At 45.5% G+C, this 72,089-nt stretch overlaps 2 protein-coding genes and 1 long non-coding RNA gene across 3 annotated transcripts; all 3 read right to left on the reverse strand.

The window, feature by feature from the left end:
- Positions 1–19,889: 19,889 nt before the first annotated feature.
- Positions 19,890–23,227, reverse strand: LOC120974867 (uncharacterized). The gene is made up of 2 exons (XR_005770276.3): positions 20,494–23,227; positions 19,890–20,298 (listed from the first exon to the last, which is right to left on the reverse strand). It is a non-coding gene; the product is annotated as an uncharacterized lncRNA (long non-coding RNA).
- A 2,227-nt stretch (positions 23,228–25,454) lies between these two features.
- LOC141027975 (uncharacterized) lies at positions 25,455–26,143 on the reverse strand. The gene is made up of 2 exons (XM_073505694.1): positions 25,986–26,143; positions 25,455–25,884 (listed from the first exon to the last, which is right to left on the reverse strand). Exons 1-2 carry the CDS (start codon positions 26,141–26,143, stop codon positions 25,455–25,457), a joined length of 588 nt encoding a protein of 195 aa, XP_073361795.1.
- A 2,881-nt stretch (positions 26,144–29,024) lies between these two features.
- On the reverse strand, positions 29,025–31,662 carry LOC109761698 (protein FAR1-RELATED SEQUENCE 1-like). The gene is made up of 3 exons (XM_073505695.1): positions 31,282–31,662; positions 31,036–31,178; positions 29,025–29,052 (listed from the first exon to the last, which is right to left on the reverse strand). The coding sequence occupies exons 1-3, from the start codon at positions 31,660–31,662 to the stop codon at positions 29,025–29,027; spliced, it is 552 nt and encodes a 183-aa protein (XP_073361796.1).
- Positions 31,663–72,089: the final 40,427 nt, after the last annotated feature.

A 72,089-nucleotide genomic window follows, 5' to 3' on the forward strand; every position in this document is an offset into this window, starting at 1 on the left:
TACCGGAACCCCCCGGGGGTTAATGGGCCATAGTGGGCCTTAGTGGAGAAGAGGAGAGGCGGCAATGGCAAGGGCCGCGCGCCCCTCGCCCTAGTCTGAATAGGACAAGGAGAGGGGGGCGCCCCCCCCCCCCTTTTCCTTCTTCTCCTCCACCTCTTTCCCCCTCTTCTCCTAATCCAACAAGGAATAGGGAGGGAGTCCTACTCCCGTGGGAGTAGGACTCCTCCTGGCGCCCCCCCTCCTGGCCGGCCGCACCTCCCCCCTTGCTCCTTTATATACGGGGGCAGGGGGCACCCTAGAGACATAGCAATTGATCATTGATCTTTTAGCCGTGTGTGATGCCCCCTCCACCATAGTCCACCTCGATAATACTGTAGCGGTGCTTAGGCGAAGCCCTGCGTCGGTAGAACATCATCATCATCACCACGCCGTCGTGCTGACAAAACTCTCCCTCAACACTCGGCTGGATCGGAGTTCGAGGGACGTCATCGGGCTGAACGTGTGCTGAACTCGGAGGTGCCGTGCGTTCGGTACTTGATCGGTCGGATCGTGAAGACGTACGACTACATCAACCGCGTTGTGCTAACGCTTCCACTTTCGGTCTACGAGGGTACGTGGACAACACTCTCCCCTCTCGTTGCTATGCATCGCCATGATCTTGCGTGTGCGTAGGAATTTTTTTGAAATTACTACGTTCCCCAACAGTGGCATCCGAGCCTGGTTTTATGCGTAGATGTCATATGCACGAGTAGAACACAAGTGAGTTGTGGGCGATATAAGTCATACTGCTTACCAGCATGTCATACTTTGGTTCGGCGGTATTGTTGGATGAAGCGGCCCGGACCGACATTACGCGTACGCTTACGCGAGACTGGTTCTACCGACGTGCTTTGCACACAGGTGGCTGGCGGGTGTCAGTTTCTCCAACTTTAGTTGAACCGAGTGTGGCTACGCCCGGTCCTTGCGAAGGTTAAAACAGCACCAACTTGACAAACTATCATTGTGGTTTTGATGCGTAGGTAAGAACGGTTCTTGCAAAGCCCATAGCAGCCACGTAAAACTTGCAACAACAAAGTAGAGGACGTCTAACTTGTTTTTGTAGGGCATGTTGTGATGTGATATGGTCAAGACATGATGCTAAATTTTATTGTATGAGATGATCATGTTTTGTAACCGAGTTATCGGTAACTGGCAGGAGCCATATGGTTGTCGCTTTATTGTATGCAATGCAATCGCCCTGTAATGCTTTACTTTATCACTAAGCGGTAGCGATAGTCGTAGAAGCATAAGATTGGCGAGACGACAACGATGCTACGATGGAGATCAAGGTGTCGCGCTGGTGACGATGGTGATCATGACGGTGCTTCGGAGATGGAGATCACAAGCAGAAGATGATGATGGCCATATCATATCACTTATATTGATTGCATGTGATGTTTATCTTTTATGCATCTTATCTTGCTTTGATTGACGGTAGCATTATAAGATGATCTCTCACTAAGTTTCAAGATAAAAGTGTTCTCCCTGAGTATGCACCGTTGCCAAAGTTCGTCGTGCCCAGACACCACGTGATGATCGGGTGTGATAAGCTCTACGTCCATCTACAACGGGTGCAAGACAGTTTTGCACACGCGGAATACTCAGGTTAAACTTGACGAGCCTAGCATATGCAGATATGGCCTCGGAACACTGAGACCGAAAGGTCGAGCGTGAATCATATAGTAGATATGATCGACATAGTGATGTTCACCATTGAAAGCTAATCCATTTCATGTGATGATCGGTTATGGTTTAGTTGATTTGGATCACGTGATCACTTAGAGGATTAGAGAGATGTCTATCTAAGTGGGAGTTCTTAAGTAATATGATTAATTGATCTTAAATTTATCATGAACTTAGTACCTGATAGTATCTTGCTTGTCTATGTTGATTGTAGATAGATGGCCCGTGTTGTTGTTCCGTTGAATTTTAATGCGTTCCTTGAGAAAGCAAAGTTGAAAGATGATGGTAGCAATTACACGGACTGGGTCAGTAACTTGAGGATTATCCTCATTGCTGCACAGAAGAATTACGTCCTGGAGGCACCGCTGGGTGCCAGGCCTGCTGCTGATGCAACTCGATAGTTCAATGTGCCATGCTTTACGGCTTAGAACCGGGACTTCAACGACGTTTTGAACGTCATGGAGCATATGAGATGTTCCAGGAGTTGAAGTTAATATTTCAAGCAAATGCCCGGATTGAGAGATATGAAGTCTCCAATAAGTTCTATAGCTGCAAGATGGAGGAGAATAGTTCTGTCAGTGAGCATATACTCAAAATGTCTGGGTATAACAATCACTTGATTCAACTGGGAGTTAATCTTCCGGATGATAGCGTCATTGACAGAATTCTTCAATCACTGCCACCAAGCTACAAGAACTTCGTGATGAACTATAACATGCAAGGGATGGATAAGACGATTCCCGAGCTCTTCGCAATGCTACAGGCTGCGGAGGTAGAAATCAAGAAGGAGCATCAAGTGTTGATGGTCAATAAGACCAGCAGTTTCAAGAAAAAGGGCAAAGGGAAGAAGAAGGGGAACTTCAAGAAGAACAGCAAGCAAGTTGCTGCTCAAGAGAAGAAACCCAAGTCTGGACCTAAGCCTGAGACTGAGTGCATCTACTGCAAGCAGACTAGTCACTGGAAGTGGAACTGCCCCAAGTATTTGGCGGATAAGAAGGATGGCAAGGTGAACAAAGGTATATGTGATATACATGTTATTGATGTGTACCTTACCAGAGCTCGCAGTAGCACCTGGGTATTTGATATTGGTTCTGCTGCTAATATTTGCAACTCAAAACAGGGACTACGGATTAAGCGAACACTGGCCAAGGACGAGGTGACGATGCGTGTGGGAAACGGTTCCAAAGTCGATGTGATCGCCGTCGGCACGCTACCTCTACATCTACCTTCGGGTTTAGTATTAGACCTAAATAATTGTTATTTGGTGCCAGCGTTGAGCATGAACATTATATCTAGATCTTTTTTGATGCGAGACGGTTATTCATTTAAATCAGAGAATAATGGTTGTTCTATTTATATGAGTAATATCTTTTATGGTCATGCACCCTTGAAGAGTGGTCTATTTTTGATGAATCTCGATAGTAGTGAGACACATATTCATAATGTTGAAGCCAAAAGATGCAGAGTTGATAATGATAGTGCAAGTTATTTGTGGCACTGCCGTTTAGGTCATATCGGTATAAAGCGCATGAAGAAACTCCATAATCATGGACTTTTGGAACCACTTGATTATGAATCACTTGGTACTTGCGAACCGTGCCTCATGGGCAAGATGACTAAAACGCCGTTCTCCGGTACTATGGAGAGAGCAACAGATTTGTTGGAAATCATACATACAGATGTATGTGGTCGGATGAATGTTGAGGCTCGTGGCGGATATCGTTATTTTCTCACCTTCACAGATGATTTGAGCAGATATGGGTATATCTACTTAATGAAACATAAGTCTGAAACATTTGAAAAGTTCAAAGAATTTCAGAGTGAAGTTGAAAATCATCGTAACAAGAAAATAAAGTTTCTACGATCTGATCGTGGAGGAGAATATTTGAGTTACGAGTTTGGTCTACATTTAAAACAATGCGGAATAGTTTCGCAACTCACGCCACCCGGAACACCACAGCGTAATGGTGTGTCCGAACGTCGTAATCGTACTTTACTAGATATGGTGCGATCTATGATGTCTCTTACTGATTTACCGCTATCGTTTTGGGGTTATGCTTTAGAGACGGCTGCATTCACGTTAAATAGGGCACCATCGAAATCCGTTGAGACGACGCCTTATGAACTGTGGTTTGGCAAGAAAATAAAGTTGTCGTTTCTTAAAGTTTGGGGCTGCGATGCTTATGTGAAAAAGCTTCAACCTGATAAGCTCGAACCCAAATCGGAGAAATGTGTCTTCATAGGATACGCAAAGGAGACTGTTGGGTACACCTTCTATCACAGATCCGAAGGCAAGACATTCATTGCTAAGAATGGATCCTTTCTAGAGAAGGAGTTTCTCTCGAAAGAAGTGAGTGGGAGGAAAGTAGAACTTGATGAGGTAACTGTACCTGCTCCCTTATTGGAAAGTAGCTTATCACAGAAATCTGTTCCTGTGACGCCTACACCAATTAGTGAGGAAGTTAATGATGATGATCATGGAACTTCAGATCAAGTTGTTGATGAACCTCGTAGGTCAACCAGAGTAAGATCCGCACCAGAGTGGTACGGTAATCCTGTTCTGGAGGTTATGTTACTAGACCATGACGAACCTACAAACTATGAAGAAGCGATGGTGAGCCCAGATTCCGCAAAATGGCTTGAGGCCATGAAATCTGAGATGGGATCCATGTATAAGAACAAAGTGTGGACTTTGGTTGACTTGCCTGATGATCGGCAAGCAATTGAGAATAAATGGATCTTCAAGAAGAAGACTGACGCTGATGGTAATGTTACTGTCTATAAAGCTCGACTTGTTGCAAAAGGTTTTCGACAAGTTCAAGGGATTGACTACGATGAGACCTTCTCACCCGTAGCAATGCTTAAGTCTGTCCGAATCATGTTAGCAATTGCCGCATTTTATGATTATGAAATTTGGCAAATGGATGTCAAAACTGCATTCCTGAATGGATTTCTGGAAGAAGAGTTGTATATGATGCAACCGGAAGGTTTTGTCGATCCAAAGGGAGCTAACAAAGTGTGCAAGCTCCAGCGATCCATTTATGGACTGGTGCAAGCCTCTCGGAGTTGGAATAAACGCTTTGATAGTGTGATCAAAGCATTTGGTTTTGTACAGACTTTTGGAGAAGCCTATATTTACAAGAAAGTGAGTGGGAGCTCTGTTGCATTTCTGATATTATATGTGGATGACATATTGTTGATTGGAAATGATATAGAATTTCTGGATAGCATAAAGGGATACTTGAATAAGAGTTTTCAATGAAAGACCTCGGTGAAGCTGCTTATATATTGGGAATCAAGATCTATAGAGATAGATCAAGACGCTTAATTGGACTTTCACAAAGCACATACCTTGACAAAGTTTTGAAGAAGTTCAAAATGGATCAGGCAAAGAAAGGGTTCTTGCCTGTGTTACAAGGTGTGAAGTTGAGTAAGACTCAATGCCCGACCACTAAAGAAGGTAGAGAGAAAATGAAAGATGTTCCCTATGCTTCAGCCATAGGCTCTATCATGTATGCAATGTTGTGTACCAGACCTGATGTGTGCCTTGCTATAAGTCTAGCAGGGAGGTACCAAAGTAATCCAGGAGTGGATCACTGGACAGCGGTCAAGAACATCCTGAAATACCTGAAAAGGACTAAGGATATGTTTCTCGTTTATGGAGGTGACAAAGAGCTCATCATAAATGGTTACGTTGATGCAAGCTTTGACACTGATCCGGACGATTCTAAATCGCAAACCGGATACGTGTTTACATTGAACGGTGGAGCTGTCAGTTGGTGCAGTTCTAAACAAAGCGTCGTGGCGGGATCTACGTGTGAAGCGGAATACATAGCTGCTTCGGAAGCAGCAAATGAAGGAGTCTGGATGAAGGAGTTCATATCCGACCTAGGTGTCATACCTAGTGCATCGGGTCCAATGAAAATCTTTTGTGACAATACTGGTGCAATTGCCTTGGCGAAGGAATCCAGATTTCACAAGAGAACCAAGCACATCAAGAGACGCTTCAATTCCATCCGGGATTTAGTCCAGGTGGGAGACATAGAAAATTGCAAGATACATACGGATCTGAATGTTGCAGACCCATTGACTAAGCCTCTTCCATGAGCAAAACACGATGAGCACCAAGGCTCCATGGGTGTTAGAATCATTATTGTGTAATCTAGATTATTGACTCTAGTGCAAGTGGGAGACTGAAGGAAATGTGCCCTAGAGGCAATAATAAATTTATTATTTATTTCCTTATATCATGATAAATGTTTATTATTCATGCTAGAATTGTATTAACCGGAAACATAATACATGTGTGAATACATAGACAAACAGAGTGTCACTAGTATGCCTCTACTTGACTAGCTCGTTGATCAAAGATGGTTAAGTCCTAGCCATTGACATGGGTTGTCATTTGATTAACAGGATAACATCATTAGGAGAATGTTGTGATTGACTTGACCCATTCCGTTAGCTTAGCACTTGATCATTTAGTTTGTTGCTATTGCTTTCTTCATGACTTATACATGTTCTTATGACTATGAGATTATGCAACTCCCGTTTACCATAGGAACACTTTGTGTGCTACCAAACGTCACAACGTAACTGGGTGATTATAAAGGTGCTCTACGGGTGTCTCCGAAGGTACTTGTTGGGTTGGCGTCTTTCGAGATTAGGATTTGTCACTCCGATTGTCGGAGAGGTATCTCTGGGCCCACTCGGTAATGCACATCACTATAAGCCTTGCAAGCATTGCAACTAATGAGTTAGTTGCGGGATGATGTATTACGGAACGAGTAAAGAAACTTACCAGTAACGACATTGAACTAGGTATTGAGATACCGACGATCGAATCTCGGGCAAGTAACATACCGATGACAAAGGGAACAATGTATGTTGTTATGCGGTCTGACCGATAAAGATCTTCGTAGAATATGTGGGAGCCAATATGAGCATCCAGGTTCCGCTATTGGTTATTGACCGGAGACATGTCTCGGTCATGTCTACATAGTTCTCGAACCTGTAGGGTCCGCACGCTTAACGTTTCGATGACAGTTATATTATGAGTTTATATGTTTTGATCTACCGAAGGTTGTTCGGAGTCCCGGATGTGATCACGGACACGACGAGGAGTCTCGAAATGGTCGATACATGAAGATTGATATATTGGAAGCCTATATTTGGAGAAGTGTTCCGGGTGAAATCGGGATTTTACCGGAGTACCGGAGGGGTTACCGGAACCCCCCGGGGGTTAATGGGCCATAGTGGGCCTTAGTGGAGAAGAGGAGAGGCGGCCAGGGCAAGGGCCGCGCGCCCCTCCCCCCTAGTCCGAATAGGACAAGGAGAGGGGGGCGGCGCCCCCCCTTTTCCTTCTTCTCCTCCACCTCTTTCCCCCTCTTCTCCTAATCCAACAAGGAACCCTCCTGGCCGGCCGCACCTCCCCCCTTGCTCCTTTATATACGGGGGCAGGGGCACCCTAGAGACACAACAATTGATCTTTGATCTTTTAGCCGTGTGCGGTGCCCCCCTCCACCATAGTCCACCTCGATAATACTGTAGCAGTGCTTAGGCGAAGCCCTGCGTCGGTAGAACATCATCATCGTCACCACGCCGTCGTGCTCACGAAACTCTCCCTCAACACTCGGCTGGATCGGAGTTCGAGGGACGTCATCGGGCTGAACGTGTGCTGAACTCGGAGGTGCCGTGCGTTCGGTACTTGATCGGTCGGATCGTGAAGACGTACGACTACATCAACCGCGTTGTGCTAGCGCTTCCACTTTCGGTCCACGAGGGTACGTGGACAACACTCTCCCATATCGTTGCTATGCATCACCATGATCTTGCATGTGCGTAGGAATTCTTTTGAAATTACTACGTTCCCCAACAGTCTTCCCTCCTTCGTTGCCGCCATACGCCGTCATCAAGGGCGTGGCGGCGAGATTCTTCTCTGAGACATTAGGCTCGCTCAAGGCTGGCTCATACCAGGAAGATGAATGCGCGGCCTTCACCTTGTCGGACGCCATCGGTTGCAAGCTCGGAGAGGGGTTCGTGTGGATCTGGAGTCTCTCGGGGCGAGAAAGAGAAAGGGGATCTGGAGCAAGGCGATGGAAGGTTATGAAGGCTCTGCAGCGTGTGCCAGCCTTTTGTCAGGTGAGGATGGTTGTTGTGGCAGCGTCGGGAAGCAGAGACGCCCACGTCCCGTCAATCGCCATGCGTCAATCAAGGCCGCGGGATATTGGGGCCCTCGGCGCTCCGCACTTGCCCTTTCGCTTCGCCTTGAAGCCAAGTCCGAGCGTGCCTTGGGCCCGGGGGCTACTGTCGGCATCATGGGAACGGGGGTCCCCAGACTTGCCTGCCTACGGCCCACGCCGCGGCTCCACCAACGGCCTGGTACGGCCCATCTTCAGCAACAACCTCTCAAGACCCTCGCGAGGGGCAAGCCTCATGAGGCGGACGATACCAAGACCTCCTCTGAGGCAGCCTCACTAGGCTGGCTCCCGAGGGGTGGAGATATCTATGCAAGGAGCACCTCGCGAGGTTCACGTGATATGAGCCATGACAACCAAGGCCAGGCGGGCGTCAGCGGGCGCAGTGTACCAATTTCCTCTTTGGTGCTAAAGAGGCAAGCGCAGACGAGGAGTCCAGAGGCATCGGGCAAAGGTTTCCATACCGGTGCAACGAGACCAAGACCAGCAGGACGGCAGAACGAAGGTCACCACGGAGCCCACGGCGGCGTCACCACCAGAGCCTTTGGCTGGCGAAGACCACCTTTTGTCAGGATAGCTTGTACTAGTTGTCCCCTTCAAACTTGGCCGTTGTGGGATCCCTTCCCGCCTAATATTTGGGAAGAGGACCAGGGCCTATATAAATAGGACTGCCACCACCATAGGAGGCATCTCATCTTGGATTGGATCCATTCCGCAAAGGCCACCCAAGCACTCACCGAGCTGAAAAACGCCTCTCCTCAGGAGGCTGTTCATACCTTGTACTTGTTCATCCTTAGCCTACGAGGCAATCCACCACACACACTGGAGTAGGGTATTACACCAGAACGGTGGCCCGAACCAGTATAAACCCTCATGTCTCTTGTTCTTTGGGTTCGTCGAGCTAGGCCTTGAGATCGTCGCGCGAGCGAGCTAGGGGGAGAGATTGTTCTTCATGCGCACCCCTATGTTCAAACCTCTAGGGTTTGCCAGAACCCGTAATCCGACACTCGGGAAGATGCTCGGACAACTATCGAGGAGCGGCGGGAAGCGCGCCATCAGTCAGATAGGCGTGCGGGGCCCTTTGTGGACCGCCCAGCACCGGGAGGTTCCGAGGACCTACCTTACAAAGGTTCAGTCGTGTGCAGTACAACATCCTAGATGTTCATCCCGCCACTGTCATTAGTGCATTCCATCAGAATGTGCGCAACCGCAAGATGTGTGAGGAGCTAGCGATGAACAAGGTTAAGGATGTAGCATAGCTTTATGTTCTGGCCGATAGATGTGCTCGGGCTGAAGAAGGGAGGAAGTACCCCGGCGAAGATGTCGGCACGGAAACCGACTCCACAGACGAAGATGTTGTCGCCCCGGCGAAGAAGGGTCGACGCCGCAATAGGAAGCGTAAGGGCAAGACCGTGCTTGCCGTCGAGGGATCCGGCGACCCCGGCGCCGCCAAGAAGGCCAAGGTTGACGAACCCGACAAGGAAGTTGCCGGGTGCTCCACCTGCTGGGCCTTGGCGGCTGTCGACAAGCCGGGAGGCTCCGACAAGCAGTACTGCAAGATCCATCGCACCAAGGGCCATAACCTCCAGAATTGCCGGCAGGCTGAGCTACTCGCAGAGAAGTAGAAAGCTGAGTATGAGAGGCGCGACAAGGAGAAGGGCCAGGACGGTGCTGAGGGGTCTGGCAAGAAGCACGGCGGTCAAGGGGGTCGCCGTGACTAAGATAACCAACAAGAGAGGCCCGCTCGGGGCCGCGACAAGAAGGAGGAAGATCATGATCATGATGAGGATGACGAGTCCGGCGAGCACGAGTTCCAGAAGGCTACGGAGGCCATGTGCATCGACGGTGGCGCCTCGTTGCATACCTCTCATCGCCAACTGAAGCGGTGGGCGCGTGAAGTCACTGCGGCGAAGCCATCATTCGATGCCCAGAGGCCATTGATGTGGTCCAGCACGCCTATCATTTTTTACACCGAGGATCACTCTGATCGCACAACTGCGGTCGGGTGTTTGCCGTTGTTGGTTTCACCAACAATACGCAACCTCAAGGTGACGAAGGTGCTAGTTGACGGTGGGGACGGTCTAAACTTGATCTCGCTCGCCGTGATCGAGAGGCTGCAAATCCCCGATGGAGATCTCGAGACGGGCACGTTTCAAGGGGTCAACCCGGGGAGGAGTCAGCCGAAGGGCAAGGTCACGTTGCCCGTCACATTTGGGGGCGAAGTTGAGCAGAAGAAGAAGGTGGTGCAGCACCCCATTTATTTTGTCAGTTCCCTCTTGCAGGGGGCTAGATCAAGATATTCTGGTATGTAGAAGCTATTTTTCGGCCTCCTTATGGCCTCAAGAAAGCCGCGTCACTATTTCCAAGCGCATGAGATCACCGTCGTCACCCGCCTCCCTTTGCAATGAATCTTGCACACAACCCGGATGCAACTGGGAGGATTGTGGAGTGGGCATTGGAGCTGTCGAGCTTTGGCCTCAAGTTTGAAAGTACTTCAACAATCAAGAGCCGAGCCTTGGCAGAGTTCATAGCAGAATGGACCTCAATGCACGATGAAGAGATTCAAGAGACCACCCTTCCCGGCAAGGAGACGAGCCGTGATTGGATTATGTACTTTGATGGAGCTTCTCGCTGCAAGGTTCCGGCGTGCTACTCGTCGCACCCACCGGAGAGCGCCTCAAGTACGTAGTCCAGATGCACTTTCCCCGGGAATAATCAACGAACAACACATCATAGTACGAGGGATTGCTTGCCGGTCTCAGGATCGTGGCAGACCTCGGAATCAGGAAGCTCATCATCAGAGGTGATTCGCAGCTCGTTGTCAAGCAAGTTAACAAAGATTACCCGAGCCTGTCGATGGAGGCCTATGTGGATGAGGTGAGGAAGTTGGAGGAGCGTTTTGAGGGTCTACAAGCAGAACATGTTCCCTGAGCAGAGAACAACATTGCCGACGACTTGTCGAAACGCGCTGCCCTCAAGTTGCATGTGGAACCAGGTACCTTTGTGCTTCAATTAACCCAGCCATCCGTTGAGCCATCAGCAGGACAGAACAAATGAAAGCGCAGGAGAGAAAAGGGTAAGTACAAATTGGACGACAAGATCAAGATAGGAATCCCGTTCAAGGTTGTTTGGCACTTGCCTTTAATTCCAAGGTTGTGGCATTTGTTTGCAAACCCTAGAGAGGCAAAGAGGTTGCGGTGGCATCATGATGAGCGAATTGCGGATAAGTATATGAGGCACCCAAAATATGGGGCTCTGTGGGAATTAATCGACAACAAGTTTGAAGACTTTGCCAAGGATCCTAGAAGTATAAGGCTCGGGGAGTGTACTGACGGGATGAATCCTTTTGGCTATATGAGCACCAATCACAGCACATGGTTGGTGCTTTTGTGCATATATAACCTAGCTCCTTGGTTGTGTATGAAGGAAAAATACATTATGATTTCTATGATTATCCATGGCCCGAAGCAACTTGGAAATGACATCGACATTTACTTTCAGCTACTAGTAGAAGAACTGCTGACAGTGTGGATAGATGCGCCTGCTGTAAAATGTTATGATGCTTACAGAAAGGAGATTTTTGATCTACATGCGATGTTGGTGCATACCATCCAAGATATGCCGGCATTAGGCAACACATCGAGGCAAAAAACAAAGGGAGATGTAGGTGTGTCACATGCATGGATAGGACAGCTAGCAGAAGACTTCCCAAGTCGCGCAAAACCGTGTATTTGCGTCATCGTAGGTTCTTATGGAAAAATCACCCATACCAAAAGATGAAAGCTGAATTTGATGGTACGACAGAGGTAGGTATGGGCCCAAGACCCTATGATGGGGAGGTGGTGCACAACATGGCCAAACAAATTAATGTTGTGCTTGGCAAGAACCACCCTTTGACGGTGAAATAAATACCCAAGGGTCAAGTGTTTAAGAAAAAATCGGTGTTCTGGAAATTACCTTACTGGGAGATTCTACGTGTACGTCACTGCATCGATGTCATGCACATAGAGAAGAACGTATGTGAAAGCATCCTTGGTACTCTGCAAAAGATTAAAGGTAAAAGAATGGATGGTGACGATTCATGGCTCGATATGCTTGCTGATCAATCAAAACGCAAGAGTGAAGCAGAAGATGATGGCAAATTCATCAAAGCTCCCCAGAGTTACAATTTCAGTACAGAAGAAGCAACACAGTTCTTCACCTATTTGTTTGTCAGTTAAGACACCCTCTTCCTACTCCGCAAACATCAGAATTCTCGTGGATGTGAGCTCAGGTAAAATGAAGTTGGGACAAATGGAGTCACATGATTGCCACGTAATGTTGACACAAATCCCCCTGATGGCCATCAGGAATCTGATGGACAAAGATATAAGAAACACACTCATTGAGCTCTATGGTTTCTTCAACCAACTATGGCAGAAAGTTGTAGATCCTGAAGAGTTGGATCATATGCAAGATGATATTGCAAGAATATTGTCCAACATAGAGATGTTTTTCCCGCCGTTATTGTTTGATGTCATGGTCCATCTCACTGTGCACCTTGTCGACGAGATAAAGTATTGTGGTCCTGTGTTTCTTCGCAACATGTATCCCTTCGAGCGGTTCATGGGAATACTAAAGCACTTTTGTCGGAACCGAAACCATCCAGAGGCAAGCATCCTACAAGGTTCTACCGCGGAGGAGGTGGTTGAGTATTGCACTGAATACATGAAACAAAGACCTATAGGTTTGCCCCTAACTCGCCACGAGGGAAGGCTGAAAGGTAAGCCGGTCCTTGTTGGCACGCAAATGGCTGCACCCGACGAATTGGCAGAGAAAGCCCATTTGACGGTACTGCCTAACAACCCAGTTCTCAGCGCTTATGCCGAAGAACACTTGGCGGAGATACGCCAAAGCTTCTTACCAATGGTGCCTTCATGAGATGTGGAGATGAAGGAACACACTGAGAACTACGCCAAATGGATAAAGAATCGTTTGGCACAAGGATCCATCGATGACATTGCTACGTGGTGGGCACAAAAACCATCACCTACGGTGTTGACGTACCAAGCATATGAAATAAATGGATACATATTCTACACTGAGGAATGTGATCAGAAGACCTCATATCAGAACAAAACTGTTCGAATAGAATGCATGACTGTAGATGAAGCTCATAAAAGGGTATACTATGGAACCGTCAAAGAGATTTGGGAGCTTGACTATGTGAAAGTTAAGGTGGCATTATTCAGGTGCGCATGGATCCCTCTTGGTCATGTAAGGGTTGATGATTACAGAAAGACCTGTGTTAACAGGACAACGATGGCATATCACGCGGACCCGTTCATTCTTGCCAATGACGCTACCCAGATTTTCTTTGCGGAGGACTCCTTGCATAAGAACTACCATGTAGTGATGCATGGGAAGAGGAGGGTACTGGGTGTCAAGGATGTTGCCGATGAGGACGAGTACGATGAATTTGTTGAGTTGCCAGCCAAGGGATCACGCACCCGTGTAACACAGCAGCGTAAAATCATCAGAAAACCCAAGTTCATTCGGGATCAACGTAATGATCCCAATTCCCCCATGTACATGGGAATTAAGCCGTAAGACTAGTCTTTATGCCTACCCTGCAACTTAATTCGTTCAATTTAGAACTGTCGCGTGTACTGAATTTGTGAGTTATGCCCGGTTTTCTGTTGATGTAGGAACTGTTAATATGTGACCTTGATATGATGTCAGCTCAGGCAATGAATATGAACTGTATTTTGTTATTATTATTGTTATATCATAGAGGTAGCACACTCAACTGATCTCACTACAGTATGTGTGAACAAAAATATGCAGTCTGGTTTGCGAATAACACATGGTTCGTAGATGAAAGCCGTGTGTCAACCAAACCCCGCCCGCGATCTGAGTCGTGCTTTCTGATTGTCCAGAACCCAAACCCCACGGATCGTACGTCTACACCGTTGGATGCAGTTCCGGTTGTAATTTTATTTTTATGCACAAAATGCACGTTAAACTCAAAAAATGTCTTAAATATAGTTAACGATACCTGAAATGCGCCAGAAAATCAAACCCGTGGTATAATGGTGATTACGTACCGTGGAAATTTTTATGAGGCCAAACGATGAAGTCACCGGCCACTGGAGTTTGAATTGACATGTCTTCTTTTGGAAACGGTGATCCTTCATGTGAGATGCTCCGGTTTGGAAGGAGCGATCATCAAAACTTCTGCCAAATTTTACCAATTTTTTTCCACGAGCACACATCGATTTTGATGATGTCCGGACTCCATCTAAATTTCGTGTGATTAAAATACCAACTAGGCCTACGCCAGTGGCCGCACCTCGCGGACGAAATGTTTGAAACTTCTCCCCACTTCTCGAACAAACGGATGAAAACTCGCTAAGCGACGCACAAATGATTTGTACACCTTTGCTAGGCTGATCGTAATGGGAGTATCATTGGTAGTATCATGCATGCCAACTATGCAATTTTGATGAGCTGTCATTGAATTAAATGAAGAATGAAAGGGTTAAGTATCATATCATGATACCGTATCATAATAAATGCTATGCTACTATGTGTCATGCATGACAATAAATAAAATACTACATGATACTAACTTATGATACTATGCGCGCATTACACAGGTAGTATCATATACTAGCTAGTATCATATGCATGATACTAGTATATGACACTCCCCATTAAGCTGCTTCCAATGCATTGGTGACATGAGGTGCTAAGCATATTAAATACTTTAGCAACTAAAGACCCCAATGCATAGGTGCTTAACTTGTTGGTGCTATGTGTCCTTTATTTAATGATTTTGCAACTAAAGGTCTTCATGCATTGGCATTGTTTCTTCCTGGGGTCACCACACTCGTCTCTTTCCTCTTAATTACCTTGCCACATCAGATTTTTTGCCTACATGACGTCCTTAGCACCTGTACAAGGTGGAGCATTAGGAGGGGCCTTACAACCAGCCTTATCATATACTAGTATCATGCATATGATACTATAGTATATGATACTACCTCTATAATGCGCGCATAGTATCATAAGTTAGTATCTTAGGTTGCCTTATTAATTGCCATGCATACACAAAGTATGTAGTACACCATTTAATATGATACGGTATCATGATATGATACCACACCCTCCCTTTCCTCATTTAACTGTGTGCCACTACATCATCCAAAAAGTCTAGTTGGCATGCATGATACCGCTTATGATACTCCCATTACGACCAGCCTTAGGGTGGCCATGGTGGGGGTATCATAGCCGGTATCATGCACTCGGGAATAGCAAATATGATGATGTGGCAAAGAAGTAACATATGTAGATACCGTAACATAATAAATATGCTATACTACTTTGTGTCATGCATGGCCATAAATACGGTCATCTACGATACTACTCTATGATATTATGCACTATGAAGGTACCTACGTAGTATTATACACTAGTATCATATGCATGATACTATAATTATATATGATACTCCCCACTATAAGGCTGGTCATAGTGGTGGTATCATAGCCGATATCATGCACTGGGAGAATAGCAAGTATGCTGATGTGGCAAAGAATTAAATAAGATAGAGAGGGTTAGAGTAACATATATGTAGATACCGTATCATGTTAAATGCGATGCTAATTTGTGTCATGCATGGCAATAAATATGATCATCTAGGATACTACTCTATTACATTATGCACTATTAAAGGTAGTATCATACACTATATATATATATATAGGGAAAATCCATCCTACCACCCAGTGGTAGTTACCTCACATATCTCATATACTACCATGTGGTACTATATATATATATTATTTTATTATTTTAAATATGTCCATAAACTATATCTAAGATATTTCAAAGCAAGTTAAATGAAAAAATTGCATATGAGTCCATAGTTTTTGTTATATTTGTGAAATACGTATATATTTGTACGTAAAAAAAGAGCATACTCAAAACATGATACATACTACCTAAAAATTAGTACATATACTACCTAATCAACTATATATACTAGATACTACACGTACATACTCTCGGTTTTGACAGATACTACATACAACATAGAAAACACAAGTGGTGGTAACTACCACTGCTTGTATATACATACATACATACATACATACATACATACATAAACATTATTCTGATCACAACATGAACTTCCTGAGTTACATGCGTGAACTTCCCTCTGTAGGAACCCGACCTTCGGGCTATCTTCGCAACCGTGTCTCCCCGCGTGAATTATTCTAATTGGTCATGTTCTATAAGATGTAAGTGTAATATAGAAACGGTTTTTAGCAACTAAATGCCCTTTTTAAATAGGAATCTTACTCGTTGACGGATTTTGCTCTCGGGTTGTGATGAAATTGCGTTTTTTGCAATTTTACTGCCTGAGTAGTTCGACCTGAACTTCCCCCTGTGCTAGGTGGAACTTCCGCCAACATTGCCCAAATGGGGCTTGCGATATACCGTTGGAAAGCTATGGACACCAGTATCATGACCCAAGTTAAATTTTTGGTAAAATGTAAGCGGTTTAAGAGCAGTTTTGAAAACCGTTTTTTCTTCACACAAAAAAACCTGAATCGTATTTTCGATCGCATTTCTAAACTGTTTACCGGAATGAGGCAAATAATATGGCGTTTGAAAGCTGCTACAAAACCGCTCCTGCCACATGTTGAAAGCTTTCTCTAATTCCCTATGGTTAAAGAGTAATTTGGAAAATCGTAAAATTTTGCAAACCGAACAGCCGAGTTCGTATTTTCGATGTCATTTCTAAACCGCTAATCCAATTGAGGCAAATAATATGGTGTTGGAAAGCTTACGAAAATGCGCTACTTTCTCATGTTGAAAGTTTTTTCTAATTTTGAACGGTTTAAAAGTAATTTAGAAAACGGTACAAGTTCCACCGAGTTCGCATTTTCAAGTTAAATTTTTAACCGTACATCCGAATGCAGCAAATGATATGGCGTTGGAAAGCTTGGGAAAATGTGAAACTTTTTGTTATATATTGTTTCTCCCAATTCCTTACTCTTTTAAGTCAATTTCGAAAATGTCTAAAAACGTATTTTCACCGTAATTTCTACAAACTTTATAGGAATGGGGCAAATAATATACCATTGAAAAGCTACAGAAAATGTGAAACTTTATCATGTTGATGGTTTTCTTTGATTCCTAGCCGTATTTAAGTAATTTCGAAAACGGTGGGATAATTCGTTCCACCTTTATCACGAAACAGATTTCTTCAAAAATGCACCGCGTGAATAACTTGAACTTCTCGGCGTGTGTACTTGAACTTCACTTTGTTTTTCACGGGCTTTTTTTGCTCGCAGCTCTCCATCCACTCCCCCGAAGACTCACCGAAATTGAGCAAGTGATGTACCGATGTAAAGCTGTTGTAAACACGCAAATTTCCCGTGTTGACCATTTTTTCATACTCGCGACAGTTTTAAAAGTTTTTCATCTCAAATTCATTCAGTGTAGTAGTTGAACTTCCTGCTCTCTTCACGTTGAACTTCTGTGACGTATTTTCGTTTGTAATTTCCCCATACATTCGTCAATGTCACACAAATGATATTCCTTTTGTACAAACCTCTCTCACAATAAATTTTTTAACTTTCTCCGACGGAGGACTTGAACTTATAACAATAAAACTTTTAGCCTTTGCTTTTTTATTATTTTTTAATAAAAATGCACATCGTGTAGTACGTGAACTTCTGGCAGTTATCAATCTGAACTTCTTTCGGTTACGTGAATATATCTGAGTTTTTTTATGAATTTTTAATCCGATTTTCTTAATCCTTTTTTATGAATTTTGAAGAGCTCTATTTTTTAAATTTGAACTTCTTGTTATTTTATTTTTGAAATTCTTGTTTTCATTCTTTAATAACGAGGGAAATCTGAGTTTTCTATAATCATCGAACTTCTCCATCTTTTTAATATGGACTTCCTGGTTTTATTTCTTAATCCTTTTTTATAAAATTTTGAAGCGCTCTATTTTTAAAAGTTGAACTTCTTGTTTTTATTTTTGAACTTCTTGTTTCCATTCTTTAATGACGAGGGAAATCTGAGTTTTCTATAATCATCAAACTTCTCCATCTTTTTAATATGGACTTCCTGGTTTATTTCTTAATCTTTTTTATGAAATTTTGAAGCACTCTATTTTTAAAAGTTGAACTTCTTATTATTTTATTTTTGAACTTCTTGTTTTCATTATTTAATAACGAGGAAAAAACTGAGTTTTTTATAATCATCGAACTTCCCGTTGTTTTCACTTTGAACTTCTACCATGTATTTTTGTTCATAATTTCTCACCCATTCATCGGAGTTGCACAAATGATATATCGTGCCGATTACCTGTCTCACAAAAAGTTTTTGAACTTCCCCGTGCTGAGCACCTAAATATCAAATGCTCTGCTTTTAAAAGTTGAACTTATTTGGTTTTATTATTTAGTAAAGAGAAAAAACTGAGTTTTAAATATGCATTGAACTACTCTGTTTTTTAAAATTGAACTTCATGGTTTTAATCTTTAGTATTAGGGAAAATCTAAGATTTTTATAAACATCAAACAACTTCATTTTTTTTACTTAGAACTTTTTGCTGTTATTCATTTTTATAGGGGAAAAGTCCTTGTTATGTAATAAACATCGAATCGCTTGGGTATTTATTTGAACTTCTACATTTTTTTAGAAATGTGAAAAATACAGTCAACATCAAGCACCGACACGAACCATAAAAAACATCATTTAATCACTGTAAAATGAGCAGGCATCAAAAAAGACTGATTGCGGCTAAACGAAAGGAACATTTTTGTCAGCCACAAGTGTTTTTGTGCGCCCCTGCATATACATGGACTTCAATTTTCTGACAACATGAACTTTGTTGTTGTCGTTGTGTATGAACGTCTCCTGTAACACAAACAACTTGTGTGCAATGCCGGTGATGGGGGGAGAAAGTGAGCTCAGGGGAGGGTCACCGGTAGGGGATATTGCATCGAATAGGCGGTCTGGGCAGGCACGGGAGGGAAGAAGGCCGCGGCGGCAGAGGAGGAAGGTCACGATGGCAGAGGAGGAAGGAAGAAAGCTGTTGTCGGAGAAGGTCAGATCCGGCCGTCGCTGCAGTCCATGCACGACAGCGAGTGTGCTGGTGGTCGCCGTCGGTATCCTTCGATCTCGGTTGTGTGCGGTCATCAAGACCCACAGGGTGAAGCAGTGGAAGAAGGTGGAAGTGGCCAGCGCCATCGCCGAAGCAGGTGGAGGGAGGCGGCAGGAGGCGCGTCGGGGCCGGAAGGGTGGCGGTGCGTCAGCCGGGGGAGGGAGGTGGGGGCGACGGCGCGTCAGCCAGGGGAGGGAGATGTGGGCGGCGGCGCGTTTGCCGGGGGAGGAGGTGTGACCGCGTGGCGGTTGCCGGCGACGCTGGCTGCAACGACGCTTGCTGGCTGGGAAGAAGGACTGTATTTGTTACTGCGGCGCTTCCAAAATGTACACCACGCTTTACAGTAGAGCACGGAAAAAGTGGTTTAAAAAAACACATCAAACTAATCTTTTTTTTAATTTGAACTTCTTTGTTTTATCTTTTTAGAAAATCTGATTGATATTCTATAAACATGAAATTGCTCCACGTTTTTAATTTGTACTTCTTGATTTGATATTTATGAACTTCTTACAATTTTCAGTGCAATAAGATTTTCTATATTTTTACTATGCGAACTTCTAGTGTATCCCAAGAAATTACATGTTTTTTGTTTTCTTCTAAAAGAATCGTCTAAGAACTTTTTGTTTAGCTTGTTGCATGTGAACTCCCGGAGGCTTCAACAACAAATTAATCAATATGGCTAAACGCGCACTAGTCGTAGTCATAAAGATGACTTTTTTTTTATTTGTGAATTTACATGTTTTTCTCGTACATGAATTTCTCACACACGAAATTTTTTTGTTACATATTTTTGAACTCTTACCTTTCTTATTTTTGAACCTCCTCCTTTTTATACACAAAACATGAATTTTTTTAACCCATTTCCATGAAGACACACACAAAGAACACACACACACACATAACCATCGCATCCACAAACGCCACCACAACATCTCCATTGTTCTTTTGACGCCCGGTGCTGATTTGAATCCCGTACTGTAGTTGTACTTCTTCATCCAGGAGATATAAGGAGCAAGCATGGAATGATTTAGTGGGATGAACCTAGGAGACGCCTACAACTATAGACCTTCTCGAACACTTTCTATTGACCTTCAGGAACAATTTCTATTGACCTTTAGCCATTTTTTTTCATTCCAACAAGTGAGCAAACTGGACAACAACATATAATGCTCCTTTTTTTAGAGCTGAACTGAAGAATCTGGCGAAGCCGGCCTGCAACAATGGCCAATTTTTTTAGAGGATAAACGCAAACAAATGTGTATAAAACCAGAGCAATCTAATGTCAATATTTTTTTTATATGTTCAATAAAACCAGAGCAATCCAATGTCATAAACATCCATAGTCCAAAGAACAAAATGACCACAGTATATATATACAAAGAAATATTTTTTCTACCACACACGCACCTTTGTTCTCATACATCTCCCAAAAAAATCAGAGCCATCACCATCGAAAGCTAGTCATGCAATAGGAAAAAGATGAGCACTTCTTGCAAAAGCGAATGACTAAAAGTTGGTAAACAACTAGGACTATTTAAGTGAAGCGCTTGTAGTATTAACCCGTAGCTCCTTCATGTTGACCAATTCCACCAGAAAACGCCATGTATGGATTTGAACACTAGAAACCACTATACTAATCTCTCCTTGCGTTGACTACAATTGACTCGGCTTGCGTCGGGTTGTTGTGCCAGCGTCGACAGCTCACCACCTTGGATCCTTGCCGTTGGCAGTCTGGTGGCCGATGCAGCCAAACACCGCCAGACAATGCCAAGAGTTCGGTTAGTTTTCTGAACTTTTCTCAACAGAACAAGCCAAGAGCAGGCCAGGCGACCTACGACCGCTCGCTGCTGTCACAGCGGGGTATGAACTACAGATCTTCTGGAAGTTATCTAATCCTGTACTGTAGATTCAAGCATTTTAAACTCAAAAGATGCCTACAATTCTCAGTTTGTGCCTAACCTAGGAGTCGAGGAGAGCACCACACAGGACTAGATAGAGGAGTGCAAGTGAAGCAACCTTTTTCTTCAGAAAATTAACAAACTGAACTTCAATAAGAACAGAGTTGTGTTGATAGAGATGCACCTGCTGCTACCTGTAGCAACAAGAGATAGAGGGGAAATCAGCAAGGGCGTGCGACTGAAGCGGTGAACTTCTGAGAGTTCCGTGGTTGAACGGCCGGAGGTGGCGGTTACGAATGGTTTGAGCGCCGCGGCGGTGGGTCCCCACAGGGAGGAGGCTCCGTGAGGGGGGCAGCGGGGTTGCTCATCTTCAGTCGGGGATCCCGGCGGCGGCCGGCGGGATCAGAGCTTGCGGCGGCGGCGAGGATCCACGGCCGGCGATGGCGCCGGGATCCACGGACGGCGATGGCGCCGGATGTCGGAACCGTCCTGGGGAACGATGGCTACTCGTTGAGACGACGAGGAGTGGCCAGGGCGGCGTCACGCGATGGGGCGGGAGGAGAAGAGGGTGGCCGCGGTAGTGGCGCCATGGGAGGGCCGGCGGCGGGCGCTGGACACGGGCAAGGAGTGGAAGGAGTAGAAGCCAGGCGTGCGGCGGCGGAGGTCGCCGACGATGGGATCCAGGGTGGTTGGGGATCGGGGAAGGTGGGAGGACGAGCAGGACGTGGTCGTGGGGTGTCGTGGGTGGGCTCTTTTTTTTCTATGTGTGTTCGGGAACATCCGTCGAAGCCTGTATAGGGCCGATCGTGATCCAAATAGTTATTCTATATTATCAAAATAACTATTATCAGAATAACTATTCTGATAATATTATCAGAATAACTATTCTGATAACACTTCCGCACTGCATGCTCAACAGAAGCGCACTACATCTTCTTTACATCGCGCACTGCGATGCTACACGGAAGAACTGCTTCATTTTCTGGCGGTCCGCCCGCGTATTCTGTGTGGAATCGGGTGTTGCGGGATGATTTAATTTGTTTATGGATGTCAGTTGACCTTTATTCTTTGTAATTTACAGAAAAAACGACTAAAATCTTGGTAAATCGAGGGATTGGCGGGCGAGTTTTTCTCTGTTCGTTCGTGTTCGTGTCGGAATCGACTCTTTGGCGCTCGGATGTTGTTTGTTAGTCGGAATTGTTTGATATCGTTCGTTTAATCGCACCTTTTACTCTAGAAATTGTGTAATTTTTAGGAGTTAGTTTTCAGTTCCCGCGAATTTGGTTGTGTGGGCGGGTGAGCTTCGTCCGCTCCTCTGTTCTTGTTGATTTTCTGGATTTTGCGCCTCGATGTGTTTTTGAATCTTGTAATTACTTCGCTGTTGGTTTTAATTCATTGTATTGCGGGTATAATTCTCATTCTTTGATTTGAAATTTTTAAATAAAAGCTGATGCTGTTCGTCCAGTTTGCCGTGTGTTCGGTGTAGTTTTTTGCGGGGTATTTTTCGATGGTTTAGTTGTTGGACATTTGTTAGGCGAGTTATGTAAGTGCGATTGAATTGGCACCTCTGTTAGTCTACGACATATCTGTATTTCTACTGCTTTAATTTTATTGTTGTTGTTCTGGCATACACTGTAGTGCACTGCATTTTCGTTAGCAGTGTATTTCGTTTTAGCTGTATTACAGTGGTCATGGCAGCTTATGAGATTTCTCTTTTCTTAAACTGCATTCTATGTTTTAGAAGACTGCATAATATGTACTTTCGTACTGCATTAGCACTATGGTTTATCTTCTATTGTGCTATTAGAATAGATGGTCCATTATATGCTCTTGTTAGCTGAATAGTTATTATGACAATTTTTTTGAACTGAATACTATGAGAATTCTTTTGAACATCATATGTTAACTGCAAAGTTTCGACCATTCGCATTGCATTGTTACTGTTCAAATGACTGATTTTTTTATATTTAGGACCAACTATGTGTTTGAGAGAACTGCATTACTGCCAGCAGGAACTTGTCTAAGAATGGGTGATAAAATGATGCAGATGAGATTGCATACATTAAATAGGCACCGTTCAAAGTGTTTGGTGGACATAATTTTAAAAGCGTACAGCATTAGCAAACATTAGAAATATGCCACCGATGGCTTGCTTCATATTTAGACTGCCTACAGTGCAAATATTGTGAACTTCAGGGAGTCTTCTTCTTTGTAGAAAAACAACATGGCCACTTCTCAGACCTCAAAGCCATTCTGGGAGACAAATTCTTTCCAACCAGTAGTTATGTTGATGCATTCCTCAGAGTCGATGTGGTAGTCAGCTTGCATGTCTCCATACCCATTCTTGTGTACTGTCTCCAAAGTAACCTTCCCTGAACTCGGAGCAGGAAATTTTACTGTGGATGGCAGTTTCTACATTTTGGAAAGGATGGAAAAAGAATGTTTATAAGTAAATAACAATTTATGAACATATATATACCCATTCTTTATACTTAGGATGATCTGTTTTATGTTGAGTTAAATATGTACATATATATGACTACTATTTTTTATAAAGTAGTTGCAATGTATGAACAAACTTATATACGGAATTGACCTCTAGTTTTACTAGGATATATATTATACTGTAACATGTTTGTACTGCAAGGTCATTTACAGTGTACTTCGCTGGCATGTTAAGAGAACTGTAATACTGATCTACTGACCCTCTTTTTTGTTCGTGTGTTGTGGTACTGAAGAAAAATAGGTGGAAGCATCTAGTCTTAATAGCTAACAAATCTGAACAACAATACAAATTATGTTTTGTATTTTGTTGACACTACTGAACAAATTGATTGAACTATATATTCAGATGTGGATTTGCAGGTAGATTATGTCCAAAATTGTGAGGGGAAAAACATACCTAACTTTCCTGTAGATCTGCGGTTGTGAGGCGATGAAGAAATGGCGGCTGAAACCCCCTGTTGGGTATCATCAGGCACCCGAGCATGTTGCGCCACTCGGTGTTGGTGAGCTCTAGACCTTCTGCATACACGCATGTGTCCGCTACCGGCGCCATCCTTGCCAAACACCCGCACTTACAGTCCATGGCGGGTTCAGTGGAATTCTATAGAAGAGCTGGGGATGGGATGAACCCTAGATCTACGATTTGAAGAAAAAGAGGAACGAGGGAGGCGTTGTGTTAGTCTGGAGCATGAATGGATACGTTTTTATGCAACCAATTGACCAACGGAAGTAATAAATGTTTGTGGTTGGTGTTAGGTGGCGGATTGGTTCTGATTCAGTGTGCGTGAATGCATTTGAGTAGTAAGAGGACTGCATACTTGAAAATAGCGAACTGCATTGTCATATCAAGACGAACCGCGGAACGCGTGGTTGGGCCTGCGTTCGTGAATGGTACGTGGGATTATTTTAAAAAAATCAGTGGCCTCTCTTTTTGTGTGTTGGACCTGTGTTCGGGGAGTGAAGACGCATTGGGCCCAAGTCGGCCTGTGAGCACGGCTGGTTCCCGGTGCGTTATGTGCGGCCTAATGTTTAGTCCCACCTCGCCCGCGGAAGGCGCGCCCGGCCTGTTTATAAGCGCTGGCGAGGCAGTCGTATCGAACTCCTCTGGTTACTTATTTGGGCGCTTATACACGGCGCTCGCTACTCTATGCTCTCAGACCTGTGGGCCCATGTGCGCCCGGCCCCACACATTGTGGCTCAGAACGACTCGCCTGCTGTGGGCGCAGACCTACTACGAGACTGGCTGGGGCCGGCTACACCTGGGTGGTCAATTTTTTCTATTGTTTTTTTTCAATGTAGGGGCGTGCACTGCTTTGTAAACCATCTGTGCACTGCACTGATCAGTTTTCTGTACTGCATGTGCATGCAGTCCGTACTACATGCACAGTTCTCATTTTTGTTTTCATGTTTTTGCTCTTATGTAATCTTTTTTCCAATGTAGGGGAGTGCACTGCTTAGTAAACATACTTGTACTGCATTGATTATGTTCCTGTACTGCACGTTCATATATTTCCGCACTACATATACAGATCGCATTTTTCTTTTTGTGTTTTCTCTTATCTATTCGTTTTTCCAAATTTAGGGGCGTGCACTGCTTTGTTGGGTATGTGTAAACTTCATTTGACAGAGTCTGTACTGCATTGGTACACAACTTGCACTGCATGCGTCCTTTTTGCAGACTGCTCAAATCTAATGATACATGAGCAAACAATAGAAAACAAATTATCACAGGCATTCTGTACGACAAGTTCATCATGAGCAAACTAATTTCAACAGAAAGCAATCTAACATAATCAAAGTTCACATGATTACAAACGATTCTGCATGGCAAGCAAACTAAGTTCAACAAAAGCAAATGATCACAAGCAAACTAACGATACATAAGCAAACAACATAAAGCAAATTTGATGATAATTCTAAAACGACGCTGGCATTGGTTGCTCTTTGGCCGCACCATCTTCTTCTTCACCAGTCAGCGTCTCCCCATCCCCAGCTGCTCCTGGCGCGCTTCTTGGGGGGCTCCTCCTTCTCCAGCTTTGCACGGCGAAGCCCGTCCTGGGTGAGGGTGATGCGGTTCCATATCTCGTACGCTGCGTAGGCGTCCTTTGCCGCGTACTCGATGTGCCTCATGGACAGAGGCAGGGTGGCCCAGCGCTTGTGCTCTTCGTCGGTGATCTTCTTCATGTTGTTGTAGTAGTCGTCGATGAGCATGCCGGTGACGTCTCCAAGGGAGTCCAACTCCTTGGTTGCCTCAGGCACCCTCCACTCCTTCTGGATGTCGACGAAGTTGGCGACCTCCAGATTGACGCGCTCTAGCCTTTTTTTGTCGCCGTCGATGGAGAAGCCTGCAAAGGTGTACCTGGGGTCGGCGAGGAAGTTTTCAAAGACGGTGCACCTTTCAGTGGCGCTCAGTTGGAAGAGCAGCACCGGGTGTTTCTTACCGATGGAGAGTTGGCAGAGGGGGGCTTCTGCGTCGCTTCAGGCTCGTTGTTGTACTCGAGATCAATGCCGATGATCTTGTGGCGCTGGAGGCTGAGGTGGCGCTCGTACTGCGCGAGGGTGATCGCCACCTGCTTCTTGTCGTTGGTGTGGATGACGTGCAACTTGGTGTTGCCGTGGGCCTCCACGTCCCTGTACTCGTTGGCGAACGCCATGGTCGGTAGTAGGGGCTTGGTGTTTTGCGTGGAGATGGATGTGATGGAGCGATTTGGTGGCAGCGCAAGGGATACTTGTGTTGTTGTGGATGAGAAGGCCTATGGCAAGGGTTTGAATTTAAGGGGAGGGCGCGGGGTGGGATGGCCGCATCGGCTGAACTGCACGATCTCGCTGACGATGCGGTTTGTGCAGATCGTGGGTTGGTGTTGCGTCTGTGATCATGGGCTTGTGGCGATGGAACCGCTCCGATTGGGTGGTTGTATGCGAACGTGGTGTTTTTTAACGTGGTTTTTTTATCAGTAGATTTTTTTAACCACCACTTCCTGTGCGAACGGGCATTTTGTGACGTTTATATGTATCCTGCGTGACAACAAAATTGCATTGGTTAGAGTTCCGCACTGCATCGTGTGCAACGGAGAACTGCATGTTGTCTACAGGTGCTTACTTCACAGTATTTTTTGTGTGTCCTTGCTGGAGCCCCTGAATAAAGTACAATGTATTCCGCAATTTTACGAGTTTTTTGCTGTGTTCTATACCGTGTATTTATTCATGTAGGTAATCCAGAACTGGATTTGCTAAACCGTACTACTTCGTGTAGCTAAATGCACTGCATCTTTCTAGTGCTGCATACTGCATCAATTTTTTTGCATGTACTTACTACAGTCCCTGTACGGGGGGGTAAGGGGGGGTTGGGGGCCCCATTTTTTGAAGTTATTGTTTTTTCTTAGTGGGCCTTGTTGGACCTGTGTTCGTGGAGTGAAGACGCATTGGGCCCAAGTCGGCCTGTGAGCACGGCTGGTTCCCGGTGCGTTGTGTGCGTCCTAATGTTTAGTCCCACCTCGCCCGCGGAAGGCGCGCCCGACCTGTTTATAAGCACTCGCGAGGCGGCCGTGTTGAACTCCTCTTGTTACTTATTTGGGCGCTTATACCCGATGCTCGATACTCTATGCTCTCTGACCTGTGGGCCCATGTGCGCCCGGCCCCATGCATTGTGGATCAGAACGGCTCGCCTACGGTGGGCGTAGACCTACTACGAGACTGGCTGGGGCCGGATGCACCTGTGGTGGTCCATTTTTTTCTTTGTATTTTCTATCTTAAGTATTTTTTTCAATGTAGGGGCGTGCACTGCTTAGCTAATCATCAGTGCACTGCATTGATCAGTGTTCTGGACTGCATGTGCACGCATTCCGTACTACACATGTTTTGCGCTACATTTTTGTGCACTGCATTGGTAGGGGTGTGCACTGCTTTGTTGCCTCTATGCACTGCATTCGTCATGGTCCTGTGCTTCAGGTGTACACATTTTTCACTGCGTGCATGCTTCTTTGTGCTAAAGTTGTGACTGGTTATGCCAATGCTGCGGACTGCATGGCTTACAGATAAGGACTACATCAGGTGCACTAATTCTGCTTTTGTGCACTGCGCGAAAGTGCTTTTCTTTGTGCTTCATTTTGAGCATGTACTGCACTTCATGCACACATATAGTGAACTTCCTGGTAAGACTTTGAAGAACTGCACACATAAAATGGTCTGTGGATTATAATTTTTCAGAGAATTATTATTTAATGATCTGCGGTTAGTTCGTGGGAATTTGTGCAGTCAAAGTCTTTGTAGAACTTCCTGGTAAGACTTTTTTGTTTTGGTAACATAAACCTTTATTGATTGTCCTTCATTCTTGGTAACGTAATTTTCATTAACTCCTCTTTAATTTTCAGTTTTGACCTTTTTGCATTCCTCTCCTATAAATGTAGGCCAACTTCTACCCTTCCTTTGCAGTTCATTTCTCCTCTAGCCGCAACTCCTCTCCTTTCTCTAGCCTCTCTTTATTTTTTACCTTTTCTAGGTTTTTGTTGCGATGGCTCTAGGCCCCTGCGCGAATCTCTCCTGCTGCGGGCATGGTTGTGGTGTGCCGACGCACTGCGATTGCTCAGTTTGCTCGCAGGCCCGTCGTGCTCGTCGTGGGGGGAAGGTATTGTGCCGAGCTGGGCGAGCTGAGCAGCTTGCATATGGCACAGTATTCCCAGAAGGATTGGATATGGGCCACATCAACGTTTCTGCGTTCTATTCCGCCCTGCTTCGCCGTGGCCTTGGCCGCACAAGTCCTTTTGTCCATCAGCTTACGCCAACAGATGTTGAGACTTACTACAAGATGGTAATTTTCGCTTGATCTGATTTTTTCTTTGTGTTTTTTTGTATAATTCCATACTAGTCTGAACTTCTAGTTTTTTAGGAATGTACTTATTTTGTTTTATTGAAGTGTACTGCACTTTGTACTTATATCTTGTTTTTATTTCTTTGCTTGTGTGCATGGAGCTTGTTTTTTATTTTGCATGGTTACAATATGTGAACTGCTTAGATACTAGATGAGAAGTAATAGTTTCCACAATTTTCCCCGCTTGTAGGTTTTGTACTACATGCAGGTAGTCTCAAGAACTTCATAATAGTTGCAAGCGTACTTCTTGTTTGCAAGTTCCGCACTGCACATTAGATTGCGTTTAATTTGTACTGTTTTTTTGCAGAAAATTCCCCAACGAGCTGTTAGGTATCTCCGGCTCAAGAAGAAAGGAATTCTCCAAGTTGTTCTTGGTAATGGACACCTTAAACCAGCCAAGTACCGTGTAGGCGTTGACGGGCGGCTGTGTCTGCAGAAAGGGTGGAAGGAATTTGTCACTGATAGCGGCCTGAAGTCTGAGCAAGTTGTTGTCCTCAACTTCTTTGAACTCAAGGATCGTACGGTTAGAATCACATTTGACGTGATTGGTTAAGGTTATGAGGTAGATTTTTAATAAGTACTTTTGCGTGTCGAACGCTTCATATTTTTGATGTGTTTTGTAATAAGCACTTTTGTGATCTGAACCGCTTCAATTATTATTCCGAACTTCATGCTGCCAGTGAGCTAACTGCATTTCTAACATCGTTTTTAGATTAATATGTGTCAAAGTTTTACTCTAGACTGCTATATATATGGTATACTATATACACAATTTGTCTTTAGATGGTTTAGTAGAATAACTCATAGTCAGTGGGAAATTTGTCTTTACACGAAATTTAAACTGATACATAAGTCATATAGATAAGCAAACTGCTATGCATATGATTAATTTATTGAAGTTCATCTATTTGGTCGTTAACCTGCTGCTTCTCCACGGTGACTGGAGCGTGTCTAATGTCGCACTTTCTTTTGTTTTCCGTGGCGGTGTTGCTGGTTCTTGTCTCTGCACCGTTGTGTTTGTAGTCCCTCGCGTGCTGGTTGATGGTGGCTTTTGTTTTTGAGTGCTATGAACTGCATCCTTCGTTGCACCCCGCGTGCTTGTTGATGGCCGCTTTCGTTTTCCAGTGATGTGAACTGCATCCTTCTTTGCTCCCCGCGTGCTGGTTGATGGCTGCTTTTGTTTTCCAGTGCTGTGAACTGCATCCTTCTTTGCTCCCCGCATGCTGGTTGATGGCTGCTTTTGTTTTTGAGTGCTGTGAACTGCATCCTTTCGTGCTCCTACCTTGTTTTTTGAAAGTGGTGTCGTTCTCGGTTGTTTCTGTACAGCAGCATTCCCTTGTGGTGGTCTTGTTGGCATTGTTTCTTCATGTTCTTCGTCCTCTTCACTCTCTTCTTCCTCCTCTTCTTGCTCTTCCTCATCTTCATCATCTGTTTCTTCATAAGCCACTGCTTCTTCAGTTTCTTCATGTTCTTCGTCCTCTTCACTCTCTTCTTCCTCCTCTTCTTCATTTGCTTCTTCATAAACCATTTCTTCTTCAGTTGTGTCGCCATCTTCTTCTTTGATTTCATCTTCCTCGTCTTCCTCATTTTCTGATCTTGTTCTTTTGGGGCAGGTTCTTGAATTGTGTCTCTTCCTCTTTTTCCAGATGCTACAACGTCTCGGTTTCGTCCATTTCTTAGTGTTGTGAGTGGAATTTCTGTTTGGTTGTGCATCGCCATGTCCTTGTTTTTCTTGTTCATGTCTTTTTGTACATGTCCTGGAATTGTTGCCTCTGATTTCATTACATGTCTTGCACCTTCTTATTCCCAGTGGGTGACCATCACTGTCCAGCTCAGGCTGTGGCTTACTGTTTTTGTCATCATTTTTCTCCTTGCATGCAACCTTTTTCTGGGTTGCGTCGCCCCTTTCTTCCTTCCTCTTGTGTTTGAAACAGGAGGTGGAAGAATTGTTTCTTTTTTGATAGCACCAGTTCCGCTATGTTCGGTATTTTCTACTTGCTCGGCATTATTGTCATGCTGGGATTTCTCTGCTTGCTTTAGTTTTGCTTCTTCTTCTTCTTCTTTGTTGAGCACATATACTTCCTCGATCCGTGCCCTCATACCAGACAACACTCTGTGGCACCCAGCGTCGGACCTTGTCGCTCTGTTTGCAAGGTCCATTGCTGTTTCTGTCAACAATTTTCTACGGCAAAAAAGCGATGTTCCATCTGGTGTTGTTTGTTCATAGTCTCTTCTGTCAAACGTCGCATTTGATCTTGCGTTACGGGTGTATCTTTTCATGATGTACACCTCAGGAATCTTGAGTACTCTCAAATGAGAAAGCATGCATAACACATGGACGCAAAAGAGCCCTGCAGACAACACATGATTTCTTTGTTTTGTAAGTGAACTGCATGAAATTAATAAACACATATTTTTTTGTTATTTGTTCATTTTAAAGAAGTGAACTTCATTTGGTTTTGTGAATTAGTCATGCATGTGGACTTTTTAAAGTCCAGTAAGTGAGCTTTCATGCATGACTATCAGAAACTAGAATTTTTTGTGATAGGAGTCTCACCTGTGTGTGTCCAGAGTTTGCATTCACATTCGTAGACACCTTTCCATTCATCGGCGACCACTTGGAAATTATGCCTTGCCCAGTCAAATGCATCCGATCTGTTGTAGTGGTGTACGGGATACTTTGTCGGGTTCTCAGGGCACCGTTCTGCTCTGAATGCAGTGCTACGGTAGAGTGTTTCTTTGAAATCTGCAAACACTGCCCTTGTATACACTTTTGATAGCTGAACTTCGAACCCAAACTGGGTTGTTGTCTTTACTTCTGACTGCATGATCAGAAATGCACAGTTACGAACTAGATAAATGAAAAAATTGTTTGTTTCTGTAGTTATATTTTTTAGCAGTTTTTGATGGACCTTTTTTGTTTACCTCATTTGCTACTGTCTCTGCGTGCTCGACGGCCTTCCTGGTCTGAATGCACTTGTCCACCTGCTGAGCAAACAGATGGAGATCATGCTTCTCTTTGACAAAGTTTTGCTTCAGTATGCGGTTCATGCTCTCGCTTCTCTGCGTGGAAGTCATCCGAGCACAGAAAACTTCCTTGTAGTAAGCCGAGATCCACTCGTGCCTGTCTTCCCACAGCGAATTCATCACTTCGTCGTCTTGCAAGTTGTATCTCTGAATGAGGTCCTTCCATGCTCGTTCAAATTCTGACGGCATTAGTGGGTGGTTGAGCACTGCATTGAGATCATCCTTGAGTTTCTCGTGCGCCTTATACAGCAAGGCGAGGTGGTCTTTGTACTTCTTCATGATATGCCCCCGACACAACTTATGCAGAGTATGTGGGAGGATAGTTTTTAATGCTGCCTTCATCGAAGAACACTAGTCTGAGAAGGCACAAATAGTGTTTTTTTATTAAGTTGTTTGTGTGTGTGTGTAAGATAGATGGAAGAAATATAAGTGCACCAAACAAACGTAAGTATGCAGGGTTTTTTTTGTACATGTGAGGATGCAGATTGGCGGCTTGTTGTTCATACACCTCAGAAATGTTTTGAAAACCCACTCGAACGATGGTATTGTCTCATCTCGCACGAGGGCAACAGCAAATATGGTGCTCTATAGATGATGGTTCACTCCCACGAAGACTCCCAGCGGCATGTGGAATTTGTTAGTTTTATACGTCGTGTCAAATGTAACACAGTCTCCAAAATCTTCATACGATCCTTTGCAACTTGCGTTGGCCCAAAAGACGTTTCTTACACGGTTATCTGCATCAATGTCATAATCATAGAAGAACTATGGGTTTATCTTCTGCATCTTCTCGAAGAAATCCAGAAGTTTCTTGACATCATCTTGGGACTCTTCTCTGGCAAACTTTTGTTTCCTGCATTTTCAAACGCAATGCAAACTCATCTCATCAAACAGGAAATAATTACCGACAGGATGCTCAAGCGATATGTTCTGTGATGTGCTTACTTGTTTACCCAGTCGCGGCTAGTATGTCCCATGTACTGCAGACCACCGGACATACGCGACACCGTTGACATCATCTGAGCATGTGTGTGGTTGTCTAGTTGCATGTCTTTCACTAACTGGTCTATCAAAGGATCTTCTTTTTTGTGCGATCGCTTGTGCAAAAGCATCCCGGGGCTTTCCAGCATCTTGTGATTGTGGTTGAGTCCAACCATTTCTATCACAAATTTGCTGTCCTTCCTCTTTTTGACTCTAATCTTTGCCTTGCAGTCAATCCTTTTTTATGTTTTCTGACGTTTCCTTTGATAATCTGACACAGTCTACTTGTGTGTCCCTTCTCTTGAGCAGACAATGTAGGTATTTGTCTTGTGTTGTGCCCTCTGGCGTATGCCAAACCCTGCACATCTTGCATAATTGTTGTAAAAGTCCCATGTCTTGTCGTATGTGGTGCACTTCATTCCAGCGGCAGGTATGAGGTTCAGCGGCATGTTTTAATCCTGCATTAAGCGCAATGCTCTATGAGATAATTTGTTCTGTTCTGTTTTTTAAATACGAGGAGTGCATACGAGTTTAAAAAAGCATTGCAGTGTTCCTAAGTTTTCAGAAGAATCCAATGTATTAGATGCTAGGTCAAACCTCACAAGAAATATCAGTGTGCACTGCAATGTTATCTGAATGGACTGCAACTATTATTATTATTTTTCAGAACATAAACTTACATGTGTGTAGAGTCGTTCACCCGATGGTGTTTGCAGCTCGCCGGGTTGTATTGGACATGGTGGGGTTATAGCAGATCTGTGTAGTTGAGGATCTCGCGGCGGCAATAGTGAGGAGGATTTGTACCTGCTGTTGACTTTTGACCGAGGCGCCTTTGGTGGTCGCTTTGTCAAAGTTGATGCAGCAGCTCTGCTTGGAGCTCTGTTTTTTGGTGCAGCAGGTGGACGCTGAGCTCTGTTTTAGGGTGCAGCAGGTGGACGTGGTGGTAATCCAGTGTTGTGACGATGTCTCAGTGGATTGGTTTGAAAATTTTGGAGCGGTGGCACATCATCATCATCTGCTGCAACATCGTGTTCAACCGCATCATCATTGTCTGTTCGGACATGCTGTCCAAACGTAGTGAACTCGTGCTTATACTCTGGGTTGAGAACTGTTATTGGGTCATCTTCATCATCGTCATCTTCATCCTCCTGTCGGTGAGTGCCCTCCCAGATGAAGGTGACATCATTGTCATCCTCGACTACCTCTTCTCCCTGGAAAAAATCCTCTTCCGGATAGTAGTGCACCCTGTTTGTTGTCGTGAAGAATCCTCGAGGAATCTCAAGGGTAACCCAGCCAGTATCTCTTTCAGAAGAAGCTTTACTCTTCTGAAAGTTGTTGTTCCCTGGGTTGTCAATTATGCGCGGCATTTTGTATCTGCTGAACGTCATTTCCTGCACACAAAATGACCGAGCTGCATTGTCAGGCAAAATGAACTGAATCATGCGAACTGCAATGTGTTACAAATGGTACTGCGAAACTAATGCATGCTGACTGCATCACCCTGCAATGTGAACTGAAGTAACCGCACTGCATCGTTGTCCATAATGAACCTACACAAGCGTACTGCATAACCGAGCAAGTTCACTGCATTTCCCCCCACAACGAACCGAAGCAACCGCACTGCATCATTTTTGTAGGCGTACTGGACTGCGTGTACTGCTTTGTCTGGAATAACTAAACTGATATGGTTGAGGAAGTGTACTGCTTACCTCGTGTTGCAGTGATTTCTTGTGTTTGTAGGAGGAAGTTCTCTTCTCGTCCGTCTGCACAACTTTCGCGTTCGCCTGTGCAGTCCACTTGCCCTTCAGAAGTTCATGAGCGGTCTGGACGTTGCTCAAGGTGAACGGAGACGGAGGATTTGCTCTGAAGGTCGTTGCAGACTTAATCCAAGAAGCTGCCGTGGATGAAGGAACCTTGCGCACGGTCCTCCTTGCTCGAATTGGTTTGATGTCGAGGCGGCACCAATCCACATCCGATGAAGTACAGCTAATTGCAGGCCCGGAGGAGTTCGACGGCGGCGTTACCGACCTGCTGCCGTGGAAGAAGGCCGATATGCTGGTGGGGGAAGCGTTGCTCGGTTGCTGCCGCGGAAGAAGGCCGAGCGGCGATGGGCGGCGGCGCTGCTTGGCCGCTGCCGCGGAAGAAGGCCTGGAGGGGAGGGGCGGCGTTGCTGCCGGCCGCTGCCGCAGAAGAAGGCCGGGAGGGGAGGGCGGTGGCGCTCCCAGGCAGCCGCCGCGGGAGAAAGCGGGGAGGGGAGAGGCGGCATCGCTGCCAGGCCGCCGCCGCGGAAGAAGGCCGGGAAGGGAGGGGCGACAACGCTTCCAGGCCGCTGCCACGGAAGAAGGCCGGGAGGGGAGGGCGGCGGCGCTCCCAGGCCGCTGCCGCGGTAGAAGGTCGGGAGGGGAGGGGCGGCGGCGCTCCCAGGCCGCTGCCGCGGTAGAAGGTCGGGAGGGGAGGGGCGGCGGCGCTCCCAGGCCGCTGCCGCAGTAGAAGGTCGGAAGGGGAGGGGCGGCGGCGATCTGGTGGGGGATGTGTAGAATAAGGCTGGTGTTATTAGAATAAGACTCTTAAGGGGTGTTATCATAATAGACCCACCCTATATATATATACACACATCTGGGCTATTCTGTTTCGCGTAACAAAATATTATTCTGTTACCCTACTTGAACTCATGGTTTCAGGCGGTTGTACTGATGATTTTCATCTTGTCGAACTGATCGTCTTTTCGTCGGAATGGGGCGTGTAATATATCGTTGGAAAGCTCTTGACATCTACATTACAAATATATAGAATTTTTTTGCAAAATCATCAGGTTTAAGAGCAGTTTTGAAAAAACCGTTTTTTTTCAAAACCGAAAACGCGAATCGTATTTTGGACTCAATTTTCAAACGGTTTGTCGGAATTGAGCAAATAAGATGGCGTTGGAAAGCTGGTAAAAATCCTCATATTCCATATATCTACTGTTTTTTCAAATTATATACAATTTAAAAGTAATTTGAAAAACGGTGAAATTCTGGGCAAAACGTATTTTCGCTTTTTTTGCAAACGGTTTGTCAGATTGACGCAAATGATACGGCGTTGGAAAGCTATGGAAAATGCGCAACTTTTTTGTATAGAAATGTTTATCTAATTCCTTACGGTTTAAAAACGAATTCGAATACGGTCAAATTTGATTTTGAACGTGATTTGTTTTAAAGTTTGTCGAAATGGGGCAAATAATATACCGTTGGATAGCTATTTAAAATGCGAAACTTAGTCGTACTGATATATGTGTATGCGAAACTTAGTTGAACGTTTTCTCTACTTCACAACCGTTTAAGAGTAATTTTGAATACAGCATGACGGATCATGTTGTTTTCTCGTCTGAAAAATAGAGTAGTCGTACTGATATATGTGTATGCTTGTACTGTGCTATTTTTTGTAGAGTAATTTTGAATGGCTCCGAAAAAGGGTACTTATACTGATGTTTTCATGGGTTTGTACTAAGCATGTTTTCACTAACTAGACTTTGCTCTATTTTTTGGGTAATATTTTTCTCGTAAGTTTTCAATGGTTTACTGTATCCTAGCCCAGAACTTGCATGGTTTTTATTGTTGAACTGAATGTTATTTTTTTGCCAATTTTTTTGCGTGTTTTTTTAAGTCAATTTTTTTTGCAACGAATGTTCTCGAAAATGCGAAACTTGATCATGTTGAATGTTTTCTCAAATTCACAATCGTTTAAGAGTAATTTTGAATACAGCAAGACAAACTTTTTTTCCTGTCTGAAAAACAAAGTACTCATATTGATGTATGTGTGTATTTGTACTGAGCTATTTTTTATAGAGTAATTTTGAATGGTTCTGGAAAAAGAGTACTTGAACTGATATCCGCATGGTCGTGATATCTTTTTCGTATAGAATTTTTTTTCTAATTCCTTACGGTTTAAACTCGAATTCAAATATGGTCAAATTTGATTTCGAACGCGATTTTTTTTAAAAGTTTGTCGAAATGGGGCAAATAGTATAACGTTGGAAAGATATCAAAAAATGCGAAACAGAGTACTCGTACTGATCTATTTGTGTGTTTGTACCGAGGTATTTTTCATAGAGTAAATTTGAATGGTTTTAAAATAAGTGTAATCAAACTGATGTTTGTATGAGTTTGTATTGAGCGTACTTTCACAGGCTAGACTTTACTTTGTTTTTTCTCTACGGTTTTCCTCATAACTTTGCAAAGGTTTACGGTATTATTGTCGCCTAACTTGCATGGTTTTTATCATTGAACTGAATGACATTTTTTTCAAAAACAAAATGTTTTGTGTGTTTTTTAACTCAACATTTTATTTTATTTTTTAAATGGTTCGATAATGTGGATTTATATAAGCCAACTCTTTTAGGTTTTAATTTTAAATTTGCTTCCTCTGTCCGAACTGATGATGTCGTTAGCTCCGGACTTGAATGGCTTATCTAGTTGAATTAATTGAATTTAAAATAATAAAATGCGATGTTTGTTTTCTTTTTTGTTTTCTTGAAACTCGAATATTTTTACAACGAAATTCTGGACTTGTCTCTTTTTGCAACTTGAACATTTTCTTGTTGATATTCTTTCTTATTTTTCATAATGTTCTCTTTATTTCGGACCTCTCTTTTTCATGGTTTCGAACTTTTCGCTTTCTTAACTTTGCACTTTCTGGATTCCTTGTACCCAAACCTCCTCAATTCTCCAGTAATGTCTCTCATTTCTTTCTTTTCTAAGTTTTTTAAAGGGGTTTTTGGAACAGTGAAACTATTTATCTGTGAACTTATGGACTTTTTTTGCCATGAACTTACCAACATTTATTCTACCAAATGCGCGCACTTTTCAGCCAACATTTTTAAAACGCTTCAGCCAATGTAGGCATAACATCAAATAGGCAAGGGCGAAATACAAAAAAAAGGAAGACATCAGTTTTAGCTCTTCACAGTATAAGTATATCATCCAACGTGTACTCGGTGTCAACTTGCATAACATGACACAGAGCAATAGCAACATCGTACCATTAGCAATAGATAGCAACTCAGAATATATCTTTTTCTACATACAATGCCATGATATTTACACGTAATGGTTGGCAAGTACATGTCAAGCGAAACAAAGTTTCAACAGAAATGACTTCTTTTTTAGTAGTGCATGTCAAAACAGTGGTATCTTATTTTCTTGATCCTCGGAATTTGGGTGAAGAGAGTGTAACAAGAGAAGTGAAACCATGCCACCACCTAGTACTTGCATCAGTACACTTCTTTTTGAGATCATAGCGTAAGGCAGTGAGGTTGCAAGTTCAAACACATGCCTGAATTGAACTCAAATAAGAAACTGAACTCCAACTACAATAAGAATTGAACTGAAAGAAATTTATAAACTGAACCGAACTGAAAGAAGAAATTGGACATCATATGTACAGCAAGAAATAAACTTGAGCAGTACCAACTACTAAACAAAAAGATTGGTTTACTGAACCTAGAGATTATATATTGGTGAATTTTTTTCTCCCTAAGAATAATTAATCAAATACATGTACTGTTCGCTAGGTGTTAGCAATAGGTGGCAAAGTAGTAGCGGCACAAAAGAAGGCCACCATGAACAGTGAGTACTACTGCGATACCTAAACTATGTGTTGGCCACGCTTGCTTTACATAGTACTACAAGATTTTTATAAAAAAGTACTAGAAGATTTGTGAATATGAGGTCGTAGAGAAGTTGTACTGAGGGTGTGGATTAGAGTGGCTGGAAGAGGATGCAGCAACACCCACACACACCACCAAATAAGTTCTTCTGTCTCCAGAACACATGTATACATAGATGCATCTCCATCTACAAGGAAGGATAGATGAGGTACTGTAATTTATAAGAAAAAATAGGTATGCTAGAATGTAAACCTGGAAAGGGAAAAACAAGTGCAATGTTTTTACGGAAAAATGCCCGCGGGGTCGGTTCCATAGCTCTTTCCACTTGCAGCCACTAACACAAACACTAACAAGGAAAAGGCACACATAATTACACAGGGGAAATCAGTTACATGCCCAACCAAGATTAATAATTACTTGTTCTACTTCCATGGTTTCACACGATGCTATGGACCTTGTGAAGCAACCTAACCTGAAACTACTTCTCATTCAGCTTAAATTTAACCCCACATAATTCAGTTTTGGCTCAGACATTAATAGGGGAAAAGCACCTTTGCATCTGTTTTTGTTCTAGGTAAGTGAATGTTTACAAACAGTACATGATACTGGAACATTTTCATCAAGAAATAGAAAAAATGCCTATAGTTGAATGGGAACATTTTCTTGTTCAGTAATAGAGGGAACTTAGTTTTTAGACCATTGGCCATTATTCCACACATGGAAATGAAAATAGAGTCAAAGCACTTCCTAAAAAGGTTCCATTGGCATGCCGAAGTTGCTTTTTTACTCGATCAATTCTGAAAAGATCAATGCCAAGAATAATATCATAACTTGATTTTTCTAATGGATACATACTGATGAACTACTACAAATCTTGTTGTTGACCTGTCCTTGTTGTTCAACATGTATTTTATTTTTACAAAATATAATTGAAGAGTACTGAAAATGTGGTGTTTTTTTTAAATATATATATGAACTTTACTGAAAAGAACGTCTGAACATTTGGGACGATAGTTTGTGAACTTCTCGATGATATTTTTTAAATGTTTGTGCGACCGAAAATAGAAAAGAGTGGCAAATCAGATTTGCACTTTCCTGTACAAAAAGTTTGAACTCCATGTCAAATGATTGGTTTCAGTAGCAAAAAAATTGGCTGAACCTCTTACGCACAAAACTGAATTTGATTCAACCTTCACACATCAAGAAGTTTGAACTTCACTAAAAATTTAAATAGTTCAACCAAATACATACAAACAGAAAACATGCTATAATTGGTCCTGTTTAGACATCAAGAAAATATTTAGAGATCACAGTTCAAAATTTTGTTTTGCGAACTCTCAAGCAAGCATCAATTGAACATACGCGGAGATACGAGGATGAGATGACGAAAGCTAACCTTTAGTAGATGGTGAAGAACGGCCGACGACATCGGTTGAATAATAGACCACAAGAATTAGATAAATGAACCACTGTTTCTAACCACATAAATGTAGAACTGTAGGAATTAGCAAAATTGAACTACCATTTGATGCTCATGCTTCTATTATTTTTTAGTGATAATGAGATAAACAAGTATTAAGAAAAACATGAGCTAGGGAAAAGGAAAAACAAGTTATACAGTAGAACGACACAACAAAATGCACGAACAAACTATGTGATGCAAGTACACCATGTGATGCAAGTACCAACTCTTTTTCTCTCTGAAACAAGCAAGATTCACACAAACATCCTGCATTTCTAGCATCAGAAGTTACTTGTCATGAACTGACAGATTTACACAAGTAGACCAACCAATGGTGAAATCTACTAATTGTTTTAAGGAATCAGTAATTTGGTACCCGCTAGGGATTCATGTGTTTCGTTGTACTAAATTTAACAACGAAAATGCAGATTCATAGAGAAAACAACCCAAAAGAAGTGATGTCACCGTGTCCCGTTGTAGCTCAGCGTGTGTAGTGTACTTGCACTTATGATCAACCATTTTTTGACTAGATATTTCATGGGAGTCTAGGGTGCTTGCATTAAAATGCAAAGTTGCAGTGCGCCAATCTTTTCTTTGTTTAATCCTTGAACTGAAGGAAGCTCTTGACTTGTAAGATGAATCGAAAATGCATCCAAAGGTGTACTGAAAAAACTGAAGCCCCGGGAAGCCTTTACTACGAGCAGGATAAGGGCTGGGGCTTTCTATGCTGGTGGAGCGCCATGTCCTCCGTCGTCAGCGAGCTCCGGCCATGAACCCACTGAGGGAGTCCTGGACTAAGGGGTCCTCGGGCGTCCGGCCTGTTATCCATGGGCCGGACTGATGGGCTATGAAGACATGAAGACCGAAGACTCTACCCGTGTCCGGACTGGGTTCTCCTTGGCGTGGAAGGCAAGCTAGGCGACCGACTATGAAGATTCCTTCCTATGTAACCGCCTCTATGTAACCCTAGATTCCCTCGGTGTCTATATAAACCGGAGGGTGTAGTCCGGAAAGAATACACTCATTACCATAGTCATACAGGCTAGACTTCTAGGGTTTAGCCATTACGATCTCGTGGTAGATCAACTCTTGTAACACTCATATTCATCAAGATCAATCAAGCAGGAAGTAGGGTATTACCTCCATAGAGAGGGCCCGAACCTGGGTAAACATCGTGTCCCTTGTCTCTTATTACCATCGACCTTAGACGCACAGTTCGGGACCCCCTACCCGAGATCCGCCGGTTTTGACACCGACATTGGTGCTTTCATTGAGAGTTCCACTGTGCCGTCGACGAAAGGTTCGATGGCCCCTTCGATCGTCCATAGTGACGCTGTCCAGGGAGAAACCTTCCTCCCAGGACAGATCTTTGTGTTCGGCGGCTTCGTACTGCGGGCCAACTCGCTTGGCCATCTGGAGCAGATTGATAGTTACGCCCCTGGCCATCAGGTCAGATTCGAAAGCTTGAACTACATCGCGGACGTCCGCGGAGACTTGATCTTCGACGGATTCGAGACGGCGACGATCGCTCCCCCTCGCTCCGATGAACATGACTTAAATCTGTCATCGGGTCACATCCAGGAGATGGTTCCTATTGCTGCAACAGCCTTAGAGACGGAGCAGATCGTGCCATCCGAGGCCACAGAGTCCGCGGCGTTGGAGCCGCACACAGACTCAACACCCTGCAATATTTGCATCAACGGAACTCCAGACTCGTCTCCGGCTATAAGTTCCAGACCATGTACGCCTGCGGACATCGAGCTGGATCGGTTATTGATTTTTGAATTCGGCGTCGCAGACATCTTCCAGCACTCACCTTTGGGTGATGTGTTAAACTCTTTAAACAATTTGTCCTTGGAGAAGGACTCATAGCCGAACTATGTTCGGTTTGAGCTAGAAGCTGATGATGGGGAATTTTGCTTCCCACCTGCCACCCACTTCATAGCCACTGTCGATGACTTAACTGACGTGCTTGATTGTGGCTCCGAAGACATCGACAGTATGGACGACGATGCCGACAAGGAGCAAGGCCAAGACCCGCCATTCACCGGACGTTGGACGGCCACCTCTTCGTACGATGTGTACATGGTTGACACACCTAAAAAAGCTAGCGACGATGACAAAGAAGATCCAGTTGCTAATAAACCTTCTGAGACACAGTCCAAGCGCCGGCGCCCTAAACGCCATTCCAAGCCTCGTCGCTCAAAAGATGGCAACACTGGCACCGGAGAAAATAGTACTCCGGGCGACGCCGAAAACAATGAAGACCCTGTTGGAGCTACATCCGAACAGGAGGAACAAGACAACGGGTAAGTTAACCCTGATAAACAGGCCATGCCCAATGACCCGGATAATTATAGTTATCGTCCAGTCTCCGAGGATGAGGAGAGCCTCGGCAGCGAGGATTTCATCATGCCTGAGGCACCCCTCGAGTAGGAGCACTTCAAGCGCCAGCTACTAGCTACTGCAAGAAGCCTGAAGAAAAAGCAGCAGCAACTCAAAGCCGATCAAGACCTACTCATTGACAGATGGACCGATGTCCTGGCAGCAGAAGAACACGGCCCCAAGCGCCCAGCCAAGAGTTACCCAAAGCGCAGACTGCTACCTCAGTTCGACGAGGAGGCACCAGATCCCATACCTCCCTCGCGTAATCCGGAACGACCACCACGTGGTCGGGATAGTGCGGCGGACTGACCACCTTGCGGTCGAGATAAAACGGCAACTCAGGCCGAACAACAGCCCGCCCCACCGCCTCACAAAAATAGGGACAGAACAGCTCGGGATCATACATACGACCTTCGGCAGGACCTGGATAGTAGAGCAGGACATACCAGATCAATCTACGGATCGCGAGGAGGCTTCCCGACTCGGGATGACGGCTACCTATTCGGACGTGACAAACCTAGTCACGCCCGGGCCGATAACCGCAGACGAACTTCATCGGAGGTGCGCTGTGATGCGGCCCGATATAGAGGCGCCGCACACCCTCTCTGCTTCACGGATGAAGTACTAGATCACGAATTCCCGAGGGGTTCAAGCCCGTCAATATTGAATCATACGACGGAACAACCGATCCCGCAGTGTGGATCGAAGATTTTATTCTCCACATCCATATGGCCTGAGGAGACGACCTCCACGCCATCAAATACCTCCCACTAAAATTAAAAGGGCCAGCTAGACACTGGCTAAATAGCCTGCCTGAAAATTCTATCGGCAGCTGGGAGGACTTGGAAGAAGCTTTTCTTGACAACTTCCAAGGCACTTATGTCCGGCCACCAGACGCCGATGACTTAAGTCATATAGTTCAACAACCTGGAGAATCAGCTAGAAAATTCTGGACTAGGTCCCTAACCAAAAAGAACCAGATCATTGACTGTCCGGATGCTGAAGCCCTAGTGGCCTTCAAACACAGCATCCGCGACGAATGGCTCGCCCGCCACCTCGGCCAAGAAAAGCCGAAATCCATGGCAGCCCTCACAGCACTCATGATCCGCTTTTGCGCGGGTGAGGATAGTTGGCTGGCCCGTAGTACAAACACAACCAACGAGGCAGGCCCCTCTGAGGCCAAAAAACAGCACCGGCAAGCTCCGGCACAATAAACACAAACGCCAAAGTAATGGCGATAACATCGATGACACGGCAGTTCACGCCGGATTCAGCGGCTCCAAGTCCGACCAGCGGAAGAAGCCCTAGAAAAGGAACAATGAGGGACCATCCAGCTTGGACCGCATACTCGGCCGTCCGTGCCAAATACATGGCACCCCAGACAAACAAGCCAATCATACCAACAGAGATTGTTGGGTTTTTAAACAGGCTGGCAAGTTAAATGCCGAGAACAAGGAAAAGGGATCACAAAGCGAGGACGAGGACGAAGAGCCCCGGCAGCCGAACACTAGGGGGAAGAAGAAATTTCCCCCTCAAGTCAAAACGGTGAACATGATATACGCTACACATATCCCCAGAAGGGAGCGCAAGCGAGCACTCAGAGACGTCTACACAGTAGAGCCAGTCGCCCCGAAATTCAATCCGTGGTCGTCATTCCCGATCACCTTCGATCGTCAAGATCATCCAACTAGTATCCGCCATGGCGGTTCGGCCGCACTGGTCCTCGACCCAATCATCGAGGGATTTCACCTAACACGAGTCCTAATGGACGGTGGTAGTAGCCTCAACCTGCTCTATCAGGATACAGTGTGCAAAATGGGCATTAATCCCTCACGAGTCAAGCCACAAAGACTACCTTTAAAGGAGTCATACCAGGCGTAGAGGCCCGTTGCACGGGGTCAATCACGCTGGAAGTGGTCTTCGGTTCCCCGGACAACTTCCGAAGCGAAGAGTTAATCTTCGATATCGTCCCCTTCCGCGGCGGCTACCACGCACTGCTTGGACGAACTGCGTTTGCTAGATTCAACGCAGTGCCGCACTATGCTTATCTCAAGCTCAAGATGCCCGGTCCACGTGGCGTCATAACAGTCAACGGAAACACTGAACGCTCCCTCCGAACAGAGGAGCACACAGCCGCCCTAGCAGCAGAGGTACAGAGCAGCCTTCTCAAGCAAAACCGGAATCCCGCTGCCGAGCCCCTGGACATCACTAAGAGAGTCCGGACCACACTGTAACAGGACGGTTCGGCTCGTCAAAAGCTCGACTAGCAATTCGGCCTCGGTCCCGGTCCTGATGAGGTAGCCGCATCCGCACCTCGCGTACATAATTACGCACTCAAAATCCCATGGGCATGACGGAGGCACAACTAGCTTGTGATCCACAGTTCGGCTACACCGATCCCGGACTCACTAGTATCTTTGCTATTTCTTTTTTTTTCTTTCTCCCTCTTTTCAGGTATCTTTTATACAGGCCTCCTCCGATGGTCTGATTACCGGTCCTGTCAAAGGACGAGTACACCAGATTGGCGCAGAGCAAGGGCATACAAGGGAAGCCCTAGAGGACAATCCAACGACTACTCTACCTGTTTTTCAGTACCCAAATGCAGCTCTCCTCTGGTTTTGGCATGTTAAATAGCCGGTTGCTTATCGCATTATTTGTATAAATGCGCTTTGATGCATTAACCCAACTATAATGGAAACAGTTTACGGCCCACGTCAAGGGGCCCCAGATACTACCTCTGCTCTTTTTCTGTTTCCCGTTGCTATTAATTACTTATATCCTCGCACCCGTACACTTTGGTACGTCTCATATTCGCCAGGGGCTCCCTATCGCCCCATAATACGGCAACAAAGTCCGAACACTTCTTATAGATAAGTTCGGCACCCCGAATTTAGCATTATATGCATTGGCTCCGAATCATGTCTTTGGTCAATAGTTGGGTTGCCCAGCTCCTGTGCTTGCTACCCTACGTTCCGCTATAGCGGCTAGGGTAGTAAAGGAGAACTACTGCGATTGTGCCCTGGTCTAAACCGGATGAGCACCTCAGTAGAGAAAGCCGAAAACTGACTGTCATGATGCGGCGAGAGCCGGTCAGCTGTTCGGAGGTCACAAATCGTTGGAGATTTTTCCCGCATTTCGCGAAGGATCGGTACTTCCCGATTAGACGTTGATAGCACCCTGATTTGTATACCAAGGGCTGCGCCTATGTTTTATGATAAAACTCCTATGGCTAAGTGAGGGCGTTTAAGCCGCATAGTCTGATTGCATGGTTCGTTGCACTAAACAACTCCTTCAAGGACCATATAATTGGATCAAGATTGTTTAGATTCCATCCCGAACACCTCCGTACTACCTACGTGAGGGCAGAAGCCGACGACTGGCCAACCCTCAGATTCAATATAACACGGCCGCACAGGAGGAAACAATCAAAACATAACAAACATTATATTACAAACCGGATTTGTTTTCATCATACAAAGACAAGAAACGAATGTCTTCATTCGAAAATAATGTCCTGCCCGCACTGCGTTGCTGCAAGTCGAGACCCCTCCAGGACATCCGCAAAATACCGCTCAGGTGTGCGGTGCTCCTTGCCATCCGGCGGCCCCGTGGCCACCTCAACGGCGTCCATCTTCACCCACCACATCTTGCAACGAGCTAATGCCATGCGGGCACCCTCGATACAGACTGATCGCTTGACAACGTCTAGCCGCGGACAAGCCTCCACCACCCGCTTCACGATGCCAAAATAACTGCTGGGTATCGCCTCGGCTGGCCACAGCCGGATTATTAAGTCCTTCATGGCCAGTTCGGCCACCCTGTGTAGCTCGACCAGCTGTTTCAGCTGATCGGTAAAGGGCACCGGATGTTCTGGCACAGCGTACTGTGTCCAGAACAGCTTCTCCGTGGAGCTCCCTTCTTTGGCTCGAAAGAACTCCGCCGCATTGGACACGCTGCGTGGTAGATCCGCAAAAGCCCCTGGGCAACTCCGAATCCGGGTTAGTAAAAGGTACTTCCTCTCCGCATACTTGCTTTGCATGTTAAATGCCTTATGAGCTGCGATCTTCTTGGCCTCCTGGATCTCCTGGAGAGCGCCCCGGGCCTCATTCTGTGCGGCCTCCCCGCTCTGGCGGGCTTTGGTAAGTTCGTTCTCTCGAACCAACGCTTCACGCTCCAAAGCCTCACACTTTTTCACTACGTCCTGGAGCTCCTGCTGGATCTCGTCGACCCGGGCCTTGAGCTTCTTACGGGTGGCTTGCTGCTGGCAGCCTTCCCCTCGGCTTCAGTCAGGGCATTTTTCAGGGCCTCGACCTCGGTCGCCACCCCTACACACATTATGACACTCCGGTCAATACTCACCACTTATTCTTTCCGAATACACAACAAATCATTACTCACCTTGCTTCTTGTGGAGCTGAATCTTCACCTCGCCGAGTTCATTCTCGGTCCGCTCCAACCTCTGCTTCAGTTCAGAGACTTCGGCAGCATGCGAGGTCACGGCCAACAGTGACGCCTGTTTAATCACATAATTAGTCTCCTACAAAGGGTTGATCCCCTGTCCGGCCTTTCTTTCCGAACACCGGACAGTGTCTCAGGGGCTACTGTCAGCATGGGGTGTTCTCTTTTTACGTGAATTACCTCGAAACCTGTCAACAAGTTGTGGCAGGCCTCGTTTAGTCCACTCTTGGCGGACTGAACCTTCTCGATCATCGTACCCATAAGGATACAGTGCTCGTCCACAATGGAGGCGCCTCGTAGTGCCTCCATCAGGTTATCCGGTGCCCCTGGTTGGACAGGGGCCACCAGTGGAATTGGCGCACTCCCCTTCTTCGAAGGAGGCTGCTCGCCCAATTCTGGAGCCATATGGGTCTCCGGAATCGTATCCGGCTGTGGGCCGAACTGATACGCCCCACTTTGCCAGTCTCCAAGGGGATCCGCTCCCCCATGTGTCCGACAGTGGAGGTTTCGCCTTGTGGCGCCTCCCGGACAGCGTCCCGGGCTCTTCCCCGGCTCGGAGCGGTCCTCCGGGACAATACTTCGGTGTCATCCTGGGCCTCGGGGGAGTGAGCGGTCGGCGGTGACGCACTGGCCATTTCCGCCGGATCCAACGAACTTCCAAATGAGGTTCGCTGGACGCTGTCGTGGGCCGGACTACAATAGCACAATTAACCACGTCAAAACGATAAAAAGGAGAGGCTGGGTATACTTATGTACGGGAGTCATAATACTTACGATGCGGCCCGGGGCTTAGTGCGGAGCCGTCGCTTCGGACTGATGTCCACGTCCCACGCAGTGTCGACCGCAGGGGCGCCCTTCCCCTTCTTGGGCGTTCCCGCCTCCAGATTCGTGGAGGCCCCCCTCTTCTTCTCCTTAGGGGAGGTTTCTCCTCCTCCTCCTCCTCCTCTTCCTTGTCGTCGTCCTCAGGAACAGAGGAATGGGCTTCCTCGTCTTCGGACGTCACGTCCGAAGTGCCCTTGCGATGGGGGCCACTTTGGCCCCCTTGGCCTTCTTCTTGGCCTTCTTCTCCGGCGCCTTATATGGCGCCGGCACCAGCATCTTCGCCAGATGCAGGATGACTGGTTCTTCCGGCAGCGGAGCCGGACACTGGATTCGCTTCGCCCTCTCCATCCAATCCTGAAAAAGCAATGATAAAACTCAGACATCATCCTCGAAACAATTAAGTTGAGGATATGTCAAAAATAACATACCTCGCTGGCGAGGTGTTTACAATCGTGACCACGGTCTGAATCCGTGGCCGGCGGTTTCTCGTTGTCCTTAAAGAGCAACTTCCAGGCACCTTCGTGAGTAATTTCGAAGAGCCTCTCCAGGGTTTGGTGCTTCTTCGGATTAAACTCCCACAGAGGGCAACTTCTGCGCTGGCACGGGAGGATCCGGCGAACTAGTATCACCTGGATTACATCGACAAGCTTGACGTTCTTGGCTATCATACTCTGAACGCGCGTCTGCAGCGCTATCAACTCATCGGGCGAACACCAGTTCTGACTCTTCTCGACCTAGGAGGTGAGTCACATGGGAGCACTGGAGCGGAATTCGGCAGCTGCGGCCCAGGTGGTGCCGCGGGGTTCTATGATGTAGAACCACTGTTTCTGCCACTCCTTTACCGTCTCCACGAAAGTGCCTTTCGGCCAGGAGAAGTTTGACAGCTTGCTCACCATGGCTCCCCCGCACTCCGCGTGCTGGCCATCCACCACCTTCGGCTTCACATTGAAGACTTTGAGCCATAGCCTGAAGTGGGGTTGGATGCGGAGGAAGGCCTCACACATGACGATAAACGCCGAGATGTTGAGGAAGGAGTTCGGGGACAGATCATGGAAATCTATCCCGTAATAATACATCAGCCCGCGAACAAAAGGGTGGAGCGGGAACCCCTAGTCCACGGAAGAAATGAGGGAGGAATACCACCCTCTCGTTGGGCTCCGGCGTGGGGACGACTTGTCCCTCGGCCGGCAGGCAGTGGACGATTTGCTTCGCCAAGTATCCGGTCGCCCGAAGCTCAGTAATGTCCTCTTCCTTGATGGAGGAGACCATCCACTTGCCCTGACCTCCGGATCCGGACATGGTTGAGTGCTAGCTCGAGTGGAGAGGAGATGAGTTGGGCGCTGGAGCTCGAGATTGGAAGGGCGGAGATAGAGAGAAGGCGTGGGAGAAGAAGGGCGAGTCCTTGTCCCCTTATAAAGGCAGTAAATGTTGAGCGCCTCCCCACTCGCCTTAGAATTTGCCTATTCCCAAGGGCTGTATAAACGGCACGGTTGGGTTACCCATGCCCGCATTGATGAGAATCCCGCAATAAATGGACACGATCTCTGCTTTGACAAGACGTGCCAGTAGAAACTGCGTCTCGAAACATGGAACGGTGAACACAAAACGGTCCGAAGTTATGACCGGGCTAACGTAATGTCATGTTGTAAAAAGCTGTTAGCAGATGGGACTCGTGCAAGTATTATATTCTCTCTGCGGTTGTGTGTGGTACGTGTTACAGGTCCGGATACTATCGTCGCATCCGAAGACTATCTTGGAGTTCAGAAAAAGGGGAACCCGCCTTGCAATGCCGAAGACAATCTACGCGCCGGACTCCTCGTCATTGAAGCCAGGTTCAGGGGCTACTAAGGGAGTCCTGGACTAAGGAGTCCTTGGGCGTCCGGCCTGTTATCCATGGGCCGGACTGATGGGCTGTGAAGACATGAAGACCGAAGACTCTACCCGTGTCCGGACTGGGCTCTCCTTGGCGTGGAAGGCAAGCTAGGCGATCGACTATGAAGATTCCTTCCTATGTAACCGCCTCTATGTAACCCTAGATTCCCCCGGTGTCTATATAAACCAGAGGGTGTAGTCCGGAAAGAATACACTCATTACCATAGTCATACAGGCTAGACTTCTAGGGTTTAGCCATTACGATCTCGTGGTAGATCAACTCTTGTAACACTCATATTCATCAAGATCAATCAAGCAGGAAGTAGGGTATTACCTCCATAGAGAGGGCCCAAACCTGGGTAAACATCGTGTCCCTTGTCTCCTGTTACCATCGACCTTAAGACGCACAGTTCGGGACCCCCTACCCGAGATCCGCCAGTTTTGACACCGACACCCATGTCCACCTTAACTGTCGTCACTGGAAAAGGAACAACATGATATGAGAAACAAGATGAGAGGGCGAAATTGAGCCGGATCCAAGGCGGAGCACGGGGTGGCCTGCACGCAACTCCTTGAGCGACCGACCGTGGAGCAAGTAGTTGGATTACCGAGTTGGATGGCGTGCTGTGGCCACCGGATGCGGCGATGCAATGCGACGGTCCGCTACGGGGCTGGGCGAAGGCTTGTCGCGGCGGTTGGTGGCACTGGGGTGGCTCCCGCCAGTGGGGGTTGGAAGCAGGAGGGCCGCCGGAGGCACATGGAAGCAGGGAGGCCGCCGGCTGCGCGTGGAAACAGGGGGGCAGCGGTTGCGCATGGAAGCAGGGGGCGGCGCCGGCGGAGAGTGGAAGGAGGGGCGGCGCGGCGTCGGGTGGAAGCAGGAGGGGCGGCGCCGGCGTCGGGTGGAAGCAGGGGCGGCGCCGCGGCGGGGTGGAAGCAGGGAGCTAGCCGCCGGCGTCATTGGGGAGGGAGACGGCGAGCAGCGTCGTGGGGGGCGGAGGCGGCGGCTGGCGGCATGGGGACGGAGGCATCGGTCGGTGGTGTGGGGGTCGGAGGCGGCGGCCCGCGGCGTGGGGGACGAAGGAGGCAGCGGCTGGAGTGATGCGATGAGAGGGTCGCGGGCCTTTTTGCTTTCTTTTCTGTGCGTAGCATTTGGGCCATTGCAAAAACGCATCGGGCCCTATATAGAGCCGGGGGGTAACACTGTTACTAGTAACAAAATAGCTCAGTCCTATATATATGCATGATACTAGTATATGAGACTCTCCACTATGAGTAGCCTAAGTATAGCCTAACTAAAACACCCACATGTAGTTGTAGTAGGGTTTTTGACTTTATATGCACTAAAATGCAAGGTAAGTGCAAAGAATGACTTAAACTTAGCAGACGAGACCTGAAATGGGCCAGAAAATCAAACCAAGGGTATATCCGCGATTGTTTACCATGATTTTTTTCAAGGCGTAACGATGTAGTAACTGACGATTTGGAGTCCGAAGTGCCGCATCTCCTTTTGGAAACTATGATCCTTCTTATGCGATGCTCCGGTATGTAAGGTGTGAGCACCATAACTTGTGCCAAACTTTACCAAATTTTTTGCATGCGATCGTGAGAGCACGCCACAGTGACACAATGATTTTCGTTATTTTCCGGACTCTATATGCATTTCCTGAAATTAAAATACCAACAAGGCCTACGCCTCTGGCCGCACCCTGCAGCCGAACTATTTGAAGTTTTCCCCGTTTCTCGGACAATGAATGAAAACTCGCAAAGCGACATACAAATGATCTTGCTAACACCCACGTGTAGTTGCGACTATATATATATATATATACAAATGAGATCTCTTTTTTTGCATATTCAAAGTTTGGTAAAATGTACCAGAAAATCGAACCATAGGGTACAATCGTGATTTCTTACCGAGGAAAAAAATTGGAGGCGAAATGATGAACTCATGTTTTCATTCAAACAAAAATATGTTGTTAGTTAATGTAAATGTTTTCAAATAGCACACTGTTCACTCAGGAAAGCCGTGTGCCTACCAAACCGTGGTCGATGCCCCCCCCCCCGCCCCCCTGCCACGCGCACGATCTGAGTCGTGCATTCTAATTGGCCAGAACCCAAACCCCACGGATCGCACGTCTGCACCATTGGATGCTCCTTGATCGAACAACGATCCTCATCCCTTTCGACATCACATACAGTTCTGGTTCATGTAAATGTTTTCAAATAGCACACGGTTCACTCACGAAAGCCGTGTGCCTACCAAACCGTGGACGATGCCCCCCTTGCTGCACGCGCAATCTGAGTTGTGCGTTCTGACTGGCCAGAACCCAAACACCACGAATCGTACGTCTGCACCATTGGATGCTCCCAGATCGAACGACAATCCTCATCCCTTTCGACAGGAAATGCAGTCCGGCTAGGACTTGATTTATATGCCAAAATGCACGGTAAATGCCAAGAAATGTCTTAAATATAGCACACGAGACCTGAAATGCACCAGCAAATCAAACCCCTAGTATAATGGTGATTGCTTAACGTGGGAAAAATTTAGAGGCGAAACGATGAACTCACGTCTTCATTTCAAATGAATTTTTTCTCTTTGTGCACACGAGCGCTTAGAGGCAACCGTTTGCATAGGCCTTTCCGCGCTGCGATCGGGGATATTTTCACCCTTTTCACCTAGGCCGCCAACGCCCCCCCATCGCCCGCCCGCGTTTCACTCAACTAGTCCACGCAATCTCCATTGCCAGCTCCCCCTCCCCCAGATCCACAGCAGAACCCTCTCCGGCACCGGCGTGTTCACCCCGGCCGTGTACCCGCTCTTAGGCGTCAAGCCTACCACCATTGTCGTTCCCAACACGCGGCTGCCCGTGCCTCGCCGTCTTCGTTTGCTCGCCAGCCACCCTCGAGCATATCGATGCTGTAACCCTCGCCTCTCCTGTGGTCCGACCAGGTTTGCATTAAGAAGTCAGTTAGTTACTGCTCTGTCGCGGTGAGGCATATTTCCTCGCAATCCCTCCTCCTGTTTCGTTCCATATGTTCCCAAAATGGCTATAAAATAAGGGAGAGCATATACATATTCATTATCTACCTTCCTAACTAGTACATATAAGTTGTATTTGTTCCAATAAGTTACTACTGATTTACAGATCACGGGCGCCCGAGTCACACAAACTTAACAAATTAGCCATACATTTTCTAAATTATTGCATGACATGTTTAGATAGCTTCATACCAAGTTCTTAGTTTTATGCTTATCCTCCTTTCTTGAGTTCCGCATGTGTTCTCTATAGATGCTGAGTAGTAGCGACAGCACTCATGCTTCAGGCGATGTATCTTCATCTGATTCTGACAACCCTAGGTCTTCAGCAGATTGTGAGGGATCAAGTAATCTTGAACGGGATAGAGCTGCAGCAATTACCCTTCCAGCCAGGACATGGAGGAATGCTCCAAGGAAGCCTACACACCAGCCTAAAGGTGTATATGAAGTAACCGAGATTGATTTAAAGTCTTGGGCACCAACTAAACCAGATAAAGCACGCACAAGGTTCAGGAGTGTGTGTGGATTTGTTGGCAGGGCAAGGCTCAACATTAATCTCCCGGGGTTTCGGAAGGCTGACACAGAAACACGGCGAAGTATAGTCCAGGAGATCATGGATCACTTCAACGTTCCAGAGCAGTGGAGAATGCAGGTGGAACACGCTGCATCGAAGAAGGCTAGGGATGCTTGGAGAAACTGGAAGCACGTGTTGTACAAGAACTACTTGAGTGAAGGCAAGGACCCAATCCCCGCATACTCCCAATTTACAAAGCTAGACTGGGCATAATTCAAAAGGGTCAGGGCAACTAAAGAGTTTGCTGAGAAGAGTGCCAAGCAATCGGAACTTCATAAGAAGAACATACAACCCCACCATATGGGTGTGGCAGGATACTACGGCATGAAACCGATATGGGACCAGGAGGACAAAGAAGCAGTAGCGGAGGGTGGGTAACCGGCCTTTAGTGAAATCAGGGGCGAACGCGCCAGAGACTACTTGCGGGCACGTGCAAAGAGGCGTGATGACAGAACTTATTACTTTGAAAACTCGCGTGACGAATAACTGTATCAAGTGATGTTAGAGGCTTCCAAGATCACCGGAAGGTTCTTCAGGAACTCAGAGCCATGTGACATTCTGTCTGATGCTCTGGAAACAAGAGAGCCCCCTAGCCGTGCAAGGGGTATATGTGTTAATGTCCCACACAAGAGGGCTTTCACACTCAGCAAAGAAGAGAGGCTCATGATGAAAAAAGCGAGGAGTGAAATGAAGCAGAATGAATGGTATGAAAGGTTGAGGAAGGACATGTATCCGGCTATTCGAAAGGATATTGAGGAGTCAATGATGATGCAGAAGACTCTAACACTGACAGATAGCCAGCAGATGAGAGGGTAGGTGGGCATGGAGGATGCTTCTTATTGCGAGACAACACCGCACAAGAGTAGTTGTGCATCAGCTGACCCCAGCGACACTGAGACTGCAACTGCTCATGATGATACTATATCTAATCTATCTGGAATGAGAGCCAGACTGAAGGGCGTGCTTACACATTATGAAGGTACATTAAAATGTGCAACAGCCTGGGTTTGCGCACCCTTCTTGGAAGAGGGCCTCTTGTTGGACAATGTGCCATTGAAGCTGGGCTGTGTGAAGTGCTACGTGACTGAAGTAAAGCCTGGGTTCAATGAATTTTCCCTGAAGAATGTTAGGAGACTTTGTTGAGCAAAGTACCTTGGGAGAAACACTATTACATCACATCAAGTGGCCACGAAAGGAAATAGAGTTCATCGATGAGATCCCTGAAGCCCCGCCAAGAGCAACCAATGTCGCCCCTCAATCGGTGACGCTCTCCTTGCCACCGCAGCTCTCGCGTGCTTCCCCCAAAGAACCTAATACTCGTAATCCGACGGCTGATGCATCAACCTGTGATCAGCCGGCCCGACTTTGTGCCGTACAGGCCATGTCATCCTCCACCCCAGAGCAGCTAGTGGCAAGGCCTACAACTGCTGAAGACGGACCACCAGTTCAAATGTTGGCTGCTGAAGCAGCGGGGGGAGACCCAGCTGCAGCACATGCTGAGCAGACCAACATGGTGGAATAGACTGCTAAGCAGTCCGATGCTTCGGACGCACTAACTAATAGCTAGCCGCCTCACGGATCACCTTATTATGTGCAGCTAAAGCGGGGTGTGTGCATTGTTCAACTAGAGCCGAGGAGGACAAAAGCCGCCTGCTAAGCAGTTTGTAGGTCCAGAACCGACTGCTCATCAGTCCGTCCGTCCACAGTCACGTGATCAGCATACCAATGCGTCAACACTTCCTGGTCAGCAAACCAACACATTGGCACGGCCTCCTCAGCACACTAACAAGTTGGCACCACCTGCGTAGAAACCCGACATAGCTTCAACGCATGGTCAGCAGTCCGATGCCTCTGCTCCTACAGCCCAGCAGTGCGTCACAGTAGCACCACCAGCTCAACGGTCCGGCATAGATAAACCGTCTGCTGAAGCTTCACCATCTGCTCGACAGTCTACCTTGCAGCCAACCAGACGTTCTACCAGAAATGCTTCAAGTACCAAGAAGGAAGCGGCCAAAAAGGTTGCACTCGCGAGGAAGCGCACCGGGAGAGTGAAGAGGAAAGAGAACAATTGCCACTTACTTAAAGCACTCATCGCCCGGAACCAAATTAATAGCAGGTTGTTCGAATCGGGGAGTAATATTATTTCTGACGGCATGGATGATGAAGAAGTAGATTTGTTGCTTGCTAAAAGTAAAGCAGACATACTTCAAGCACGCAATTACGTCCATGGCCTGCCATTTCTTGTTGGCGAATACTTTGATGAGTGCAGCTCCAATTTCCGCGAGTTACATGAATATTGCATGGATCAAATGTTAGCAGGTCATGATGGTTTGCTAGTCCACTACAACAGAGATCATTTCCGACACGATGCTGGTTCCATCAATGTGAGTTTTGAGGAGTTATATCTCTTCTTCAACTTCAACGAGCTCGATGCCACTCTTGTTAGATGCCTTATTTTGTAAGTACTAAACAAACTCTGATCAACTTCTCCATACAAGGTTGTAAATGATAAACAGCTAACTACATTTTATTCCTCTTAGGGGATTGAACGCGCAGAGAAGAAAAAGGGAGTGTATGTATTTCATAGATCCTGCATTAGCAAATGGCACAACATTAGATGGTAAGGACCTACGAAACTGGGCTGTTAACACGGTCGTTCGTCTCTTCGAAAACACGTCCCATGCAGAATCATTTCTCTGGCCATATCATGAACGGTAAGTCAAGTAAACAACCATGCATACACTGATTGTCTTTCAGATTTTGACATAATTCGTAAGTTCATGGCTTTCTTAATATGTAGCAATCACTAGACATTGGTATTCATTGTTCCAACCAAGAACATAGTTTACTACAAGGATTCTCTTAGAGAGTCAACAAACGCTCAGGATCTGAGGCATCTTCAGTAATTCATGGATAGGTATTGAATTCTATGATGTTGAAATTAATTTGCATTCATATCTGGTTCAATAATTGATATTGTCAAAATTCATCTTCATTTCCAGTGTGCTCGCATTGTGGAAAATTAAACCAGGGAACCTGTTCAAGAGGGAACTACCTCTGCAGCACGAGATCGTTTCTCCGGGAACACACTGAAATCCGTTATTTTTGGAAAATTTATCCAATAGTATGCAAATACCTTTTCTTACGCTAGTCAAATGTTCAAGCTTCTAAATGAACCTCTTTCTATTTTTGTCCAGAGAAAAAAATAATACATCTAACACCGGTTAGGTTGTTCCTAACAGGACAAATACATGACTAATTCTGTACAAAAAATTTCAGTGTCCTCAGCAACAAGCAGGGACCAACCTTTGTGGATACTATGTTTACAGACACATGATCTCCATCTGCAAATCTGCTGATAGTTGTGACGATCCTCACGAATTAGTACGAGTAAGTCTATCTTAATTAATATCTTCTACTCCACTCATATGGCACATTCTGATCTTAAAAATACTGCAGCTCGTCTTAGAACCGAGGACCCCTGAACCGCTCCCGGCTGGTGAGTTGCTGATGGTTCGGAGATTTATCAGTGACTTCTTCCTCAATCACTACATAAATCCCACTGGTGATAATGAAGATTTTAGCATGCGTTCTCCTGAAACATTGAGTAAGAGTTAGTCGCTAAGCATATACGCATGGATCCATTGTTATCCATCTGATGAGGTCTTCGTATTTCGTACACTATGATTAATTATGTAATGTATATATGTGTGGACAAATCATTCGAATTTAGCTACCATATGTTCAATTGCAATTGTTGCAAAATTTTATGAATGTTCTTCCTGTGGACACTATTTGTTCAATTGAATATTGTGGCGAATTTGCTTTTTGCATGCCGATTCAAAATGCGATATTTTTGTTTTAACCTGGCAATTGGTCCGCACACGGTTCAACTAAATGAGTGTGTGCGATCCACATCGAAAAGCATACGTCAATCATAGCAGAACCGTCGGTGATACACAGCAGATCGCAAACGATTTGCAGCGCTACTACGTGTGCGTAGGGTCTCCGGAACCGTTTGTGATATCACGGTATCGCACACGAGAGCTCGGAGTAAACCGTGCTCAATGTAAAATACAATCCCAGTCGTAATTTTTTCAGAAAACGTGTGGGATCCCAAATGAAAAGCACACGTCACTCTTCCCGCAACCGTCGGTGATACACAACAAATCACAAACGGTCTGCAGCACTTGTATGCGTGTGAAGGGGCTCCTAAACCGTTTGTGATAGAACATTATCGCACACGATAAGTGTTGGGAAACGTGTGCGATGGAATCTTGCATGGCAGACGGGTTATGCAGAAAACTCGTGTGCGATGGGGCACGTATCGCACAAAGTTCATATGTTAGCCTGTGTGCCTTACATACTGTTTGCCAAACGGTTCATTACGACACACCGTTTGGTTTCACTGCGTCATTAGAAACATTTAATCACCGATCCCACACGTGCGAAAGAATTTAGTGTGTGCTGCATCGCGCATGATTACACTTTGCAAGGCCTCTGGATCATGGCTCCATATCCCTGACGGTTTCTAGGTCGTGTGGGTAGAACCCCCTATCGCCCACACTCACTTGGCGACGGTTCCATATGCCGCTGCGGAAAGGGGTTAAAAACCGTGTGTATAGCACTGACGCGTACCAGTGTAGGTATACGGGCAGGACTTGTAAACTGAAATGGAGGGAGTACAAAGAAAGAGATAGATAGAAGTAAAAATAAATTACTCTTATAGCCAACCTTACAGCTAACCTTGTTGTATTAGTGACTAAGTGATGACTATGTATGACATGCCAACATCAGATAGCCAAACGCACCTGGACGGAGGAAGTAGTTTCATGCATGCGAAGTAGGCAAAAAAATGCTCATTTATAGCCGTCTGAAATCTCCAAGGGCGCGAGCGAGGCGACAATCGTGGTAGGCGCGACCATGATACGGGCTGCTGACAGCCCTTGGATCTGAGATCGAACGGTCGCATGCTAAGTTGTTGGAAATTTGCAGGATAACCCTCCAGGATAGGATATTCACCCATAGGTCTAGAATCACGCCATGCAACCGTTCGATCTTAGATCCAAGGGCTCTTGGAAGCCCGTATCATGGGAGCATGGAAAGCTTCGTATCACCTGTAATTTCTCGACGCTTGACGTGCGAACACGCAGATGCATGAAGCCATTTAATTGGGCGTCTAGTAGACATCTATATCTATCTATATCTATATCTATCTATATCTATTCTATATTCTATACTAATTAACGACTCTCAAGAAATTACCACGTTAATTAGATTTTACGAGCCGTTAATCTGGTGGAACCGAATTATTACGGTGTAGATTGACTCATGAAATCCTCCATAAAAAATCTTGATTTTAAGTAACTTCTATCTCAATCTATCTAAAACTCCTACAAGCTCACACATTAATCCACATCCAGTACATAACTATCATCGACTAAATTGTCTCAATCACCGAGGGCTCGATATCTCACGTATCCCTCCATCTCTCTCATGTCTCCTTCAAACTCCCGAGGCTCAGATCAAGATTTGTGAAGAAACAGAAACCTTGCGGCGGCTGGTGGTCGCCGGCGCCGGGACATGCGTTAATGTGTGCAGCCCTGCTGCACCCTACGCATTGCAACCGTGCATATAGGGGTGGTGCAGACGCAGCTTCATGTGAGTGGCCTGCGGCTGGGCACGCACGAGTGTGCTAGGCCTGGTAGCCCGGCGGCAGGGCGCGTCAACGCTGGCCGTGGCTTGCTGCTCTTACGACTCGCCAATCAGCCTGATGCCATCAGGTAATTATTAGGTAATGCTACATAACCTGTTCCATCTGATGGCCATGTCATCTTAGATAGTACATTGATTGATCCATCATCCCTTTGTTTACAATTTTTTTTCCTCGATGATGAGTAGTTGGACGAACAAATAATATGCATATTAGAATTATATAATTAAATCAAATAGGCATTAGCGACATTAATTATAAGTTTTTTAAATAACTAGGGCCCTATTTTACATTGCACTCCAAGCCCCAAATTTTATGGAGACGGGTCCGCGGATGTTCAACGAAGTACTGTTTCAGCACGCATCTTTTCGCCTATACTTTTGGCCACCAAGAGATGCACAAGTACTAGCAGGTGGATAGATTTTCAGGTGGCCTATACATGCACAACACATGGTGAAACTATGAGCCGCATGTGATCAAATAGATCTATGTACGTACTTTGCATTGTATACGTATGTGTCTTCACACAGAATCCGTTAATAAGCTACTCCCTCCGTCCGGGACGGAGGGAGTAGCTAGCTAGCCGGATCCATCAACATTTTACATCTTATACGTGCTACTTTGTCTGGCCAAAAGCACCAGCCAGGGAGGAGATCGTATGGTGCACCCAGTCCACCTACTTTTTTGGCCAGTCCAATAGACGGCATCATGATATTCTAATAAGACATACATCTTGAAAGCATTATTTTGACTATTCCAAATGTCCCTCTTTGTACTTAATACTTATATGATTTATAGTGTCTGTGGAGTTGATTGTAGCGTTGGCATGCATTTTTGTATTAACTTTACACATGTATTCATCAGTGTATACCTACTGAAAATTGCACATTTTTTTACTCCAGGCTTATGTTGCATAAATAATTTGTATTTGGCAGTGATTACTATTATATTCTGCATGCATTCATATTTGAAATATTTAGTATGCATTATTAGAAAATATCTATGTTATTTTTCTTTCGGAATTTCAAAAATCCCAAGGGTATGATTTTGTCTACTAGATACTATAAGATTTGGACTTTTTCTGATAAATTGATTAAGCTTGGAACAATTTCTGAACATGTGAGATGATCTTTAAGATATCGTAAAGAAAAAATGGATAATTCACAACATTATGGGGATTTGTTGATTTGTCAATTTAATAGTGTATCTTTTAGGTGTATTTTCAGTTATTGATTCATAGTTTTTGCGCATAATTTTCAACAAAATAGCTGCAATTTTTTTCAGTATGTGCTAATTAGGAGTTATTCTGGCGCGCATTAAACTTGCTTCTAGCCTTGGATTATGACTTCATGTTAGGTGATAGGGATACAGATTCAACTATTTTGAGTTTTTTAACACGGTTCGGAGAACTGGAGCAGTAAAAGGTATTGCAAGGCCACTATCATCTACTTCATTTCACTTGCATTTTATGAGGACCTACACAGTCTCTTTTAGTTTTTGTTGCTCTTGAATGTACCAAATTTTGTGTAAATTCTATGGTGGTAATAATGTAAGCTAATCTTAATGGTATGCTCAACTACTTTTTCACGCCCTTTGTTCTATTTGTTCTTTCTACTAATATTGCATCTTGGGGTTGCTTATACATTAAATCATGGAGGATCACTGTGTGCCATGATTACGGACCTATGAAGCTTGCTTCTGTACTGTAGCTAGCCCGTTTTTGTAGAAGTACAATATCAACCTACTTCTATGTAATTTATGCTTCTATTTTATAAAGTTATAGATTCAAGGCCTTTGAGTTTATTTTTCCATTCATGCATCTTAGTTGTTATACATGTTCCACGTATTTCTTTCTAGCTGACATTTGAAGTTTGTGGCGTATTTGCAAAGATTCTCACTTATTGCTCTATATAACTTCTTGGAACAAAATAAATATTGAATTTTTATTTCTCACAATCCTTTAGCGAATTAATAAAATGTAGACGCAGTTTTGACCAACATGGCAATGCCTTAAGATAAATTTTCCATTAGGAAAACAAAATTATAGTTCATATGAATATTTAAATTTGTGGTTGCCATTAATTTCTTGAATGCTACCATTGTACCGATTATAACCGCGCCCGTGCGGATGCACGGGTTGGCGACTAGTGACATCTAATTGGGCCCCCATAGTACTGTGCATGAATCCATTTATCCACCGGGCAAGCCACTACTCTGCCTTTCGTATGCCCCACTCAGCATTTTTACAATCAGAAAACCGCTAGCAGTTCGCTCCTACTCGTCCCCGGCTGTCCTTTAACATTACGGCAATTCACTCCTAGTCATCCCGTCCTTTCACATTATAGCAGTTCCACTAATCCTAACCCTCCATCCAAATCCATGGCTTCCCAAATGTCCATGATCGATGGTGAGTACAAGGTTAGAACCATCACCAGTGATGAGTTCGACGTCATCTACACCCGTTCTTCCGCAACGGTGAAAGGATGCCTTGCTCGCTTCAGCCGCATGTTCGAAAAGTCAAAGGGTGATGAGTGGGTCGCTGGGCTAGATGTTGAGTACACCATAGTCCTGGGAAAAGAGAAGAATCTAAAGGAGGAAGAGAAGAAGATGCCCGCCATGATCCAGGTTTGCGTGCATAACTTGTTCTTGGTCTACCACATATGCCATGCCGATGTTAAGTGCGAGGATTTTAAGAACTTCCTCGCGGGCGGCAAAGTCAAATTTGTTTCTGTAGACTTTACGAATGACGAAGAAGTCCTGGGTGGGATAGGCCTCGTTTTAGGCCATTCCTTCGACCTCCAGAGGAATGTGTTGGTGTCCTCCCGTCAGCCTTCAATGTTGACCCTTGCAGCAGCCATGGTTGATCCTTCGTACGGTAAACTGACGAAACCTCCGCCCAAGTTTCATCTTGCATGGCAGTGGAATGTACTAGATAGAGACCAATCCATTACGCTGCAACGGATGCCTACCTTTGTTTCAATATCTACAAGGGTTGGATGAAGAGCGAGAGCCAAGTGTGCGGTTCAAGCAAAGAAGTATCAGCCAAGAGGAAGAGGGACAAGGACGAAGTCGAGCACGTGGACGAGGAGTCCGAGTAAGGTGGTAGTGTCGTTGCTCATGGTGATTGTAATGCAGTGTCCACCGGATTAGTTGCTTAGTTTAATTTCAGGGTGCTTAGTTTTATTTGAGGGGTGTGTTGTGCTGAGCCCCCAGCAGAACTATGTTATGTTCCACTTTAACTCTTCAGTATGTACATACTAGTATTTCTTCATCTTGTAGTTGGTAGTACTACCACACGTTTCTTCACATTACATACGTAGAATATATATGGCCAACATCATATAGCCAGCAGTTTAGTTGTCAAAGAATTTTAGGGTGCTTAGTATTATTTGAGGGGTGTGTTGTGCTGGACACCATTATTATGACTCAAATCTCTTTTGCCATGTTATAATGACATAAATACCTATGGACCAACATGCCAACTCTCCCTCTATCTCACTACAGTACAATAAAGTGTGGGGCCTACTTTATCCCAACATCGTTCTTATTTTCCTGTAAAATTATTCGCTTGGTTACTCCTGACAAGTGGGGCCACACTTATCATTGTGAGATAGAGATAATTGACATGTGGGTCTAGGCTTATTTTTGTCATATAACATGGTCAACGGGTTTGACGTGAAAATAACAATGTCTAATGGCATTTTTAGCAAACATCTAACGGAACGATGACATTTTTTAGATATCTAATTGCATTTTTGAGCAAGCATCTCACGGATCGATGGCATTTTTGAGTAGTTGTAACTTCTAATGGCAAAACTGAGTAGTGAGACACAACTAGTGGCATAAATAATAAAAACCCAGGAATTAAATAGGTATGCTAATTTCTTTAATAGAATTTAGCACCCCATCTAAGCACGTACTAGCTTTTTTAATAGTACTATATGCATAATTTGGCGACGAGCACTCTCTATATGTACCACCTTTTTCTTTAATTTCATCTTGTTAGTTTTGCTCCATGGCGCAATCCATCGATACTACTACTATACAAAAGTATACATTTAAAAGACTAGAGGGCGGGGCAGTCTCACTTGGTCGGTTACACGAGAGGCGAGGGCCTTTGTGATTTGACGGCTCATTACTGCTGGAAGGCGGGGCCTTGTGATTTGACTGTTCGTATAAATGTTGCCGACGACCTAAGGAGGAGCAAAGAACCGTGTGGTATACTCAAGTTTTCCACTGGAGTACTAGTACGACGGAGGAGCATGAAACACGGCAGCCCAGTGCGATATGGCGATAAAAAGTGATCTAATTTGCTAGTAATCGATCCCACAGCGCCGCTCATTGTTAGCATTGTTCTATTCATGCCTCGCAGAGAACGTGACACGTGTGGCGAAACACACGAAGCAAAAGAAGAAACACAGAAGCAAAAGAAGAAGGAAGATTATCCCCCCAAAAAACGAAGGAAGACGCACACACAAGTCTGGGGCGTTGCTCTCTACTACATGAAGGGTTGCTGGACGCGGAGTCGTAACTGCTTCTTCATTGCCTCCACGACCTCCATCTCCTCGCACATCTCCTCCGCCATCTTCTTCATTCTGTCCATGACGCGGGATTTCTCGACGCGAGCCTTCATCATCTGTTCCACGGCCGCATTACGTACCTTGACAGCAATCGGGTGCTCGATGAGGAGCTTCGCCAACTCCTCCTTCTGTTCCATGACGAGGGCCTGCAGCATCTTCATCGAGGAACTACTCTTCTCATGCAACTTCTTCCAGCCGGCGTTCTCCTCCTTCAACAGGTCGAGCTCGTGGTGGAGCTTCGCCTTGTCCTCCTGAAGTTGCAGGATTTCGCCGGTCGCCTTCTTATCCGAGGCAATGCTCTTCTTCAGCGGCATCACCAAGTCGGCGGTCAACTCCCCCTGCTCATTGATCTCAGCGGGCATGTCGTCGAGGCTCTCCTTCAGCAGCTCCACCAAGCCATCGATGAACTCCTCCTGCTTATTAAGCTGATCGGGCATGTCGTCGAGGGATAACGACTCCGGCGCCGCCAGCTCAGCATGTTTGCCTCCACGGCTAGGGCGCTCCTGGGAGCCCTCGCCTCCGCGGCTAGGGTGCTCTTGGGAACCCTCGCCTGCCCGTGAGAGATCTTTCGAGGTCTCTGCCAGGCGGTGAGCCCTCTCTTTTTTTCCGCGGCCTTGGTTGCCGCTCCCTTGTTACGAGTAGTTCTCGACCTAGAGCTCTGCACACCGGCCATGGCAAGGACGGACGAACAAAAAAGACTTATGAGGAGGAAGAGTAGAGTGATTTTCGGCTAGGTACTAGTTCCCCTTTTTATAACCTAGTACTAGCACTAGTACTAAAACCTGCATAGTGGGAACACGTTCAGGTTTGATACGTACTAGGTGTGATCAGGTTTGCACTTAATTATACATTACACTTTGGAATGTGATGGGAATAAGCTAAATATTAATTGATGGTTTTGGTTTCGAGGGCCGAAACGGCTCCCGATGAGTTTCCTGGAACACAAATTTCAAGTACTACCGCTCAAATGCGGTCGCACAAGTCAGTGATGTAACTGGTCGTACATGTCAGACCAAGCCAATGCGTGTCGCGGGTCCGACTGACCATCTATTGGTGCGACTGACCGTAAGTATTACGCGATGGAGACTTCTGGTTGTGGCTTCGGGTGATTGCCACAACCAAGCATTAAAAAACTAGTGATAAATCAATTACCATCTTTTTCCAAACAACCAAGTATTTTCACAAGAATACAATACATATAGATAGAGTGATTGTCACGGTTGCAAACCACCATGGCGCCGCAAGTTCACTGCATCCGCAACCGAGTAGGTCACTGCATCGCTGGCGGGGAAGGAGGGCAGCTCACCTCGCCTACGATGCATGCCCAGCAGCGCCGCCGCAGCCGGTCCCACGATTTGGCTTCTCCTACCGCCCATTTGAAAAGTTGCACCGGCTGCTCATGCCATTCCGCAGGCATGCGTGTTCTTTCCTCCGCAGTTGACTCCGTGAATATGATCTCTGCCATTAGCCCTAGCTTGAAATCAACGCAACGCTGCCAGATGCTGACATCCCTCAGCATCTCTCCCCTTAGATCGACTTGCGCCTCCGCCTTGTGCTGCGCTAGGCATAGCTCCTTCGAACTTCTCTCCAATCGATGCGACGCTTCCTCGATCCGATTTGCCCTTGCTGCCCACCACCTGAAACGCAACCCTGGCATGTCCTCCGGCACCACCGATCTGTGATTCCAGGGCAATGGATCCCCTCTAAAACACATGTGGGTTTCGCTCAAAGGCGGCAGTGCTGCGGGCCGCAGCGAGAGGGCAGCCCGCGGGATCCTGGGATCTAAGGGATTATCCATGGCGGGATCCGGTGGGCGAGGCGGGGAGGCGATCCTAGGCGCTGGGAGAGCCCTACGAGGCTAAGATAAAGATAGTACTACTCCACTCCGTCCATATTTAAATACAAAGGCCACCAACAGTAGCCCAGCCAAAATTTGATCATGCTGCCTGCGTCCTAGTTTATTGGCCCCTTTTTTTGTGCCAGTTTTTACCATATGAGTATGTTCAAATGCATTCGATGATATTACTTTTTATGACATGCATAAATATTATGTTACTTAAAAATATGGTCAAAAATTGGCACAAAATATGAAGGAGACCAATGGAAGTAGCAACCCATGATTTAACTACTCGCATGCACGTAGTGGAGTAGTAATGTCTTTCTCAACTACTTCCTCCCTCACGTCCACTCAATTTGCATGCGCTATCACTACTAGGGAAAAGCTTATAGGCAGACGCTTACTAGTAGCGAGGGTTTATAACCCTCGCTACTGCTACTTACTAGTAGTGCGGGTTTTTACCCCCCGCTACTACTAAGTTGATAGTAGTAGCGCGGGTTTATAACCCTCGCTACTACTAAGTGGTCTCTACCGTGCCCCCGGGGACATGCCATAGTAGTAGCGAGGGGTATAAATCCGCGCTACTACTATCAACTTAGTAGTAGCGCAGGTTTATACCCCTCTCTACTAGTAAGTACAAGGTAAGTGAAATCCCCATATCCTCAGCTGAATCCCTCCTTTCTCCCTCACTCTCCCCACTCTCTCCATAGGCTCTCCCATGATGCTGCACACCTCCTCCTCCATGGCGCCCAACAAGTTCACCTCCTTGCGTCACGTGCCTCCTCCTCCATGGCGCCAAAAGAGGGAGGCTGCCTCGTGCCGCCGTCGTCCCGGAGCTCACCGGTCTTCCCCGCATCTCCATGCCACCACATCGGACCACCTCACCACCGGTAACGAGCCCCGGTGCGCCCTCCATCTCATTCCTTTCTTCCTTGTTTCTCTTTTTCCCTCTCCATGTCCCTTCGATTTCACTCAACTCCCATGCCCATGCCTACGCAGGTCGTAGACATGGCCAACGAGGAGCTCTCTGCCTTGGCCGTGAAGAGGACCCTCAAACCATCGTCTTGCTCTCCTCTGCACTGGATGCGGTCCCTCTACAACAGCCGTCGCTGGATCTGGTCTCCGCTGCCTGTTCGCATCTCCGGCGACCCTTGTCGTTGCTGGATCGAACCATTGACACCATTGACAGCACGCACGGGGTCGAGATTTTTTTTTGGTTTTTGAAATTAATAGTAGTAGCGCGGGTCACAGACACGCGCTACAGATAGTTATTAGTAGCGCATGTCGAATCCGCGCTACTACTAACACACATACTAGTAGCGCGGGATGCCCCGCGCTACTACTACTAGTTAGCTGTAGCGCCGTAGTAGTAGCGCAGGCACCCGCGCTACTACTAGCTTTTAACCCGCGCTACTACCAGGCTTTTTTCCTAGTAGTGTATATTAATTGACCATCAATGAAGTGAAGGACTTTACACGCATCAAATTATCACATGGGGTGGATCTTCGTACAAAAATGCGTCCCATAGTGTATCCGCGTGTGCGTGTGAGGGAATGAGTGCATGCGTGCACATCTTCACTTCGTGCATGTACTGTCAGTGTGCCTGAGAGAGGACGAGTACATTCTTCTGGAACTAGCAGCACATCATTGTGATCAATCCACACAAGGAGGTCGGGACAACGCCTCCACATGTGCCACGTGGCTTCATGAACTGAAAAAGGGAGAGACAATGTGTAACGTGCCATTGGAATTCTAATTTACATGTTTTGCACATACTAGAAGTACTAGTAAAGTACACGTGCGTTGCACACATCAGATTTGGCAACCAAATTATGAATAAATACCACACTATAGTATGTAAGCTTTGAGTCATATATTCATGATGTAGACGTTCGTTCAATTCTTATAGTTCATCTCATTCAAAATTAATTAGTTTTTATAAAAAAGTTAATCTATTTTACGATTCATGGAATTGTGTGTTGTAAAGCATAAAGTAAAAACAAATAATGGCAATTCAACTAGGAAAAAAGTTTGGGCAGTTATGATACGAAAGATTCTAGAACAAAGGAGAAGCACTTGTGTTTTGAGGTTTGTGCATTATGCTTAAGTTCAACCATGGAGTCTTCTAGATTGTACATGTGGCAGAATCTGGTGGGGGGCTGGAAGATGGTGCGAGGGGCCAAGTGGAGGGAGACTATGAAGGACTGCAGAAGTGCGAGATCGATATTTAAAGCGAGGGGGCGAGAACGTGCGCGGTTGCGCACAGTGGCGGAGCCATGAAAAATAAATGAGCTAGGGGGCCAAGCATTGCTAATCCTTTACGAGGAGGGCCAATTCATCAACTTAAACCATTTTACCAGTAATTGATCTACTGATCACATTCATACTAGCCTCAATATATAGTGATGTTAGGGGGGGCAGGGGCCTTTCCGCCCCTTGTCTTCGCCACTGTGCGCGCATCTGAGAGATGAAGCGGAAGGCATGGATGATGAGAGGGGACGTTAGATATATAATTAATGTGGGTGTATTAGCTATGTAATCCTACATAGAGAGGTATAGATTGATCGATGTGTACGTGGGAAAGAGGGTGAGACCTGACTAGATATATAGATTGATCGGTTTGTGTGGAAAATTGGGGAAGACCTAGCTATATATACACACACATAGAGGAACATCGATCATTGCGCATGCATGTGAGAGATAAAGAATGCCCGAAATGATGAAGAGGGGGAGGTGTGTGTGTGCATGCATGGGAGACCGACCTGAAGAAAAACATTGCATGTGTGCGATGGATAATGCCGAGTGGTAGGGTGTGCATGCATGCACGAGAGAAAGTTAGTGGTACAATTATAAAGAGAAGACGACTGTGTGAGTGTAAAAGACTAGGTGAGGTCATAATCAATGGAAAGTTTAATTCAAATATTTGAATAAGAGATCGTAATGTTTGAAACCCATGCATGCATGAATATAACTGAGATATGCGCGGTGTGGTTTGGAAATGAGCATGCTATACTGTATACACATTGAACAAGGTCAGACTGATTTGAATTTGAGATACCGATGGCAGACATCATTCGGCCACATTGCATCCATGCATGGACAAACTATTCTAATTGGAGATGATGGGTGGCTTTAGCATCACATATCTATATCTATACCCCTATATAGTGTGCGAATAACTTTGAAAGATGGTTGTTGGATGAAGCCAATTCGACGGTGGAGAGATGGCTAATCCAAGCACTACTAGCCGTTGGATATCATCTGCATTCCACCGGATTTTGGCACATGTACAATCTAGAAGATTCCATGGTTGAATTTAAGCATAATGCACAAACCTCAAAATACAAGCACTTCTCCTTTGTTCTATAATCTTCCGTATCATAATTGCCCCAATTTTTTTCTACTTGAATTGTCATTATTTGTTTTTACTTTATGCTCGCACAATTCCATGAATCTTAAAATAGATTAGCTTTTTATAAAAACTAAATGATTTTGAATGAGATGAACTATAAGAATTAAACGAACATCTATATCATGCATATATGACTCAAAGCTTACATGCTATAATGTGGTATTTATTCATAATTTGGTTGCCAAATCTCATGCGTGCAATGCACGTGTACCTTACTAGTCTAAATGGTGTTTGTGTGTGTGTTGTGCGTGTTAAACACATTGTACGTAGTATCATACATGGTTTAGATTCCGAACATCTAGCTAGAGCATACATGTACTATGATTTGAATTCAACATAAAATGGATACATATATTTGAATTTAAGATCGTATGTACATGTAGTTCATATTTATACAGGAATTTACTACTTCTATATTCATGTCATGTGTTGTGAAGATAATATTTAGATGGTTGTATAACTAACCCGAGTACAATCCCATTCAAACAGGGAAAATGTACTCAAATTTAGTCTATATGCTAGACAACACGAATTGTTTTTTTATTGTTGAGGGAAGTGCAAATTGATTTTGTACTGTACACGTTAGGTTTGTTGTCCCGATTTTTTTAGTTTTTCTGTTGTTGTATTTGAATGCATTTCTAGTAATATAGTAAAATGGGACATGGCTCTCTCTAGTGATGAGGTGCGAATTTCAAGCTAGCATCTCTGTCTATCGTGCTGCAAAACTCCCGCCTCTTCAACCCGTGCCTTGTTACCCCGAAATATTTAAGATATATCTTTGTCTTGTTGTGCTCCTAAAACTCCCTCCATCTCAACCCGCGCCTTGCTATCCCAAAATTTCAACGCACGCAAAAGCTCCCACCTCCTGCGAAATCCCGACACGTGAAATGCACGTGATACCCCTGAACTGAAAGAACTGCCTAGCTCAAATAGGTAGGGGTACTTTCATAACTTACCACACATTTCGGACAAGCGCGTCCCTAAGCCGTGGTTCCCCCCTCCCATCCCATCCGCCCACCCATTCGTACACCGAGGCCGCGAAAACCCGTGAAGCCCCACACCCTCCTCCGTTCGCCACCCAGCCGGAGCCTCTTCCCCGACGACGTCGTCCACAGCAACACCTTGACATACCTCATCCACCGCACCGGATGAGGATCTGTTGTCGATCTCGTCGTCCCGCCGATTCAGCCACCCCGCGTCCTCCACCTCCATGGAGGTGCCCCGATGTTCCCCTCGTCTTCCGCGCCACCTCCACTCCCACACCCCCGTCTTCACCTGCACCACCGGAAGAGCAACATCATCACCGATTCCTCGGATGAAGCTGAGGCCTAATCGGCGCCACCAAAGAGGTTCTACACTAATCGCCGCATTTTCTTGTTGATTCGATCTCACAGTGCTGCCGGCGCTCGGTCCCGAGCCAACATGACGCGGCTCCATCCACGGCGGCGTCGCCGGCCACTTCCTCCACGGCATCGCTCCCTCGGTGGCGACGTCCACATCAGTAGGAGATGTTGCTGTTTTGGATCTCGCTCGCGCTGCTGCTCTGCTCTTGCTCTCGGTCCCCTGCCTGGTCTGCTCTTGCTCGCGCTTCTGCTCTTGCTCTTGCTTGCGCTGCTGCTATCGCTCTTGCTATTGCTTGCGCTGCTGCTCTACTCTTGCGCGTGCTGCTTCTTGATACGTCTCCAACGTATCTATAATTTTTGATTGTTCCATGCTATTATATTATCTATTTTGGATGTTTTATATGCATTAATATGCTATTTTATATGAATTTTTGGACTAACCTATTAACCTAGAGCCTAGTGCCAGTTTCTGTTTTTTCCTTGTTTTAGAGTTTCACAGAAAAGGAATACCAAACAGAGTGCAAATGGAATAAAACTTTTGCGATGATTTCTCTTGGACCAGAAGACACCCAGGAGACTTGGAGTGCAAGTCAGAAGATCCACGAGGCGGCCACAAGGGTGGAGGGCGCGCCTAGGGGGTAGGGCGCGCCCCTGACCTTGTTGGCCCCTCGGTGACCCACTGACCTAGATCTTCCTCCTATATATTCTCAGATACTCCAAAAACTTCCGGGGGAGCCATGAAACCACTTTTCCACCGCCGCAACCTTATGTACCCGTGAGATCCCATCTAGGGGCCTTTTCTGGCATCCTGCCAAAGGGGATTCGATCATGGAGGGCTTCTACATCAACACCATTGCCTCTCTGATGAAGCATGAGTAGTTTACCACAGACCTACGGGTCCATAGCTAGTAGCTAGATGGCTTCTTCTCTCTCTTTTATTCTCAATACAAAGTTCTCCACGATGTTCTTGGAGATCTATTCGATGTAATACTCTTTTGCGGTGTGTTTGCCGAGGTACGATGAATTGTGGATTTATGATCAGCCTATCTATGAATATTATTTGAATCCTCTCTGAATTCTTATATGCATGATTTGATATCTTTGCAAGTCTCTTTGAACTATCGATTTGGTTTGGCCAACTAGATTGGTTTTTCTTGCAATGGGAGAAGTGCTTAGCTTTGGGTTCAATCTTGCAGTGCTCGATCCTAGTGACAGAAGGGGAACCGACACGTATTGTATTGTTGCCATCGAGGATAAAAATATGGGGTTTTCATCATATTGCTTGAGTTAATTCCTCTACATCATGTCATCTTGCTTAAAGCGTTACTCTGTTCTTTATGAACTTAATACTCTAGATGCATGCTGGATAGCGGTCGATGTGTGGAGTAATAGTAGTAGATGCAGAATCATTTCGGTCTACTTGACACGGACGTGATGCCTATCTTCATGATCATTGCCTTAGATATCGTCATAGCTTTGCACTTTTCTATCAATTGCTTGGCAGTGATTTGTTCACCCACCGTCATAATTCCTTTCTTGAGAGAAGCCTCTAGTGAAACATATGGTCCCCGGGTCTATTTTCCATTATATAAATTTCCGATCTACAATTCTAGTTTCCTATTTACTTTCTTTGCAATTTTTTACTTTTTGTTCCATAAACCAAAAATACCAAAAACATTACTTTGTCGTTTATCCATCTATATCAAATCTCACGTCGCAAATAACCGTGAAGGGATTCACAACCCCTTTATCGTGTTGGGTGCAAATTGGTCTTTGTTTGTGCAGGTATTCGGTGGCTTGCGTGTTGTCTCCTACTGGATTGGTACCTTGGTTCTCAAAACTAAGGGAAATACTTAATCTACTTTGCTGCATCACCCTTTCGTCTTCAAGGAAAAAACCAACGCAAGCTCAAGTGGTAGCACTACTGCACGAGCAACAGATCCTGCTCTCCCTCGAGCCCCTGCAGCTTCTACCCGAGATGCTGCTACATGACCAACTGCCCCAGCTCTCGCATGCGCTTCTGCTCCAGGCGCTGCTGCTGCTACTACTGCTTTTTGCTACTAGTGCGTTCCGTTTCGGCAGTAAAATTCAGTTTCGACAACAAAATTCAGTTTTGACAGGTAAATTCAATTTCGATAGTTAAATTCAATTTCGACAGTTAAATTCAGTTTCGACAGTTAAGTTCAGAGATGAGAGGCTGATGTATTTTACATCTAGCACTTTGTGGTTATGTATATTACATCATCTATTGGAGATGCTATTAGAATTCCACTCAGGTTAACATTGTCTCTCTTGTCCTGCTTCAGCCTCGCCGTCGTACAACTCACCGGAGCTGCTCCAACGATGAAACCCTCCATCGCAGCGGAGCAGTACCCCGGGCTCCATCTCCAGACGCCTAAGATCTTCTTCCCCTCCTCCGACAGCCAAATCAGCCGGAGCATCCTCACTGACAAACCCAATCACGCTAAAATCGACATGGCTTCGCCAAAGAGGTTGTACAGTTGTTGCATCTCTTTTTTACTCTACATGTCATATATATTATCCATTGAGCACACATAGTAATGTGAAATACGATTAGTTTCT

This window comes from Aegilops tauschii, chromosome 1 (genome assembly GCF_002575655.3).
Source record: "Aegilops tauschii subsp. strangulata cultivar AL8/78 chromosome 1, Aet v6.0, whole genome shotgun sequence".
NCBI lineage: Eukaryota > Viridiplantae > Streptophyta > Magnoliopsida > Poales > Poaceae > Aegilops > Aegilops tauschii.

Coding starts and splice junctions, on each gene's coding strand:
- LOC141027975 (XM_073505694.1), bottom strand. CDS start 26,143: ATGGCGTTCGCCAACGAGTACAGGGACGTGGAGGCCCACGGCAACACC. Junction 25,885..25,985: donor ATCATCGGCATTGATCTCGA/GTACAACAACGA, acceptor CGCCACTGAAAG/GTGCACCGTCTTTGAAAACT.
- LOC109761698 (XM_073505695.1), bottom strand. CDS start 31,662: ATGAAGAAGTACAAAGACCACCTCGCCTTGCTGTATAAGGCGCACGAG. Junction 31,179..31,281: donor CAGAGACAGTAGCAAATGAG/GTAAACAAAAAA, acceptor CTGATCATGCAG/TCAGAAGTAAAGACAACAAC. Junction 29,053..31,035: donor TGCCCTGAGAACCCGACAAA/GTATCCCGTACA, acceptor AAACGATGTTAG/AAATGCAGTTAGCTCACTGG.